The sequence below is a fragment of the Mustela erminea genome, chromosome 3, assembly GCF_009829155.1.
Source record: "Mustela erminea isolate mMusErm1 chromosome 3, mMusErm1.Pri, whole genome shotgun sequence".
NCBI classification, from domain to species: Eukaryota; Metazoa; Chordata; class Mammalia; order Carnivora; family Mustelidae; genus Mustela; species Mustela erminea.
Genome location: NC_045616.1, coordinates 138,338,012 through 138,410,100, shown reverse-complemented (window position 1 = coordinate 138,410,100; position 72,089 = coordinate 138,338,012). Strand labels below are relative to the sequence as shown.

The following is a 72,089-nucleotide window of genomic DNA, read 5'->3' as shown; positions in this document are numbered from 1 at the left end:
ATCAGTTCCATGCTCAGTGTGGAGCCTGCTTGAGATTCTTTGTCTCTTTCTGCGCATTCTCCCAGCTTGCCCTTGCACACACTCTCTCTAAAACAAAAACAAAAACAAAAAACACCTCCTCCAAAAACGCAAAATCAAAACAAAGCCAACATAAATCAAAAAAGGACAGATAATAAACTTCTCATACAACTTATTAAAATAACTGTTCTTTATTCTTAATTGATGTCCTTCCTTATCCTTTTTGGCATTAATATGTCTGTTTAGTTTTAATGAAATGAAAGTGATACTAGAGAGGTGATATGCTTAATGTCCTTAACCTGGCACATTTAATAGTGGGCATCTCTATGGAAGACAAATATTCACAGCTCTAAGATAATTGTAAGCCATAAAACATAGGTCAAATGAAAAAGGTTTATTGTAATAGTTTTTTTTTTTCCTTCTTGGAAACAAGAGGAAAATAATCAATATGGAACATTCACAGCCATTGCAGCCTGATTGCTTGCCAGAGACCCCAGATCCCCTAGAGGTGTGGGGGGATCTGGAAGGCGGGTCTTTAGTCTGATTGAAATCATGCAGAAGGAGGCAAATGCAGAGGGGTGCTTTTGTCAATGGCATAGAGCTTGCCCAGGAGAACTAAGGAGGGCTTGATTTTACTAATGTGGCATTCTTTTATTAAGGACACAGCACTGGATCATAGAAAAGTAAAAAATCCACTCAGGGATATAGATTTTTTTTCATATTTCAGGACAAAGACAACAGCAAGTTTTTCTAAGTGTTCAGCAAGCCAGACATATTTCTGCTTGAGTAGAAAAATAATATCAAATAGCCTCTGCTCTTATAAATCCACATATCTGTATTTTAACATGACGGTATTGCCAAGAACTAGTAATTAGTTGGAAGTATCTGGTCAAAATCAAATAAAATTGAGTCAACTAGCTCCCTTGAATTCATTATTCTTTTTTCAGACTTCATAATATTAAATTGTTTATGCAAAGTTGCTCTTAATAAAACAAAATACAGGATAGCTTGAGGATATCTTGTCAGACTTTAATCACTATAGATTAATTATGTTTTTCAGAAACAAAACACATTGTTTGAGATTTCTCCAAGCTTGGCAATACCTGAGCTGGCACGTCAAAAGGAAGATTGGTTTAGGCAGGTAAATGTTTTCAGATTACTTGTGGTTGAGTTATTGCCAGGTTCTATTCTCAGCAAACAGAAATTCTGATCTGTGGGGCCAACACTGCTCTACCGGGAAGGAGGCACTGACAGATACCATCAACAGGTAAGCTTGTGTAAAGACGAAGAAGGCCGTCAGGGGAATACTTCGAAGTGTTTACCTACAAAATTTTACTTGGCACTGCCAAGCTGCTAGTCACCAGCCATTTCTGGGCAAGATACTATGCATTTTTTTGATGGCATAGCTTGGACACCATGGGATTTCTCTTCCTAGTAACTTGGTGAGGGGGGATGGAGCAACAGAGAGAAGTTTAGAAAGCCGCATCTCAGAAGGATATTTAAGTATCCATAACTGATAAGATGTAAACTGACCACAGATTACTAGAATTTATACAAGAAAGTTCTTTAGAAACTTGATTTGAATGTGGGCTGCTTTTCACTCTTTCTCAGAGAAAATGCTGTGTGGAGAGATTATGGACAAGTTGAAGTAGGTACTGTTATATAAAGCACTTAATTAAGCATGTGCAACTTATTACCTCAAGATTTGGGACAGGAAGAAAATATAAACAAACTAAAGAAAGTTTTAGAATCATATTGTGAATAAAAAATAATGAACATTCAGATTCATTTATGAATTTTTCATAAGGGTACCACGGACATCAGACGAGGGAGAAGAATAAAGGGAACAAAGGTGAGGATGTGTATAGCAGAGGAGAGAGTCACGGCAAGATAGCATTTTTCTAAAAATTCCTTTCAGTATCCAGAGAGGCACAAATCTGAGACTGGGAAGACTACTGACTTCAGAGAACCTCAGTTGCTATTATTTTTAGAGAGGTTGCAAATGCAAGGACTTTCTTAGTCCCTAGATTCGTAACTGCTAGACTGTGCATAAAATGCAGGGGATGGTGTATGGTCTATGAACATGGATGGGAAAAACTTAGAGCTGTTTTTCATATCTAGCTGAAATTTAACTCTTCCTTAAGTTATGAAAGTAGACAACAAATCACAATAATATTAATACTTATGACTTTGAACCAATACAAATAAAAATATTTTCATATCATAATTTCAGTGAGTGCAGGTTACTTGAACTACATTTCCTCACATCTCAAAATTATAGTAGGTAAGAGACCTACCACTAGATCTTATATTTGATATATTAATGACAATACACATATTACTACATCTCAACTTTGGGTTTTTACTATTTTGATTACTATAATCAATAGCATTTATTTCCTTTGTAATCCATTACCTATTATGTTTCTCAGACTACCAAAGGTTTCCATGAACCAGTTTAGAAACTCTGGCCTATGGGAAAAGAAAGGAGGCTTGGGAATCCGAGGCCTGGATTTACTCCATATTAGTTATTAATTCATTTTTTTTTAAAAAAGCCTTATTTTTTTTTAGATTTACCAAAAAATTGCCAAGAGACTTCACAGAGCTCCCAAATACATGGCACCCAGTTCTACCTATAAATAATATGTTATATTGCTATGGTATAGGTATGTTTGTTATACCTTGTTGATATATTGTTACCTGAAGTCCACGCTGGATACAGGGTGGATTCCCTTAATTTTTATGTAGTGTCCATTTTCTGTTCCAACATCCCATCCAGGATGCCTCATTACATTTAATCATTATTTGTCCTTAGACTCCTCTTGGCTGTGAAACAACTCATTTTTCAACCCAAGTCATTTAACGTCTTGGCTCTTATGTGTTTCCTTTCTCAAGCAAGTATATATTCAGTCATTAAGATATTGCTTAATTGACTGCTGGCCTAGTCTTTAAGGAATGTAGTTAAGGACAGAGATCACATCTGGCACTTGTTTTGCTGAGCAGGTATGAGCTTTTATTTATTTATTTATTTTTAAAATTCTTAAAGGTCTCCTATTGTTAGCATTATTATAGCTGTTATTTTGGTTTATATAGAAACAGATAACTAAATAAAAACACGCTGTAAATATTATATACAGTATATGTTGAAGTATTGAATGCATTCATGGATTTCTAAATTCTCAACCGAGAGTTAAGAATTTAGAATTTAGAAATTAGAATTTGGATCTGTTTATCAAAATGCCTTGTACTGAGAGATACTTAAATCCTATATTTAGGGAAATAAGTCCATAATTAATTGTGCAGTGAAGGATGAGCTTTTTTATTTTAAAATTTTCTTTGTTTTAGTTTGATTTTGCTTTCAATATGAATGTGAATTCTTTCAGGCGGGCAAGCATGCTCCAGTTTGACCATGGTTCACCAAACAGCAAGTCTCTACTATATTATATATGGTCTTGGTTTATTCCTGAAACTGGCCCCTGCAGTCTTTTGAGTTTTCACCCTATTGTGTAGGATCTTGGTGGAATTCCTCTAAGTAATTTTCTGTGTTTTGTAGATTATTAAATAAAATCCTAAGTTGTATGTTGCAAATAGATGTTACATATCCAGAGAAATGTCTTCATGGGTATTGGGAAGAGAGGTGCAGCCGGGCTAGCTACTTGATTTATTTTTATTGTGTCTTGTCTTTCCAACTAGAGTATGAATACTTAGGATGTTAACTGCATATTTCATTTTGCATCTGTAACTCCCTTCCTTCCTTTCAGTCTGCTACAATTCTTTCCACATACTAGAGGCAAGAATGCCTCTTATGTTGAGCAACATAAGATTTTTTTTAATTGTCCTTGGCATTTTTTAATAGACTAGTTTTTAGAGCATTTTTGGGTTCACAGCAAAATTGAGCAGAGGTTACAGAGATTTCCATATACATCTTACCCCCACAGATGCAATTTCCCTCACTATCAAAACCCTACATCAATCTGGTAAATTTATTATAGCTGATAGATCTACATTGAGATATTATTATCACCCAATGTCCACAGTATACATTAGAGTTCACTCTTGGTGTTATACTTTATTTTTAAAAATTATTTTTAATTATTTTTATTTATTTATTTGACAGAGATCACCAGTAAGCAGAGAGGCAGACAGGGGGGAGAGGGAGAAGCAGGCTCCCTGCTGAGCAGAGAGCCTGATGTGGGGCTCCATCCCAGGCCCAGGGATCATGACCTGAGCTGAAGGTAGAGGCCTTAACCCACTGAGCCACCCAGGAGCCCTGAGTTATACTTTCTATGGGTGTGGACAAATGTATAACGATATGTATCTACCATTATGGTATCATACAGAGGAGTTTCACTGCTAACCCTTGGCAATCACCTATCCTTTCACTGTCTCCATAGTTTAGTCTTTTCCAGAATGTCGTAGGGTTGGTATCATACAATTATAGTCTTTTCACATTGATTTCTTTTATGTATCAATATCTACTTAATTTCTTCAGTGTCTTTTCATGGCTTAATAGCTCATTTCTTTTCAGCACCAAATCTATTCACCTTCTAAAGGATATCTTGGTTGCTTCCAAGTTTTTGGCAATTATGAATGAAGCTCCTCTAAACATCCATGTACAGATTTTTGTACGAATATAGATTTTCAGCTCATATAGGTAAATAACAAGCAGCATAACTGTTGGATCCCAAGGTAAGAGTATGTTTAGTTTTACAAAAAACTGTCAAATTTTCTTCCAGAGTGGCTGTCCCATTTTGTATTTCTACTACAAAATAATGAGAGTTCCTATTTTTCCACATCTTAGCCATCATTTGATATTGTTAGTGTTTTGAATTTTGGTGTGTAGTGTTAGTTTACTATTTTAATTTTCAATTCTCTAATGAAATACAATGTTGAGCATCTTATCATATGCCTATTTGGCGTCTGCGTATCTTCTTTGGTGAGGTGTCCTGATCTTTGCCCATTTTTAAATTGGGTTGTTTGATTTCTTGTTGAACTTCAAGAGTTCTTTGTATATTTTGCATACCAATCCTTTTTCAGGTATTTGTTTTGCAAATATTTTCTCTCAGTCTGTGGCTCGTTTTTCCATTCTCTTATAGTATCTTTCACAGAGTAGAAGCCTTTAATTTTAATAAAGTCCAGTTTTAATTATTTATTTCATGGATCATACTCTTGATGTTTTTTCTAAAAAGTCATTGCAATACACAAGGTCTCCTAGGTTTTCTCCTATGTTATCTTCTAGGAGTTTTATAATTATTCCTTTTACATTTAGACCCACGATCCATTTTGAATTAATTTTTGTGAAAGGTGTTAAGATCTGTGTCTAGATTCTTTTTTTTTTTTTTTTGGCATATGGTTGTCCAGTTGTTCTAGCGCCATTTGAAGATTTATTTCTGTTCCATTGCATTGCTTTTGCTCCTTTGTCAAAGGGCAGTTGACTATATTATGTGGGTCTCTTTCTTGGCTCTCTGTTATGTTCTATAACATAAGGGAGTTACAGATCCATTTGTCTATTCTTTCACCAATACCACATTGTCTTGATTGCCATAGCTTTATAGCAAGTCTTTAAATTGAGTGGATTCAGTCTTCTGACTTTGTCCTTCTCCTTCAATATTGTTTTTTGCTATTCTGGGTCGTTTGCCTCTTCATATAAACTTTAGAAATCAGTTTGTTGATAGCCACAAAATAATTTGCTGGAATTTTGATTAGGGTTGTGTGGAGTCTATAGATCACTCCGTGATATACAAGTGCTTATTAAGCATTTGCTGGTGTCACATCTGCTGATATCTCATTGACCAAAGTAAGTCACATGGACAAGCCTAGAGTCAATGGAGGCAACTACATCAGGATGTAGATAGCGAAAGTATAATTCATTAGGGGTCAGGAATTAACAATTTACCAAAATACTATAGTATTACCTCCCCCTTTATCAATCACAAAGAGATTTTACTAGCTTTCTTTTTCAGATACAAAAATGAAGGTTCAGAAATATGTAAGTTCTCAGGGCCATTCAGCTAATTAATACTAATAGCAAACATTCACATAGTATTTTCTCTGTGCCATGCTGTATTCTAAGCACTTAGCATATATCACTCACTTAACCTTCTTTATCCAAGATTGGTTAGTGATACCACTAGTACCATCAGTACCATTTTTATCCCATTTTACAAATGAGAAAATCAAGGCACAGAGATGCTAAACAACATGCCCAGGATGACATAATTAATAAGTGGGATGACCACAATTCAAGTTGTATGAGTCTCCACTTGAAGCTTTATTCTTAGGACTAATGCTATTTCGTGTTACCCACAGTATATAATAAGTCTTTTATTGTATAGTGTGAATCTTAGCCTCTTCCTTGGGCCCCTGGAGTTCTGTTTGAGAGCATGAATCCTGAAAGCTGAGAATTTAGGGCTGACTAAATAGGCCCATCACATGTGATTTTAGCCCAAGTATCCAAGAATGAGGGGAGTCCTATATTTTATCCAAATATTATGCATGTTTTCTATTTCTTAAACAGCTTTGTGAATCAGGATTAAATAATACCAGTTCCTAAAATAAACTCCAGATGTTTAATATTTGACCCAACAAAGGTTTATTTCTCACTTATAACCCATTGAGGGTCAGTAGTAGGGCTCTGCTATCCCTATGCTGTGGTCATATTACCTTCAACCTGTGGCTTCTTCAGGTTGCCTTAGTGTCATCCAGACAACAGATGGAAATAAGAAAAAACAAATATGAAAAAGCTACATTCTAAATTTTTTCATTTATATTCATTCCATGAGTAAGAATTAGTTACATAGTCTAGAATGCTAAGGGTCTGGTAAATGTAATTTAGCCAGGTGCCGAGGAAGAATAAACAGATTTGTTGAGTATCTGGTCAGTCTCTGCAAAGCAATTTTTTCTATTTATTTAAACAAGTATAAAAATATACTTCATATATAATATATGAAGAACTGCTTTACCTCAGCACCCTTTCAAAATAGTACTCTGCTCCCTTAGGGAATCTATGTTTTGAGGTAATTTTGGTTTGAAGCTATGTTTGGATGAGTTTAACAAACTTGTAAAAACTCAGGAAAATGCTGAGGAGGGAGAAGTTTTTGTTTCCTAATAAGGCTTATAAGGACTGTATATGACTTTTTTTCCATATACCTTTAGAAAGGGATCATAAAATAAGCGTGAGCTGTCTCTGGCAAAACCGTGAGGGAAGTGAAGCTGCACAATGCCTTCCTTTCCCCTCTTCCTTGTTGGATTTCTCCCTCTTCTTCCTTCCATGTCCAGGTACCAGGACCCTCATACTGACTGTCAAGCACACCTGCCCTTCTCTCTCAGAATTTACCAGCCTTGTGTCCCCTCAGGGCTTTGTATGGTACCTAATCAGAGAAACTACTTTGTAGTTAGGTATTCACAACTGATTAGCTCAATGTGATGTCATTTCCAGAGATGTTTGCAATTCAACAGGCATTCTAGGCAATGTAACACTTAAGAAGAATGAAATCCCAGGGTGCCTGGGTGGCTCAGTGGGTTAAAGCCTCTGCCTTCGGCTCAGGTCATGGTCTCAGGGTCCTGGCATCGAGCCTTGCATCAGGCTCTCTGCTCAGGGGGGAGCCTGCTTCCTCCTCTCTCTCTGCCTGCCTCTTCGTCTACTTGTGATATCTGTCAAATAAATAAATAAAATCTTAAAAACAAAAAAGAAGAATGAAATCTGTCCATTCTGTTGGGACTAAGAGGACAGCAGCAAGCCTACAGGGCTTTTTAGTGTGGTTTCCAATACGTATCTCATAAGTATTACCAAGAGAGGTTATAAAGGGAGTCTACTCATACATTCATGAAGGCCTATGACACTTCCCCATAGCTAGTGCTGGGGCTAGTAGTTCTCCATATCCTGCTTTCTTACTAATTCTATTATAATAGCAACTCATTTTTCAGTCATCTTTCCTCTCTCCATTTTTAAAAAAGATTTTATTTATTTGACAGAGAGATAGAGAGAGAGTACAAGCAGGCAGAGTGTCAGGCAGAGGCAGAAGGAGAAGCAGGCTCTCTGCTGATCAAGGAGACTGATACGGGGCTCAAACCCAGGATCCTGGGATCATGACCTGAGCAGAAGATAGCCGCTTAACCTACTGAGCCACCCAGGTGCCCCCTCTCTAGCTACTGTTAACAAGTACCTGAAAAGAAGGGAAGAGACCATAGAGGAAAACTCTTAGCTTTTCCCCAATGAGAATGATATGAGCTGTGGTTTTTCATATATAGCTTTACTATATTGAAGTATGTCCCTCTAAACCTACTTTGCTGAGGGTTTTTATTATGAATGAATATTGTACTTTGTCAAATGATGTTTCTGCATCTATTGAAATGACCACATGTTATTAATGTTTATTGATTTGCAAATGCTGAATCACTCTTTTATCAAAGGAGTAAATCCCACTTGATTGTGTGTTGTTATTTTTTGGGTGTGGGGGATGTCCATTCAGGTCATCTGCCCATTTTTTAATTGGATTTTTTTTTATGTTGAGCTGAATAAGTTCTTTACGTATTTTGGATATTAACTCCTTATCTGATATATCATTTGCAAATATCTTCTCCCATTCAGTAGGTTGCCTTTTGTTTTATTGCTGGTTTCCTTTGCTGTGCAAAAGACTTATTTTGCTGTGGTCCTAGTAGTTTATTTTTGCTTTTATTTCCCTTACCTGAAGAAATATATCCATTAATATGATGCTAAGGCCAATTTTCATGCCTAACTGGAGATGTTTTCTTGTAGGAGTTTTATGATTTCAGGTTTCACATTTAGGACTTTAATCCATTGTGTGTTTATTTTTGTGTGTAAAGAAAGTGGTCCAGTTTCATTCTTTTGTATGTAGCTGTCCACTTTTCCCAGCATCATTTATTGAAGAGACAGTCTTTCACCCACTGTATATTCATGTCTCTTTTGTCATAAATTAATTGACCATATAAGCATGGGTTTGTTTCTGGGCTCTCTATCTTGTTCTGTTGATCTATGTGTCTATTTTTGTGCCAGTACCATATTGTTTTGATTTACTGTAGTTTGTAATATATCTTGAAATCTGAGATTGTGATACCAATAGCCTTGTTCTTTTCTCTCAAGATTGCTTTGGCAGGGGGCACCTGGGTAGCACAGCAAGTTAAGCATCGAATCTTGGGCTGGACTCAGGTTGTAATCTCAGGGTTATGAGACTGAGCCCTGTGCCAGGCTCCACATTCAGTGCAGAGTCTACTTAGGCTTCTCTCTCCCTCTCCCTCTGTCCTTCCCCGAAGTTTGCACTCTTTCTGTCTCTCTCTTAAATAAACAAATAAATCTGTAAGGAAAAAAAAAAAAAAGATTGCTTTGGCAAGGCACCTGGCTGGCTCAGTTGGAAGAGCATATGACTCTTGGTCTTGATTCTTGAGTTTGAGTCCCACGTGGGGTATAGAGAATTCTTATAATAAATAAATTTAAAAAATTTTTTTAAAAGATTATTTTGGCTATTGGGGGTCTTTTGTGGTTCCATTCAAATTTTAGGATTTTTTTGCTCTAGTTCTGTGAAAAATGCTATTGGTATTTTGAGAGGGATTGCACTGAATCTGTACATTGCTTTGGGTAATTGGAGATTCTAAATATGAGTACAATATATCTTTCCATTTGTTTGTATCATCTTCAATTTCGTTCATCAATGTTGGGTGGTTTCCTGAGTATATGTCTTTCACTTCCTTCATTATATTTATTCCTGGTTATTTTATTCCTTTTGGTACAATTATAAATGGGATTGTTTTCTTAATTTCTCTTTCTGCTAGTTTGTTATTAGTGTATAGAAATGCAGTAATTTTTGTGTATTAATTTTGTGCCCTGCAAATTTACTAAATTCATTTATTAATTCTAATAGTTTTTTGGTGAATTCTTTAGGATTTTCTACGTATGGTATCATATCATGTGCAAATACTCAGTTTTACTTCCTCCTTACCAATTTGGATGCTTTTAATTTCTTTCTCTTATATGATTTCTACAGCTAGGACCTCCAGTACTATGTTGAATAACAGTGGTGACAGTGGACAATCCTTGTCTTCTTCCCAATCTTAGAGATGAAAATTCTTTCAGTTTTTTATTATTGAGTATGTTAGTTGAGGATTTTTCATATGTTACTTTAAACATAGTTTGCTCACAGTTTTTATCATGAATAGATGCTGTATTTTGTCAAATGTTTTTTCTGTATCTTTTGAGATAATCATTTTTTAAAAATTCTTCCTCTTGTTAATGTGATGTATCACATTGATTGAACCACACTTGCATCCCTGTGATGTGACTAAGACCCACTTAGTTGTGGTAAATGATCCCTTAAATGTATTGTTAAATTCAGTTTGCTAATATTTTGTTGAGTTTTCCATCTATGCTCATCAGGGATATTATCTTACAGTTTTCTGGGGTTTTTTGTTTGTTTGTTTGTTTTTTGTAGGGTCTTTGGTTTGGTTTCAGAGTAATGCTGGCCTCATAAAATGAATTTGGAAGTTTTCCTTCCTCTTCTATGTTTTGGAATAGTTTGAGAATAGGTATTACCTCTTCTTTAAATGTTAGTAATTCACTCATTAAGCCACATGGACTTTTTTTGTTGGGGAATTTTTTGATTACCAATTCAATTTTGTTACTAGTAATCATTCTGTTCAAGTTTCATATTTTTTCTTGATTCAGCAATAGAAGATGGTATGTTTCTAGGAATTTATCCATTTCTTCTAGGTTGTTGAGTTTGTTGATACCTAGTTTTTCATAGTATTCTCTTACAATTCTTTGTATTTCTGTGGTTGTTATTTCTCTTACTTAATTTCTGCTTTTACTTGAGTCCTCTCTCTTTTCTTGATGAGTCTGACTAAAGGTTTATCAATTTTGTTTTTGTTTTCTTTTAAAGAAACAACACTTGTTTTCCTTCATCTTATATTGTTTTTTAGTCTCTATTTTATTTATTTCTGCTCTAGTATTTAGTATTTCTTTCCTTCTACTAAATTTGGACTTTTTTTTCTTTTTCTAGGTCCTTTAGGAGGAAGGTTATATTGTTTAGTTGAGTTGTCTTGTGTCTTGAGATAGGGCAGTTATCACTATAAACTTCCCTCTTAGAACTGCTTTTGCTCTGTCTCAAAGGCTTTGCACCATCATGTTTTCATTTTCATTTGTCTCCATGTATTTTTTAATTTCATTTTTGATTTCTTTGTTGATCCATTGGTTCCTTAGCAGAATGTTTTTTAGCCTCATGCATTGTATTTTTTCCAGCTTTTTTCTTATAATTGATTTCTAGTTTTATACCATTGCAGTCAGAAAAGGTGCCTGATATGATTTCAATCTTAAATTTACAGAGACTTGTCCTATGGGTTAACATGTGATCCATCCTGTATAGTGTTCTATGTACACTTGAAAAGAATGTGTATTCTATTGTATTTGGATGAAATGTTCTGTATACATCTGTTTGGTTCTTCTGGTCTAATGTGTTATTCAAAGCCATTGTTATCCTTGTTAATTTTTTGTGTGGGATGATCTATGCATTGATGTAACTGGGTGTTAAACTCCTATACTACTATTGTATTACTCTCAGTTTCTTCCTTTATGTCTGTTACTATTTGCTTTATATATTTAGCTACTCCTACATTGGTAGGATAGATATTTGCTGTTGTTATATCTTCTTTTTGGATTGATACCTTTTGATATCATTTTGCAACATCCTTCTTTGTCTCTTGAATCAGTCTTTATTTTAAAGCCTATTTTACCTGACATAAGTATTGCTACCCCAGCGTTTTTTCACTTCCATTGCATGGAACACCGTTTTTAATCACTTTACTTTCAGCCTGTTTGTGTCCTTAGGTCTGAAGTGAGTCTCCTGTAGGCAGCATATAGATGGGTCTTTTTTTTTTTTAATCCATTTAGTCACCCAATGACTTGTGATTGGAGTATTCAGTCCATTTACATTTAATTATTGATGAATATATACTAATTGCTATTTTGTTAACTGGTTTCTAGTTGATTTTGTAGCTTTTCTTTGTTCCTTTCTCTCTTCCTTTGTGGTTTGATGCTTTCTTTAGTGTTATTCTTTGATTTCTTTATCTTTTGTTTCTGAATTTACTGAGACCTTGTTTTATGGCCTGGAATATGGTCTATCTGGTAAATATTATGGGTGGACTTAAAAACAGTGTGTATTCTGTCATTGTTGAGTGGAGTCTTTGAAAACATCACTTGAATCAAGCTGGTTGTAAATATTAAAATCTTCCATATCTTTGTTGACTAGCTACTTATTCTATCAATTATTGAGTGAAGGATATTGAACTCCCTATTTGTGAAGTTGTCTCTTTCTATATGTATTTTGCAGCTCTTTATTAGGCAAATACATTATTTAGTATATTTATACCCTCTTAATGATTTGACTGCTTTAACATTATGATGACCTTCTTTATCCCTGGAAATATTCTTTGCTCTGAAATCTACTTTCTCTGGTACAACTATAGCCATTCTAGATTTCTTTTGACTAGTATTAGTTGCAATATTATTTTTCACCCTTTAACTTTTAGCTATTTGTGTCTTTATTTTTAAAGTGAATTTTTTATAAGTAGTATGTAGCTGAGGATTGCTTTTTAAAAAATTCCCTTATGAAATTCTTTGCCTTTGGGGCGCCTGGGTGGCTCAGTGGGTTAAAGCCTCTGCCTTCGGCTCAGGTCATGATCTCAGGGTCCTGGGATTGAGCTCTGCATCGGGCTCTCTGCTCAAGGGAAAGCCTGCTTCCTCCTCTCTCTCTCTGCCTGCCTCTCTGCCTACTTGTGATCTCTGTCTGTCAAATAAATAAATAAAAGAAAAAATAAATTCTTTGCCTTTTAATTAATCGTATTTTATTGAGTATATTTTAGTGATTTCATTTTACTTCTTCTGTTAGCTTTTTAGCTGTAACTTTTTGTTTCATTACATCAGCAGTTGTTTTAGAGTTTATAGCAGCCAACTTTAACCCATCACAGTCTGCTTTTAAGGGATACTATAACACTTCACATATATTATAAGAATTGTTGTATAGTATACTTCCATCTCTTTACTCCCGATTTTAATGCTATTTAATGCTATGTACTTTATTTATACATATACATCTCACAAAAACAAAAACAAAACAAAAAACTTTATCAATGTATTTAATAAAATATTTAAATAATAAGAAAAATCTTACATATTTACCATTTAGCTACTCTATATTTACCATGTAGTTTATCGTGTAATTACTATGATGATTTTCATTTCTTTATATATATCTAGATTTCTATCCATCATCATTCTTCTATTACCTGAAGATTGGCTGGTGACGAATATTTATTTTAAAAAATAATTTTGGGGAGATAGATTTGTAGTTTGACAGTTGTTTTTTCTTTAAATATTTTCAAGATGTAACTCAACTGTCTTTCACATTGTTTCTAATGAGAAATCTATTGTCATTCTTATCTGGGCTTCTCTGTACATAATATGCTGTTTATTATGTAAATATACTAAAACTATAAAGGATTTTCTCTTTTTTACTTTTTTTCCTCACTGGTTTTAAGCAATTGGATTATAATATAACTCGGTGAAGTTTTCTTTGTGTTTCTTTGTGTTTGTGTGTAGGGTTTATGGAACTTCTATAAAACTTTTATGGAACTTCTATGGGTTTAGAGTTTTTCATTGTATTTGAAATATTTGAGACAATATTTCTCCAACTATTTTTTGTACCTCATTCCCTTTCCTTTGTAAACTCCAGTTATACATATATTAGGCTGCTTGAATGTATCCCATATCGCACTGATGCTTTTTAAAAATTAAGAAATTTCTTTGTTTTTATTTAGATAGTTTCCATTACTTTTTTTTTCAAGTTTACTGATCATTTTACTAAAATGCCTGGTCTGCTACCAATCCTAAACAATGTAGTTTTCATTGCAGACATTATTATTTTCACCTCTGTGTATCTGATTAGGATTCTTTTTTATAGCTTCTATGTTTGTACATAACTTTTGAACATTTGTAATACAGTTAGAGTAACTGCTTTGTAATGCCCGTTTCCTGTCTGCTAATTTTAACATCTGTGTCAGTCTGAGTTGGTTTCAGCTGATTTATATTCATTCTCATTATGGGATGTATTTTCCTTGCTTCTTTGTATGTTTGGTAATCTTTAATTAAATGCCAATTAAATTGGCTTTGTGACTTTTTGTATTTATTTTTATTTGTGGGGGAAGGAAGGACAGAGGGAGAGGGAGAGGGAGAATCTCAAGCAGACTCCCCACTGAGTGGGGAGCCTGATGCAGGGGTCAATATCAGGACCCTGAGATCATGACCTGAGCTGAAATCAAGAGTCAGACACTTAACTGACTGAGCTACACAGGCACCCTTCCTATGAATAGCCCTAAACGTTGCAGTTCAATTAGTTGGAAACAGCTTTTTTGAGTTTGCTTTTAAGAGCTGTTAGGTGGCATCTGAGGAATATTTAGTCTAGGACTAATTTTAAATTTCTTTCTCTTTACTAATGCACCTCCATTTTGTTATTTCCCATGCCTTGTAAATCATCAGGTTTACCAGTCTGGCTAGTGCAAAAATGGCATTATTCTGACCTTGTGTAAGGGCCAGGCACTGCTCCCTCTAATATTCTCTCATCATTCTTTTCTTTGCCTCAAGTGGTTTCCTCATATATATACACCAGATAGTACTCAGTTAAGTACTTATCTCCAGAATTATTTCTCTGTGCAATTCCTGTCTCTGTCCTGTGAACTCTAGCCTCCTTGGTCTTTCTGGACACTTAGCCTTGTCTGCTTAACTCAGGGAATCTGCTGGGCTCTATTTGGTTCTCCCCACCTTGCACTGTACATTCTCATCTCTCTCAAGGGAGAAAGCTAGGGCAATAGTAGAGCCCACTTCATTTGTTCTCCATCTCCCAGGTATCACAACCCTTTGTTCTCTGATCTATTGTGTTTTGAGAATGGTAGTTTCATATTTGTTTGTTGTCTGTTTTTGCTGTTGTTATTTCAGATGAGAGAGTAAATCTTGTTTCTATTATTCAATCTATTACAGAATGTCATTATGTTTTCATTATGTTGTTTTTATTTTATTATAGATTTATAGATTATCATTTCTTAATGGTTAATGCTTTTAATGGCCTGTATAAGCAACCATTGAATATTCTGAGGTATCAAAATATTCTCTTTGTTCTCACTTTAAAGCTTCATTTGTTTTACCTCTTGCATTTAGATGTGCAATCAGCCTGGAATTTATTTTTGTATATGGTGTAAAGTAGAGGTCAAGAAGATTTTTTTTGTGTGTGTGTATGTATGGATATGCAATTGACCCATTGCTACTTACTGAAAAGATCATATTTTCTGCACTTCACTGGAGTGTCACCTTTGTCATAAATCAGGTGACTTTACATACATTACTTTGTTTATAAATTCAGTTCTGTTCCATTTTCAGGCTTCTTATAATGCCACACTTTTTCTAATTAGTATAGTGTGTGTATACACACACACACACACACACACACATTATAGTATATAGTATAGTATAGTATAATTAGTATAGTACAGTATAGTGACTCTTGATATATGGTAGTAAGGCCTTCAGTTTTTAAATTTACTGTTCTTAAATACTTCCTTGTCTATTCATAAGCCTTTGTATTTCCTTAGGAATTTCAGAATCATCAATTTCTGCAAAATACCTGCTGGGATTTTAAGTCGTTTACACATTGAATTAATAGATTGGTTTGTGTTAAAGTGACATTTTTAATATTTGTTCTTTTTGTCCATGAACATGGTATATCCTCCATTTTTTTTAGCATCTTTCAACTTCTCTCACTAATGTTTTATAGTTTTCAGTGTAAAAGTGTTGTACATTTTTGTTCTGCTCAGTATTTTAAAGGCTGTCTATATTAACAAGGATCATTTACTCATTTTCTCTCCAAAGGTTTTCTAAGATTTCAAAATGGTGAGATAAACCAGATGTGGGTCAGTCTACAAGAAGCATATAGTGTAGTGATAAGAAGAGTTCATCATATTCATGGTTCAAGTAGTAAGTTTATATAATTAAAGCAAATTATAACATATTAAATTAATATTGAATTTTAGGATGTCATGAGTTTATTTTTGCTTTTACTCTTGTTTAGATTTTGGGGGGGTGGCATAGGAGGCACATTTGCTTTATTGTTTATTTGCATATTTAAACAAATACAATAAACCCTGTTTTAAAAATATAAGGCACATAAAATCCTCCAGAACTTCCTTATTATTTCAAAATTCCTATTGTCTAATAAAAGTATTTGAACTAGAGCTATCTGGAAATTCACATGATAAATTTTTTGAATGCAGGATACCTGAAACATTATTATATCTTAACTCATGGGACAATTGAACAGTGTCAAATCAAATGTTTATATGTGAATAATTATTATAACTACAGTTACACTTGCAGAAGCCTTAATTGGCTTATCCACATATTTACAGTCAGATCCTCAGATGTTAATTATATAAAATCTAAAGGAAGAATGGTATGTAGGGAGATGGCATTTTTAGTCTTCCTTCCATAAGTCACTTGTTATTTGCAAAGGCTAGTGTCTTAAGATGCTAAAGACCATGGACAAATACTGTTCATCTGACACCTGAATCCAGCCATCTTGATTGGTATGATAATGCCTGAATGTATCTGTCAATGCTGATAAGGAAATCATGGAATGTTGCACTTAGGAGGCCACAGAAACTTCACTTTCACTGATCATGCATTCTGCAAGAAGACGCAGCCTTGGATGAAGTCATCAAATAATTTGTCCCTGTCCACATCTGTCAGACTTGTGAAGGAGGATGTCCTGAAACTGGTCAGAGAGCTGGTACCCTGAGAGTGCTTGCCTGAGCTTATTCTTCTCAATAATCCTAGAGTTGTCCCTGTGATAAGAGTAGAAGATGTTCTGCTAGTCTGTGATATACTTACAGATGCCAGTGAACTTGCTTTTTTCTTTCAAACACAGACAAAATGGACCCGACAGTCAACTGATTAAATGGAGTCCATATCCCATTGCTGAAACTTGTTGTCCAATATCACCCCACTCCTATCTTTATCAACCCTTTGGAAAACATGCCACAAGGAGCTCTGGTCTGATAGTGCTGCACCTCTGGCAGGGGGGCCCAAGGCCTAGGCAGTAGGGTAGGTGCCATGGGCTCAGTTGCACAGCTGGGCTGAGGCACTGGGGGAACATGAGAGACGTTTAGGTTTTACTCTGTAAAATTGACAGATCTGATTAACATCATGGTAAAAATAATTTAATGGATCCACAAGAGCTTTTCTCTTGTGCAAAGTATCTATTTATCACTGAAATTTGAAAAACTGTTTAAGAAAATGATTTTTGCCTAATTCATGTTCATTGTCAAATTGAATGTCAAATACATAGGTATAATAGTGGATGAAGTAACTCAAGGAACTTTCTAGAAATAGCCTCTAACTCTTTAAGAGTTTAGTTATTGATGGAATTTCTTCCTGAAGGTAGCAGAAGAAAATCCACTAAAAAATTTTTTTATTAAATGAAGTGTCAAAGGAAACATTCTGACACATCAAAGGTAGAGGATAAGCTCCAAGTCTCATAGTCCATGAGAACTTAACTTGTGGTTTTTGTCATTTGTATTTGGGTCATTGGTCATGCCTGATTAAAACACTGAAACAAAAAGTGTAAAAATACAAGAGTTATTTGTTTGGGACTGAACTCAAAACCAGAGGATTTTAAGAATTTTTTTGTTGAGGGATTGTTTTTGTTTTTAATATTTGGTCTGACATGATCTCTGAAACATTATTCTATGAGCACTTTGGGTGAGGGAATCAAGTGTAAAGTAAGGCAAGATGCAAGGTATATCTATATAATAACATTTGGGTGAAAAGGCCTTAATTGATCATATTTTTCCAAACAGATATATCCGACATCATGTAATTTAAATACCAAGATCTACCACCAGTTTGTCCTCTTTTCCTACAGGTATTTAGCATCAGTAACTGTGATGATAATCTCAAATACCAGGCACTTGTGTTTCATGAATATGTGTTGAATTGAAATAAATTTTGCTTATAAATGCAGAGAAAATCTTGTTTCTTGTCAAAACAACAAAAGTAGTAGTTAACTCAAGAAAAAGCCATGTTAATAATAATTTCTATAAAGGTAATAGTCATTTTATTATATCATCTATAGGCTTATTATGAAAGACCTAAAAATGTGATACCTTTGCAATCAGGGGAAGGAGAGGCCCTGCTTTTTTTATGATGTTATTCTCCAATTAGTGTGTGACTAATAGAGAAAGTATGTGACTCTTGGGGCATCCCTGCAGGTACAGTGAATGAGCAAATTCTTAGCAGCATTATGACATCACCAGGGAGCGTGACTTGGGTCAAGAGCTTGGCAGGATGCTTTGGGAACAGTAGAATCAACAGCAATCAGGATTGGCAAGCCAACATACTGGCCACCATAAAACTGAAAAGAGAGCTTATTGTACCTCATGCACAGCAGCAGGTTTAACAGAAAAGTAGACATGTTTATAGTCCCAGATTTACAGCATGCCTTATAAACACCTTATTACTTAGAATCCAGTCTGCTGTCCTAGAAACTAAGAATGTGACTTTGTTAAGCGGTAGGATTTGTTGACATAAATGTCTTGACTAAGTTTGCCATTGTGGTTAACCCAAACGCATTTACTCCTGGGAAAGTAAACACAAGCAAACAAAATGCCTCTTATACTACAATACAGTAAGTTTCAAATTGACCAAACTTAATGCTATGACATAAATATGCTTAATGTTTATGGAATTTTTTAGAAACATTTTGCCATGTTGGGCTTACCATCCTGTATAAGTCTTACTAAATGGGAATGTGTTTTCAGAATTACATGTGCTTAAAGACTTCATCAGATATATTCAGAAAACCTGCCATGAATACTGGGGCTGACCACGCAGCAAATAAAATGGGTCATGGTCTCCTCAGACATTAACGTGGATAAATCAGTTCTGCACCATGTAATAGCTACACACTGAAATGGTTACCAACAATTAAAAATAGAGAACTAATGGAAAATAATGTTGAATAAATATTATAAAACCACATGAAAATACGTTCAAGGAAGGCAAAGTATCTGGCTGGAACCCACAAAGTTGAAAAAATTCCTAGGGAAAAATGAAAATTCAGACTGATCTTCTGCTGCTTAAAAATTCATCTAAAACCCTTGGTTCAGGGGTAGATTGTTGAAACTACAGACTCAGGACCATTGGAGAATAACATAATCAACTTAGCAGGTTTCATAGCCTTTCAGGCTTACGGTCAACAGTCTTCAAGCCTCAAAAATTCTATAGCAAAAAACTTCTTTCAGTCATATACAAATGGGTAGCCATGAGTACACAGTTTGGATCTAAAATAATGACCAACTTGTTTTGAAACAGAATTTATGTCAATAAAGATCTACAGAAAATTAAGAAGATGCTGTCTCTGCAATTGCAGAATAAAATGTGAACAATATACAGTTGCTGATTTACCAGATCCTACAAAGTGGGTCCTATAAATGATAAGAACTTGGGAATTTTTCTAACAGCACAGTGTAGTTGGCTTCATAAGCTACAGCAAAGAAAAATGACCACATGAAGCCATGAAAACATGTTTACAAGTTTAAGATACGAGAAGTACTGTTCTGCAGTAGCATATTCAAGAATGATATCAGGGATTTAGTTGACTAAGCTCCATGAGTCTTCTCCAAATCAAATGTAAGCCCTATTAACAGAAGTAAAATATTTAAAATGAGAGAGTTGACGGTTGCAATTACTGTGCATATTTCTGGGCACACGAATTAAAACTGACATTGACAAACTAAAGGAAACCCAGAGGAAAGTAATTTGAACAGAAATTAGGACCACATAGTCTCACATTATGAGAAAGTTGAAAAAGGATGTTTAGTTTGTAAAAAAATGTTTCAGAGAAATATGATCATTGACTCAGATACATGGAATATAACACAATCTAGCTTTGTTCCAGTTTCAACAAATATAAATTATAAGGAAACCAACAAAACATGAGAATGAACATTCTATTTCTAAATAAACAAAACTGTCTAAAAATAGGATGGCCTTCCTTGGGAGGATGGACATCACTGGAAATGTTGAAAGGTTGAACAACCTGCTGGTGGTTATTGTAGAAGAGACTAAAGAGATTGGACTATATAGACTATATATAGACTATATAGACTGGTTTTCAAATCATTTAATGGAACCTTAGAATCTTCAGTGAAACAAAGAAACTGAGTAATATGTTAGAGCTCTGCCTTTTTGTTGTCCCCCCTTTATTCAAGGCAGTTTGGGTCAAATTTATTTTATATATGGCACTCTACCCAAGATTTAATTTTATAAAAGTTTTGTGCTACTAAAAAAAATCTCATAAACCATTACAGAAGATGATTTCTGAAGTTAATTCTGATGTTATTACATGATTCAGACGTGAAAAATTCCATCTTTGTGGTGTGACACACTCTCATGTTTCTAAGACCAGAGGAGATCTGTTTAATGAAATGCTGGTACTCGGAGGGCTTAGAGGATTATATGTGAAGGAATAGCAACTGGTTACTATCAAGACTGTGGCTTAGGCAGAAGAGAATAATTCATAGCAGGGATGTGGTCAAGGTAAATTTCTAGGATAATCAGAAGAAAAAACCTACAGTCTAGAGATGTGACATATTGGAGTAATTTCTAAAACCACGTGATTATTGTTCACAATATTGTGAAAGAGAAAACATCCATGGCCTCCAAGGGATGTCTCAGTGCTGATATTCCTTAAATCAGATTTCATTTACAGTGAAGCACTCATTTTGAGTTACTTGTAGAAAGCTTAAGTCTCTGAGGTCAGGGAAGAAGGCTGATTTAATTTTTTATGTATCCTAGCATGTTAAGGCCACTGGAATAATTCCAGAGAAAGGGTGCATCTTTCTTTGACCATCCTCTTTTAAGGAAAGCAGTTGATAATTAGAAATTTTATCCTAGACCTGATCTCATTTTGTCTCCCAATGATGAGCCAAGGAATATAGGGCATGCAGAGATGAGAGAATTGGATTTCAGAAACAATCAGTGACCTGTCCAGATCACACAGCTAATTCATGGGGGACCAGGATGAAATCTCTCTTGATCCCAAGTTTAAAACTCTTGTAATATTTTTAACACATGGATTCTTTAACTAAGGAGCTCTGATAAAGCTCAGAGATCCCTTAAACTGTGTCTTTCTTCTTCTAATTTCTTTGTGTCTGACATATAGTAACTGCTATTTGACACAGCCTTAGTTTTGGATGTATAGTGAACAAAAATCCTCACTTGGATTCAAATAGTAACATCTCTATTAAAAATCAACAGTTCTCTAGAAATAAACAGGTCTATTAAAAAAACTTAATTCAGTGACTCAGCAAATCATGTTGTGATAGCTTTCAGTAATTACTTTTTATTTTTGTTTTTGTTTTTCTAAGTGTCTATGGTAAGAGAAGCATGCAGGAAAACATCAGGTTTTGCATGCCCTTTTATTTTCATTACCTCTTCTACTACTTGAGAATGTCTGGCCTTTACCAGCCTGCTGAATTTCTGGCAGGTGGACCAGTCTTGGCAAAACATCCTGGATCATATTAGCTGAAAATAAATGTAAAGGGACCATAAGAAGCTAGATTTCCCCCAAATGGTGCCCTGGAAGAGGGTTCATTTTTCTTGACTGTTCAGTTTCTAGTTTGAGTCTTCAAAGTCCAGACTGCCAAGGTCTTGGATGTAAGAATTATTGGTAAAAAAAAAAAAAAAAATTCTAATATAGCCTCTATGGGAAGCAGAGAAAAAGCCACTGGGATTTTCTTATCTCTTTTTATACTTGGACTTCACTGCCTCTTTCAAAAAGAGAGTGTATGGTATCTATTAAGAGACAATTTACTCTTGAAGCCACTCAGAGCAATTTCCACAGGATCAGTCTTACTTTCCTGGGTTAGTATAGCTGAAGATGGAGTTTCTCAAAGGATAGTCCTTGAATAGAGAGATTAAGACCATGTATGCACAGAACATGGCATTAAAGAGTCCATTTCAACTATATACTATATCCTTTCTGTGAAAAATCATAGTGCATATGGAAAAATCCTATAGTTCAGAAATCGGTTGTTTATTGCTTAGCCCAATTATTTCTCAAATTTAGTTGACTATTGTGTTGAATCTTGCTTGCCCTTTTCCTGCTCATTCTGTATTGGGGAGAGGTAGAAGAGCGTGGGTATAATGGCAAGTGGTTTTTGTTTTGTTTGGGTTTTTTTTTTTTTCCACCATTTGTTGTTGTTGTTGTTATCAGGCTTGCATTGGCAACTAGCTTCCTGAGTTGGATCTGTTCGTGCTGCCTGGAGAGAAACTTCTGCAATCACCAGTGACATCTTCTCAGCATTTGTCGGGTTTCTAACAAATGCTTATCTGCTCAAAGCCAACTCAGGCAAAAAATGTGTTGCGTACACCATGTCCTAAGTTCTGCCCCACAAGAATCCCATATTGAGACTGACAGTGTCCTTTTTAGGGCCACTGACTTCTCCAGACAAGTCTGAGATAGTATATCAAGTCACTGATTCCTGAGAAGCACTGACTTCTATAGTTCGGCACTCTTTTGCAAGAAGCAGTATTAGGTATGGTAGGCTAATAATGTCCTCCCAAAGATGCCTACACCTCCCAAAGAAGCCCAGAACCAGTTATGCTATCTTACATGGCAAAGGGGATTTTGCAGATGTGATTACACTTAGGGTTTTAAGGTGGGAGATTATGTTGTACTATAGGTGGACCCAATATAACCATAAGGGTCCTTATAAGAGGGAAACTGGAGAGTCACAGTCAGAGGAAAAGATGTAATGATGGAAGCAGAACTGGAATAATACTGAAGCAATGAGACAAAGAATGTGGGCAGCCTCTAGGCAAAGAAAAGGCCAAGAAAGAAAGAAAGAAAGAAAGAAAGAAAGAAAGAAAGAAAGAAAGAAAATGAACGAACAGACAGACAAACTGGAAAAGTCAAGGAAACAGATTCTTCCCCAGAACCTCCAGAAGGAACACAGTCCTGCTGACCCATTTTAGACTTCTTCTAGGCCTGCATATAATAAATTTATGTCACTTTCAAGACCCTAAGTGTGCTATAATTTGTTGGGTGCAAGGGTGCTACAATACACCAGGGATGATGAAAGTAAAATAAAACTTGAGTAATTGAAGATTCTAAGGTTTTTTTCAGCACCCTCACACAGTCTAAATTTCTTCAAGAGGATTACTTTGGATCAGTCTCCCATCTATTTGTTCTAGCTGGGCCAGATTTCTCATTCTCAACTCTATCATACCTTCTTTGAGTACTGATTTTTGAAATAACAGTTTCTATGATCACAATACCTGCCAGGTGATTTATAAGCTCTATGTGTGCATGTATATATATACATATATATGTTATTATATATGTATATGTATATGTATATGTATATTTTATATATATATATATATTTTTAAACAGGAACTTTTGAAATTTAAACAGGGAAATTTGAAATTGATTTATTCGCAAACATTCAAATTCAGCACAGCTAAGAAAATAGCCATCTAATTTTCTAAGACTTTAATAAATGAATTTACTAAACATGAAGTAATTTATAAGTACATTGTAGAATCAAAATAGATAATTATTAATTTAGTCACCAATTTTATAAAAGCTGTAACTAAAATTTTAAAAATATAAGTTTCTATGACACATTCTGGGATTGTGGGTCTTAAAATATTTAAAGATCAGTAATGATCATTGTAAAATCATTTACATCATAAAGAGAAAGAAAAGTAGAGATAGTAAGAGAGAGAGTTTCTTTCTTTTTTTTTTTTTTGAGAGTTTATTTCTTAAAAATTTTTTTGATCAAAAGTCATCTTTATTACTAGTTAAGTTAGATTTAAGAACATGGCCTGACCTGTGGCTTAGTAAGAGAGAGAATTTAAATTCTATTAAAAAAATCTTAGGTTGGGTTGAAAAAATATTGAGAAGTTAGTGTCTCTGGGATCTTAATAACATAAAAATTGGAAGAAGCTTGTCAGGTTAATAGGAGGAATTTCCCAGTAGAAATTATTGTGCATCTGGTTTAAGAAACAGATCTCACGATTATATATGATCGTTGTGTTGTTACTGGAAAAGTTTAAGATACTTAAAAATGTGGGTTACCTTATAATTTAAGTAATTTTCCTTTAACACTATTTATATTATTTTTTTCCTAAGAAGATTCCTTCTTATGAGACATTCTAGAGGGTCACTTTTGTCAAGCCTTTATTCAAATGATGTAGATTCAATCAATAGGTCTTAGTCTGAATTCACAAACTTCTCATACCTTGGTATCTTTATGTATGAAGAGAAAAAGAAGCCTGTGTCAAGGGCTAGAAGATCAACAACAAAGTTAATGAGCACTACAAAGATCTAATCTTGCTTTATACAGCTAGGTTTACGAAGTTTCCTTTTTGACATTATTGTGACTTTACTGAGCATCATAGAAACACTATTCCAGTTTGTGGAAATTTTCACTGGCTTTAAATTGCTTGTATTTTAAGGGAATTGTTCCCTTCAGTTTTGATCCAGGAAATAGCAGTGTATACATGATAGCTATGACGTACTTATGACATCTAAGCTGGTCAGAGTCCATGCTTGTGGCAGCGGCAAATGGCAAACACTTATATAAGAGTTACTATGGGCCAGGCCCTGTTCCAAACAAATTAGGCTTCCCACAAGCAGCCAGCATAACCCCAACCACTTAAAAGATCCCTAAAATCAGTTACTGCACTACTGGCTGCCAGCTTCTTACAAAATTGTATTTTTATACTTGCAATGCAGTATAGTGAAATATTATGAGCTCTAGAGTCAGTTTGGTTCCACTCTTTATTATTTAAATTCATAAAAACCTCTATGAGGCTCGGTTTCCTCATCTTAAAAATGGAAGGAATACCTTCCTTCCTCCCTTTCCCACACAGAGGGGCCAAGACAGGTCTGAATGGGACCACCAATGGTGTTAGAACTGGGGTTTAGGTCCTCCAGAGAGAAATCTAGCAGGAAGTATCAGGCTTTAGTTGGCCGGAAGCACACTCAAAGGAATGTTAGTCAGTGTTCTTATGGAAAATAGTTACCGATGCAAGATTTATCACCTGATGATATTCCTGGGCTTATCAGAACCCTGGGTAGTTAAAACTACCAATTCAGCACTTGTTTACTGCGCAATCATTTCACTGGGGTAAGAAAAGTATTGGAATTCCGAGGTTTGATAACACATACACACAGAGAAAGAAAGAGAAAGACAGAGAGAGATTGAATTTCTTCATTAACTCAACAGATTTTAGGTGAGGGGGAGACAGTTAGGTAGACTCGCTAGCACTCACATTCCATTCTCTAAGGACAATTTACACAACAGGGAATTTATAAGTTGGGAAAATATTCTAGAAGACCTTTGCAAAGGGATAGGATAGTTTGGGTTTAGAGTTTACATTTACTGGACAACAACAAAATGACTGGTTTTCTTTTAGTTATTCTTTTGGAACTACTGAAAAGAAATTCAAATACAAAAATTGCTCTCTACCATGGAAAACCATGTCCTTACAATAATTTTTATAGCGTACTAATTCTGTTCATGGTCATTTTGTCTTTACTATTATTCATATCTTAAAAAAAAACCTTAATAATCTTAACAATTCATGTCTTACAAACACAAATATATAAATAAAGTGAAAATTTCAAACTAATAGTGGTGAAAACATTCTGATAAAAAATAATGAAGGGTTAGAGATCCTGAAAAAAAATTCCCATTAAAAACATGTAGAATGCTGAATGAAATACTTTACATGTCTCTTTATATTTATAGCTTTTTGAAGCTCACAGAGAAAGTAGTGTGGGAAACTGACAACCAAATCTTTAGGGGCTCTAGCCATTTGGCAATCTCTATGCCCATAGGCTTGGGTATTAAACGTGGGGAGGAGATCTAGCAAGTAAGAACCGAGACTTTAGATTAATGCTGGGGTTCCTGAAGCCCTAGAGCCCCAGTAAAATTTGCTTTATTCTTCTTCATACATTTTTGTATGTCTAGAATATTTTGTTATTTTCTTTAAGTTCTAAAAGGCCTTAAAAACATGGGAAACTTTGAGGGATTATATGCACTAATTCTCATTTACTTAGCTATCTAATGAATGAATTTTTATTTTAACAATTTACAATTTATTTTAACAATTTTTGATTTAACAATTTGACACATAGTGGTGTAACCAACACTAAATAATCAGTTCTAAAGGATGGCGAGTATGATATGGACAAGCCCAACTACTGGCTATCTGAAAGTAATTTCTTCCTAGGTTTTGACAGTTTCACAGTCTGCTCATTCAACCAGCATAAACAGGGTACAAGCTATTCTAACTAACTGAATATGTATAATGCATGGGTTGAAATCGATCTAACATTCCCGTTTTTTACTGTCTTTCTAGTGATCTTCAAGAAGGCTCCTTTGGCTATTTGCCATCAGTGAAATAAACCCCATACCAGTGCAGATGGCCCACTCTGGGAAGGCAGAGACTTGTGCGCTACTAGATTCTGACAATATATACGCTCCCTCAGTCTGGCTTGGTAGTAGAGCCACCTAGCAAAACTGGATTTTTTTTTTTTGTCTTTTTAGAGAGAAAATTGGGGAGGGGCAGAGGGAGCGAGAGAGAGAATCCCAAGCAGGATCCACGCCTTGTGCATGAGCCTAACTTGGGGCTTGATCTCACAACCTCAAGATCAGGATCTGAGCTGAAATCAAGAGTTGGGATGCTTCACTAACTGAGCCACCCAGGTGTCCACAAAATAGATGTATCTTTACAGATCCAGTGTTTCCTTGGAGAATTATCTAAAATAACTAAGAGTGAACACCAAAATGTTAGCAGTCCTGAAAAGACTAGGTGTGCATTTGTTTTTTAATAAAGAACAGCAACCTTCATTATATGACAGGAAAAAGTCCAAACACTTTCAGTTTATATTGTTTAATCCTTGAAACATTCCAGAAGAAAGATATAATCATTTCTATTTTATAGATGAGGAAATTGAGGCTCAGAGATGTTAAGTATTTTACCAACATCATAAGATGTTGACAGAATTAATTGTGGAGCCAGGATTTGGGCCAGGGCAGTTCATTTCCTCAAACATAGGGTTCTAGGCCTTTTATCTTCTCAACCACTAAGGAAGATAGATTTGCCAGGCAGATATGTGGGTACATTGGTTTTCTTCATCTTGGCTAACCTCAGGGTAAGTGCTAGGGAAATACCTAGCTTATATGAAAAGAATCTTTTTGTCCTGGTTTTGATCTAGTTCGCTGGCAGGCTTGTTAAGATTTGTCTTAACACATACATTTCCCATGCCAAAGCACACGTGGTATGTTTGGACATATGGTCTCATTTTTATGATCTTTTAACCTTTACATATTTTAAATACTTCATGGTGGGGTTAATTATTTGTGGTGACAGAGATTGGCAGATGGGTCTGATGGGGCCATGTCTGGAATCCCTAAGGAATGAAAGGATTGATACCTATGGAACATACTTTCAAAGATAAATATATAAATGTAAAGAAGAAATTTTTGACACACATAAATGAGCATGATAAGTCAAAAATTTATTCTGAGATTATCACTGTATTTTGAGATTAACCTTATTGTGCTTCTAACCATTTTTAAAATGAATAAATACTGGGTAATGTGAATTGCTTAGAAAATGATCATTTAACTATTTTTGTCCTTGTATGTTCTGAACACACAATTGGATTGGAGGGTTGAAACACTGAAAATGGTAAGACTGGCTAAAGGACTTCCCACTTTGTTGAGACTTAATATACTTTAGGTAATTTGATAGTGAGATCTCTAATGTCATAGAATTACAAATAACTTTAATGTAGTTTTAACTGCAAAATTTGATAGTAAACCCGAGTTCTCAACCTTCTAGAAACGCTTTGACAAGAAATTTAGAATGAAATAAACAGAGATAACAAAGCACCTAATGGAGCCAAAATCAGTAGATATATGCTCACCAAAGACTTGATACAAATTAAACTCTATATGGTATATGTATATTATATGCTTATCACGGCCGAGCTTCAATAAGCCATGTCAGTGGACATGAGTCTGTTTTTGGAAGCAGTAAAGAGGACAGGTTTGTAGGTACAGTTTTCTGAGGTTTGGATCTAGTGAACAAGGTTGTGGTCCTAAATCCTGGATATGTGGAAAGCTTCTTTACCTACTCTATAAACAGGGGGTAAATTTTCCCCTAGAGAACATTTGGCAATGTCTGGAAAACTTTTTGTTTGTCACAACTGGGAAAATGGGTGCCACAGGTGTCTAGTGGGTAGAGGCCAGAGATGTTAAACATTCAACAATGCACCAGAGAGTTCCCCACAACAAGGAATTACCAGTCTCAAATGTAGTAGTTCTGAGGTTGAGAAGCCCTGCCGTAAACCAAGATCACCTAAGCTGGTTTTTAAATATCCCAGGCTGCTTTGTGATTAGATCTTAGAAAAGTCTCACACTGTGCAACCAATGTCAAAAGTCAATCTGAATACAGGGTTTAAGGCAGAATATAGTCTCCAGCTTGATTAATGACTGTCCTGAAATATGTTTCAAATCTTGCTAAATTTATTAACTATTAGCCAGGTGCTCTTTGAATAAATCTAATACATATTTTATTTCATATTTAAAAGTGGACATACTTAATAGTTTACCTTTTTGTGCCTAGAAATTATAGCTGTATTAATTTACTTTCTGAAATTTGTAACAAAACTTGCTTGACAAACAGCAATTCTGAGTTTTGCAGAACAAGGTTTACATGAACAATAGGTAGAATATTAAGTAAAGCTATCTCATGAAATATCACCATCTAAAATTTCACTACGTCAAGGAAAATGCAACCACATTCTACATCATGTGTGGCTTTTAACTGCATGGTCAGAAATTGGTAATTGGCCCAAGATGGATGTATATTCCTTAACACTGATGCTTAGACTGTAATGGTCCCATAGCAGTCAATATTCATAGAAACGATCTCCAGGTTCAGCTCTGTGCTAGGTTAAAAAAGAGATGCTCTTCCTCATCACCACTCTTCACCCCTACTCCTACTCCTGTTTTTTACCTTGTTTCTCAATTATCTGATATTTATCTTAAAGAGCCAGATACATTTCTCCTTTTTCAGTTTTTTAACCTGTTTGAGTTATTATAACAAAAAACCACCTAATCGTAAACAATAGACATTTATTTTCCACAGTTCTGGGGACTGGAAAGTCCAAGGTCAAGGTACTGGAATGGTTGGGTGAAGGTCGTCTTCCTGGTTCATAGTTGGCATCTTTGTGCTATGTCCTAACATGGTGGAGGGGCAAGAGATGGCTCTAGAACTTCTTTTCTAATGCACTAATCTTATTCATGAGGGCTCCACACTCATGATCTAAGCATCTTCCGAATCCTAACCTCCTAATATCATCATCTTTAGGAGTTAGGATTCCAACATGTGAGTTTGGGGGGCACACAGGCATTCAGACCATAGCATTCAGGGAATAGGGAAAAAAAATACATCTTTCAGGTTATTTTATTTTTTGATTTTATTATCTGACACAGTGGGTGGTCTAAATAAAGAGCTGGTCCTATTAATCAAATACATCAGATAGAATTCCCTACATTAACTATACTATCACCCAATTTTTGGGGGGCTGATGTTCTATAATCTTATTTGTCCACTTTTAATCAATAAATAATTTACATTGTCAGGTATACTAGGAAATAATATTACTGAAGCAAGTCGTGTGGGGGATCTATCGAATGTTCTTTTCTTTGATGTTGCTGTTGTTATTGCTGCTTAGGGATTACTCATGCTTTAATATTTTTTTCAAGCTAAAAATCGTTATGGTCATGATGAATGGAACGAAGAGTGGGTAGAGAGGTAATAGTTCGCTGAGCAGTGATGGGCGAACCGAGACCTGAATGGCAGCAGGAATCCAGCCATGGGAAGATATGTGGGAAAGGTGTGTTAAATAAGAGAGGGAATGAGAGAACACAGCCCTGGAGTAGGACGAAGTTGGTGAGTTCAAGGGGCCTAAGAATTTCAGTGGCTGGAGCACAGAGAGCAACAGAGAGAATGGTTGGAGACCATGGCATTGGGCGGGGTCCTGATTGTCCAAGGCTACATAGCACAGATTTTATTCTAGATGCCACCGTGAAGCAGAAACAAAACCCTTTCTGAGGAGCCTCCTCCCTTCACTTCTGTGAAGACCATGTCCTTGATTCGTTCTTCTGCTTGTGAGAAAAGGTACAACTCAAGTATTATTGTTTGAACTAACTGAACTGGCAATAAGTGAAAGTTACTGGAAGAAGAAAGACAGACTAAACAAAATTCTTAGGATTAGCAAAGGAACACACCAGCAAGTTAGATGCACAATTGTGAAAGGACTCATCATTCCCCAAGTTTTGACTCTAAATTAACTCAGGACCTGTAGAATTCAGTTATGTTGTGTGAGATCTTTCAAAGAAGTTGTTAAAATTTGGTCTGCAGAATAAAATCTTAACTCTTAACTCTTCGTGTTTGGGCTGGAAGCTTTATCCCAGGTGTTCCACAGGCTGTTAGCTTTGCGGTATGCTGTTCAGGTTCAAATCTCAGCTTTCCATTTAACTAGCTAAAGCTGGTTAATATGCTATTCCACATTTTTATGCCAAAGATTCCTCATCTATAAAATGGAGATAATAGTACTTAACTCACAGTATTGTTGGGGGAATAAATGAATAAATACATGCCATTTAGGAGATGTTCCTAGAAGAGTGCCAGTTGGAGTAATAAATATCAGTTAGCTGTTGTTGTCCTTATTATTGATGAGGACCACCATCTCTCTCTCTCTCTCTCTCTCTCTCTGTCTCTCTCAGAGTATCTTAGACCTTTGTGTTCATTTTCACATAGCATTTATTTTAGGGACAGAAAATCACACTTGACTCTTCCCTTAGCCCTCTAAGACTGATGGATCTTCTTGAATTTGAGGATAGTTGAGGACAGAGTTGGACCCTCAGTTTTATTCTTAGAATAGCAAATATTTAAGAAGATCTAGGGAGCATTTTTTTTTTCTCTCTCCAGTAAGACTTACTGGTTGGATGATCAGAAACTTATGTTGTAGAGAAATGACTGGTATTTCTGGGGTCCTGCATCCCCTCTCATACTTCATAGAGCATGGCAATAATGAAAGGAAGAGTGAATATAGTCAAGATGCCAAGATGCTAATCAAAAGTCTGTTCCCAACAAGTTGTGTGACCCTGAACAACTGAGAACAATCATACAACTGGAAGCACTGAGTTAAATAATATGTGAAGCACCTTCTAACATTAATATTCTACAGTTTAGGGTTTATTTTATCCTTTCCATGCTTCATACTGGGCCCTAAACTATGGAGGGGGAAAAAGCATATTAGGGGGAAAAAAAAAAAGAAAGAGAAATAAAAGGGGAAATAAACACAGAGGAAGAATAGGTTATTAAGAAATGAGTACGGTAAGAAATAGAGGTAATATAGATAGGTTCAGACAACCAGTTGATACTTTTAAATTAAATATCCACAGTATGCTAGCCTGGGGATATGACGATGGACAAGCCCTCATAGAATGTACAGATGATTGCAGAGTATGTAAACAGACAGCCACAAAGAGAACACCAGAAGCTAACATCATCTGGAGAGTGAAGGGGATATTCTCTGAAAAAGAGTGCTGGAGACTGGGGGTAGAGCATTCTAGATAGAGAAAATAGCATTTACAAAAGCTGTGAGATAGGAGAGACCCTGAATTTCCAGGTAGTGAGGGATTTCATGTATGGTTGTGACCAGGGAGAAAATGAAGCAAGAAGAGATGACCTTATCTTCTAAAAACCAACTAGTGGGTGCAGATGAAAATCATTCCATTTCATCCCCTCCCGTATCTGCTGTAATGTGGGATGGCCACATGTGGTTTTATCTTCCCCAACTGACTATCCATCACCCTAAAATAAGCAGTAACACAAATCCTAGCCTGGTCATCCCCAGAGAATCCCTTCTAGGTCATCTGAGGGCAAAAGAGAACACTGTGTTTTGACAGGGGGAAATTCCTTAGTAGAGAAAAGAAATAAAGAGAGAATGTTAAATATGTCTCCATATGTTTCCTCCTCACCCTCATTCCTGCATCTTATGCAAAGTGTTCTCTCTTTTCCCCCTTTTTTCTTTTTCTTTTCTTTCCCCCACTTTGTAGTACTGAAAATGTAAAACCTGCAGTTTTGGTTATGTTACCAAAGGAAACAGTTTTACTTAAAATCTTGTTTTTGCCAAAATATTTTCAAAGTAGCTGGAGAGTTGTCAAACCACAGTGGCTCTCAGCTGTGCTTCCTTCTAGCATTTCCCCAGGTTCTCCCAGCACAGCACTCAGTAATTGGATATTATTTGAGGAGGAGGGGGAAAATGCTGCACGAGACAGTTTTTAGATTTAAGAACTACACTCTGGTGCTGAAGGCTAGAGATGCAGAGGTGCTCGGCAGCCAAACTCCAGGGCTGCGTGACTGTGTGTCATTCCTGGATGCAGCTTTCAGCAAGGAGACCTAGAGGAAGCATGCTGGTAACCATCAATATTTAGACTATCATTCCGAAGTCTTTAGATTGTTTTCTTTCTTAGTCACATGGCTTTACCAAAAGAATCTATTCTGATAAACAAAATGTTACTGAACACATCTTGAAATGACATGCATTTTGTCCTTGCAGGTACTGAGAGCTTTCCCCCATCCCTATCCATCTCTTCTAATTCTAGCTAGCATTTCTGAGTTTTACGTACCGGTAGAATTATTTAGCAAGAAGCAACCAACCTTTGTTCTCCTCTAACTGCTTTATTCCATGACCCTGAAGGAGGTACACACTCATTTAAGGACTTCTGGAAGCAGAGGCAGTAGTTACCATGTCTACTTAACTCATCTAGAAACTGAAGTTTAGAATAAAGTAACATGACTTTTCTAAGGACAAGTCAAAGCTGTTTTTTTTTACTTTGTAATATGCTTCTAATCCATTTGATTGCAAGATGGAATAAAATAGAGAAAATAAAATTATGATAAAAATAATTTTAAGGACTATGTAGAAATTATAATTATCAATAATCACTAATTGGCAATAGATTAGACCACAGGGTTTAAGTGCTATTACTCCAATCTATTTTTACTAGAGCTACCATTATATCTTTAGGGTCCTGGCAGAAAACAGATGGCATACTCTGAAACAGTAATAGAAGGAAGTTAAACGGAGTGGATAGGATCAAGGGAACCAATGAGAGATGGTAAAGCACTCAGGACTGGTAATAGTGAGAAGCAGTTGTCAGACCATCATTCCTAGGCCTAGAGGATCAGGGAAGGAGCAGTGACCAGAGCCTGGTGAAACCTTTTAGGATAGCAGAGGGGATGCCTGACATGGACATGAGCTGGGGGACCTCCCAAAACCCATGACTTTGCTTTTTTCATCTCTGATCTCCTGCAAGTGACTCCCATTGGCAAAACCAACAAGAAGCATGGGTGATGCTATCTGGAGTGCTTGGATCTCCTTTCTTTATATGCTATTTATATGCTGATGATTGCCAGGTTTTTATTTGGATTTTTAAAATTTTAAGCTTAATGAACTGAATTTCAAGTTTTTACTAGATATTTCCTGAGTACCTGAGCCCCCCCCATTTCTGTTCCTCCATCTCAGCTGCTATTTGTTTCCTACCAGCTGCAGTTAAACAATCTTGGAGATATCCCTAACTCCCTTCTTTTCATGACCAGCATTCTGACCTTCAGCAAATCTTAAGACCCTCCCTCAGCATCTATCTGGAATCCTACCACTTCTCATTGTTTTAATTTTACCACCACAGTCTGAGTCCTAACCATCATTTGCCTGGAATATGACCCTGGGTTTGCTGTTTCCATCTTTACTCTCTTTACTTTCTACACAGAAACAAAAGTGAACATTGGAAAAACATAAATTAGACCATATTGGGTTTCTACTCAGAATGTCTAATAGCTTCCTATTTCACTCAAACTAGAGAAAGTAAAATTCATAAAATGGCTTACAAGATCTGCTCATCCACTCTCTTAATTCTCTGGTATCATTTCCTACCACCTCCTCCTCTTTTATTCATTCTGCTAACACCAACTCTGTACCATGCCTAAAACAAACTGGGTGCACTTTCACTTCTAAACAGTGTTTGTATTTGGTATTTACTTATCCTGATATACTCTTCCTCCAAATATCTCCACAGCTCAGTCCATATTTTCAAATTTTTTTCAAAAGTCACCTTATTATAAGGCCTTCCCTGACCCTATATTAAAATGCAATTTCCCCCACCCCAGAGTTCTCAACACACTTCTCTATTTCACTTTTCTGCATAGCACTTATGACCATCTGACATATTTTATATTTAGCTGAGTCTTCTTCTGCTTATACCACCATCCTCACTATAATAAAAGATCTATCATGCTATCACTTGATAGTACTTGGCGCAGAGATATCTAAAAATCCCTAATTTGAATCAGAGAGTTTTAAATATATTCAGAGTAGCCTAGTTACAAGTAGTTTAAATTTGAAATCAAGGCAACATTTGAGCCCTTTCTGTAGAAATGAGTTACAGGCATTGTAGAGATCTCCCTGGAAGCTGGGAGAACCAAAGAGAGGCCTCTTTCATAAAAATATTAGCAGTTAGATTATCTGAAATCACTCAGGGCCAGAGCTTATCCCAAGAACAAACTATGTACTACGATTTGCTGAAATCTGAGCTTTTGTCACAGATTAGGGTTTAAGAACTGTGAGTAAAGGAAAGAGGCTTCATAGCAGAAGCCACGGAGGATTCAGTATGTTCTATCTAGTCTTGACAAATGTTCAGTCCCAGGCTATATTTCTCAGCCTCACTTTAAATATTTTAATGTATAAGATGTTAAAAAATAGTAGAGTATATAAGGCCTCACATAACCCGGAGACCAAAACCAATAAAATGATGAAGTTGTTGAAAAATACTTCTGACTTCTCCACTACTGTGTTAAAGAGATATCAATAAGCTGATATTTGTTGAATAAATACAAAAAGTTTTGTTCAATTTCAGCAGAATGGTAAATCTGGAAAGAAATTAATTACGATTGGGGGTTTTCTTTAGGCAAAGAATAGAATTAGGCATTAGCCAAATAATATAATTTCATGGGCTCAAGAGGCCTCAACACAAACAGAAATCCATTCTATAAGCTTGCTGATTCCTGAAGTCCTATTTTCCACAATCTGTCTTTTACTTAAGGATTTAATCCCATTTAAAGGTAACTATTCCCTGGGTGAGGTCCCTCACCAGTTATTTATTCCTCAGAGTAAAAAAAGAATTTGAGACAGGTTTTGTCAAAGGAATAGTGGTACGATATAAGGATCTTGAGAAGCCTGTGATCCAGGAAACAAAGGATTATGAGACTCAGACAACAAACATCACCTATCTCATAGTTTTTCCTGGATTCAGCATCACTACATCTGTTTTAAAGATTCCTCATCTCCAAGATGAAATGTCTTTTTGGGTAAGTTGTCATTTCAAAGACCCAGGTAAGCTTTTGTATATCTGGACATGGGAATAGGAGAGTGGTGCCTATCAGATGCATAAATTACACAGTCCTCCCTTTATTCCATATAGGATCCTCATTTGTGTCTTTATAATTAATTCAGCACAATCAATGAGACCACTAGAAATTTAGTCATGGAAAAAATTGATAATAATGACTAAAATCCATTTAGTACCCTCAGTACAGGAGCAGATTTCAATTACTCAGCCTTTTTTTTTTTTCTGTAATTATTCAATTACCGCACTGGAACACAATTTACATAAAGGTATGTGTTCATTATGCTCATCTTCGTAGCAGTTCTTCTCGAAGAAACTCAGGTTGCTTGATCAATATGTGGCGATGAATTATATTAAAGGACTTATTAGAAAGACAACAGAGTAAATGTAAGATTACAGAAGCTTCCACCTAAACCATTAATGAGTATAAGTAACATGAACAAAAAAAACAGAAAAAGTACTTTAACAAGAAAAACAGCCCTCCAACAAGAATAGTACTCTAACATGAATTCTAAATTTTATGGAGTATCTTTGCATAATGTGGATTTTGAAAAGAATGCAAGATTTCCCTATCTACTACCTCTCCCTCCAAATATGACACAGAGAAAGAGAGAGAACAAGCAGAGCTGTATCATGGGGAAGAAAGTGAATGGACAAATTCCTAAAAAGCCTTTTGAAGGCTCAGAGGAGAGGACTGAAAGGTAGGTGAATGAGAAGCATTTTGAAATAACAAAAAAAGTCAGAGTTTTGTTTTTTCTGGCTTGGAGCAACATGAGAGAAATACTTCAGGAAGAATTATCCAGAACTAATTCTCTATGATAAACACAAGTTTGGCAAAATAGAAGATGAGAATAAAAGGAGAATACCACTCCTCAAACCACTGGATACTTTTTCATTGTAGATAAAAAGCATCACACTGATTGTTGGAAAAATTTCTGGATTTTGAGTTTTTCCCTAACATAACCACAACTGTGGTCAGGGAGCAAAAGATGGCTAGAGAATGGTGAGTTAAATAGTGGTGTTTTCAGACAGCCAAAGACTTAATAAAGCTAACTGAAGGATTCACTCTAAAAATGGGGTAATAGTCCAATACCATCATGGATCTGGAGGTGCCCCCCAAAAGAAACAAGGGTAAAATCTGGCAAAAGATGTTAACAAACTTCCAAAGAAAGAGATTAAAGAGAAAGTACGTGAATGGAAGCAGGGCATACCTCCTACTCTCCTCTCTCACCTCCATTCTACCACTCTCCTCCTCTAAGTAAATGAGGAGGCAAATATAGAATTGAGTCAAAGGTGAGGGAAATTGCAAAAAAAAAACCCAGATAACGTAGAAAGTTGTCAAGGAGAAACAATCCATGTATTTGGGAAAAGAGATGGAAAAAATAAAAGAGCCATTATACCAAAACAAAACAGGAGAACAAAACAAAATCTAAAAATAAATAAATAAATAAAATGTAAGCACATATATTCAACCCAGATAAATACTTCATTCTTGATGGACACCAGTAATCAAGAAAATCTTTATGAATTAATAAAATTAAAGAAAAGATGAAAAAAAATTTTTTAAAAAATTTTTTCAGAAAAGATGAAAATTTTGAAAGAAGAAACCTATAGTGAAATAATGACAAAAAATAAGGTAAAAATGAGACTGGAGAATGAACTGGAGGCAAAATTATGTTAAAACCAATTAAATATTTATGAACAGCAATTAATGAGAACAGCAAAAGACCAAAGCTGATAAAGAGCTCTAGAAAATGTTATAGAATGCAGTTTAAATAGACAAAATGATAAAAGGAAGCAAAGAGGAATAATGGTGATAGACAATAGAGAACAATCATATATAGATAAATTTGTGTCCTTGAAATATACAGAAATAATGGAATAGGGAAGAAAATCAAAGATAAAATGAAAGAACTGAATTTGCCATTTGCAAGTGCAATATACTATTCTAGGATAATTTCACAGAAAATGATCACTACTGAGGCATATTCTACTGAAAAGATTGGACTTAAAGTATTAAACAGAAAGAATTCAACTTCTAGTTTTAGCTCCACAAGTAGAGAGCTTAAAGTCCTTACAAGAAAAGGTTAAGCAAACTGCAGATCAGTGACTCTCCTTGGGCCTATTAGAGAAGGAAGTCACAGAGCAAACTATTAACCATGCCCTCTTTGGTTATAGGCAAATACAGAGGACCACAGCTGAGATCGGTTTACCTGGAACAGAGACTGTTAATGTTAAAACTGGTAGTAGTGAGAAAACAGAAGGCTAGCTAAGGACAAAGTACAAGCTGGGTGGGAGATGCATGATATTCCTCTAGGAAACTTCTAATTATCTTAAGGTTAATGCCTTGTTAGAGGGAGAAACCACCCTAACTCGACAATGGCAAGGCCTCCAGTATCCTGTGAGTCCTGAACATATGAAAATCCTTTTGAAACTTCCTTTTTCCTCAACTCCCCCAACTCCCAAGTATATAATCAGCCACCTCTCACAACCTGTGGGCAGCAGCTCTTGCTGCCTATGGGTCCTGTCCCCGTGCTTTAACAAAACCACCATTTTGGGGCTGCCTGGGAGGCTCAGTGGGTTAAGGCTCTGCCTTCAGCTCAGGTCATGATCTCAGGGTCCTGGGATTGAGTCCCGCTTTGGGCTCTCTGTTAAGCAGGGAGCCTGCTCCTTCCTCTCTCTCTCTACTTGTGATCTCTCTCTGTCAAATAAATAAAATCTTTAAAAAAAAAAAAAACAAAAACACCACCATTTCGCACTAAAGATGTCTCAAGAATTCTTTCTTTCTTTCTTTCTTTCTTTTTTTTAAAGATTTTATTTATTTATTTGACAGAGAGAGATGACAAGCAGGCAGAGAGGCAGGCACAGAGAGAGGAGGAAGCAGGCTCCCTGCTGAGCAGAGAGCCCGATGCGGGACTCGATCCCAGGACGCTGAGATCATGACCCGAGCCAAAGGCAGCGGCATAACCCACTGAGCCACCCAGGCGCCCTCAAGAATTCTTTCTTGGTTGTGAGCTCTGGACCTCACCCCACCAAACCTCAACTATACTTAAAACCACTTCAGTAGGAACACTTAAGTGGTAAGTATGATGAACTACTGGCTCTAGTTAAGTGTTCCTACTGATGTGGTTTTAAAGAAGATGTGGTCCATATACACAATGGAATATTACTCAGCCATCAGAAGGGATGAAAACCCAACTTTTGCATCAGCATGAATGGGACTGGAGGAGATTATGCTAAGTGAAATAAGTCAAACAGAGAAAGCCAATTTTCACATGGTTTTGTTTACTTGTGGAACATAAGAATAGCATGGAGGACACTAGGAGAAGAAAGAAATGAAGGGAGAGAAATTGGAGTGGGAGATAAACCATGAGAGACTGTGGACTCTGGGAAACAAATGTAAGGTTGTGGGGGGATGGGTGAGCCTGGTGATGGGTATTAAGGCGGGCACGGATTGCAAGGAGCACTGGATGTTATATGCAAACAATGAATAATGGAACACTACTTCAAAAACTAATGATGTACTACTCTATGGTGACTAACATAACACAATTAAAAAAAAAAAGAAAAATTCCTTGGAGGTCACAGTCTAAGGAAGAACCTGTCTTTCATGGCTTTCACCTCCAGGAACCCCACCAACTCGCAGGTGAAAAACAATAAAAAGTCCCTTTGTGTTTCTGGCAATGGGAGGTAAAAAGTAACCATTCTGAAACATACTCAGAGCATTCTCCATAACAAAGGCCTATTGTTCAAAAAAAAATTATCATAGACTTATTCCATTTGGGGGAAGAGCAATTGCTCAACTTCAGCCCCCTCTGCACTTCTAGACTCACCTAAGAGAGGAAGAAAATCAAGCAACACTTGTGAAGGTCACAACCCAGGGATATAAACCTACAAAAAGCCAGATTTAATCACAATATTATAGAACTTTACCCCCAGATTATTGCTACAGTGACAGGTCTCCAGTATGCTAACAGTGGATTATAGATGAAAGAGCTACAAGTAGCAAACTCTATCTATAAAAGGGATTCTTAGGGAAATGCAAAGATAACAGGAAAAACAAAAGCAAGGACACTAGAGGAAATCCAAGGCTCTAGCATCTACACCTAGAACAAAAATTAGACACAACCCAATTCCCAACCAGATTAGTATAAAACCTCACACTAATGACATATTTACCTCAGTTTATATTACATGATATACATCATGTCTAGCTTTCAACAACAAAAATCACAAGTTATGCTAACAGACAAGAAAAAACAAAACAAAACATCAGTGTCAAGAGACAAAGTAAGCAAGGGGTAAATTCTCCAAGAAGACAGACAACTTATAATTACCATTAATTTATTCAGATAATGGCTCCAATTGCAGCAAGGAAAACTGTCATTAGCTAACCCAGAATCACCCAAATTCAGATATCATATGGTTGGCAACTGGTTCTAATTTTCACTCTTACATGGGGGTAGTTCTCATCCTATGGTGGGGATGTGGGGCATAAAGTGGAGGCATGGGTAGGTATATGGCAGGAAACCCTGTGTGTCTAAAGACACAGAGAAGCACAATGTGAGTTCCTATGTTTTCATAATTCTTGTGGGCCAATATTCCCAGATCTGACTAACAAAAGAGGTACTAAATAACTAAGAAATTTGGAATCACTGCTGGCTATGCTATGAATTCCAGCCAGCTAAGAGATTCAGAATTTTCTTCATTGATATTTAAGTGAGAAACTGCCATCAGGACTTGGAATGAATTTGGATTTCATTAAGTGGACATTAGAACTCCCAACTGGCTACCTATACAGACCTGCCCCATTAACTTTGCAATAGTATCTCACAAATCATATACAGTTGAAATTCTTGAACCCATTTGTTGTGCTGTGGCAAAAGTTAGCTAATAACTGTAATTGAGGAAAAGTTTTTATTTGTAAAATTGATCTAAAAGTCAATAGTTCTTCTATATTTAAACATTACAAAAATATAATGGAAATATGCCTTTCAAAATTGCAACTATAGAGGGAAAATACTCAGTAATAAATTTCTTCTGTAAGAAGAAAATTAAAATGCTTCATAGGGTGTCTAGGTGGCTCAGTTGGTTAAGCATCCCATTCTTCACTTTGGTTCAGGTCATGAGACTGAGCTCCATGTTGGGCTCCGTACTTATATGGAGTCTCCTTGACGTTCTCTTCCTCTCCCTCTGTCCCTTCTCTCACTCTCATGCAGGCTTTTGCTTTCTCTAAAATAAATAAATCTTTAAAAAAGAAAATTAAAATGCTTTAGTTTTCTTCTTCAATTAGTAAAAATATGAGTCTTGTTTAAGAAAGGTCTAGATATTGAGAAGGTGTCAAGTCACATAAATTTTAAATTTAATAGCTGCTGAGTAAAATACTACTAAATGACTCAGGATTTTATTGTATTTTGTACATGGGGTGGGGGGATTTGACAAAATGATTCAAAACCCAGATATCAGTTGGAGTTTTCTCAACCTGTGAGATATTTTTAGGATTGCCTCAACCCGTTAATTGCATAATCTAAAGTCATAAACCCTTCCTAAGATTTCTGTAAATGTCTGGGATCTATATCCCATGAAGTTTTTGTTTTGGGTCCCTATATCTTTGAGCAGGTTTTTTTGTTTTTTGTTTTTGTTTTCGTTTTTTTTCTACAGCATACTGATCTCACTTTGATACTCAGCTCCTCTTTAGTTTTCACAACTGAAATCTGTCTCTTGAAGAATTAGTATATTCAGCAGACTTAAACTAAAATCAGAAGAACAGCATGCAAAAGAAGGATTTATATCCCATCAATGTAAATCCTTTCTATTCAGTCCCTCTCAGATTGAATTTTCCCTTCCAAAGTCCACAGTCTTCTTGTTATGCAGTGGTAACCTTCTTTTCTGATGTTTAGCAGTGACTTGGGTAACTCTTAGGAAATTTATTAAGGTATTTTCCTTCAAAGCACTGAATATCTTTTAAATAAAAATTCTGTATATAAAAATTTCACATTACTATGGATTGTTCAATACAAATCCAAAAAATTAGTTGGGGGGGAGAGGGGGCCTACTCTTAACTGATACAAAGGCAGTAAGTATGTGTTAATTAGAACAGAATAGCACTGACACAGGGAAAACTCATAGTGAGGGCAGTAAAATGCAAGAATCTAGATATGAAGGATCTATTGGGATTGATGGAACCATAATGGGGAGTTTGGCAGAGACTACCAGTTTGCCCCTAATAGTCTTTTGTTGACTTTTCCCATAGTTCTGTCATTTTTAGGTGGGCAAATCCATGCTCAAAATGAAGAATACTTTTTCCAGCATCTTTTGCAATATGTGTAGCTAAGAATAATTTTTGGCCAACAACATTTAAGCTGAAGTGTTATGTAACAGCTTTCGGAAAATGGACTTAAAAATAATTTATTTCTACAGCTTTTTCTTGTTTTCTTCTTCATCATATCCTTCATCCTGTTGCTCAGCATACAAATGAAACCGATGTGAACCAAACAGCACCACATTTAGACTCACATTTGATTTGGACCCTAAAGCCCCATATTTTAGAGGTACTGGTCAATGAGATAGCATGTGCCTCTGAGGATTTAATGGAGTAGAGCTACTATATAAACACCAAGCTATCGGCCTCCACTGTAAAGTAGAAGTACACTTTTTCTTGTGTATGTCACTTTTATTTTTAGTATCTAACTCACAGGTGAACCTAATCCTGATTCAGGTGATAAGTGTGATCTGTGGGTAGAAAGATGGATTATCCAGTAAGCAGTATTAGAAATCCAGTAAGCACTATGTATATAGGAAAAAGTCTTGCTACTTCACTTTTCAAATCTAAATTCCAGATAAATCAAAATTTTAAGCTTCAAAATTTAAAAAAAAAAAACCCAAATCTGAGAAAGTAAACGAGACTGTTTTATTTCTTATAAATGAAATAGGCCTTTCTAGGTAGAATGCAAAACAAAAAATTCATAAAGGAAAATAATCAATTTGAATACAATATGTTAAAAAATTTGTAACTTCTGTATGGATATATACATACATATTCTACAAGTAAAATAAATAAGGAATGAATATAAATATTTTCAATGTAAATGAATGGACTAATTTCTTAAATGTACAAGGAAAGACAAGCAATTTAATTAAATAATAAAGGATACAAACAGAGACTCTCTAATAAAAAATCCTTAACCATTTAAAAAAGTGTTTATTTTTATTCATGATGAAATAAACAAAAATTAAAAATACCTAACAGAGAAAAAGACTAAAAATATAAATATAAAAATATATATAAATATAAGATAAATAGAGCCTCAGTGTCTTGAGGAATAACGTAAAGGGGTCTATCATAATTGAAGTATGTGTTATGAAAGGAGGGGGAAAGTGAGCTAAAAAAATATTTTAAAAAATAAGGGCCCCAAACTTGCCATGATATGGCCTAACTACTCCAAGTAAAGGGCAGTGGTTGTAATTATGGATAAAATAGCAAGATTCTGCCACATCTGTCTATAAGTAAACCACTTCTAACATAAGGTCACAGAGAAATTTAAAGTAAGATGATGGCTATATAGATGCCATGAGCAACTAGTAGAAAGAAAGCTGGAATGGCTATTTTAACATTAGACAATAATAAATTTCTAATAATGTATGTTATCAGAGATAAGAGATATCTTTCACAATGATAAATAGGTCAATTAAAAATGGGCCAGGAAAGGTAGTAATTCTAAATGTGTATATCCCGCATAACAGAGCTTCAAAATTCATGAAGTAAAAAAATGACAAACCTGAAAGTAGAAATTAGACAAATCTACAGTGTTAGTTGCAGGTTTCAACTCTCTTTTCTCAGCAATTACTCGAACATACATACATGAAATGAGTGAGATTATAAAGATGTGAACAACACTATCAACCATATTGACCTATTTCATACTTAGACATTCTATAGAAGAAGAAGAATTTTATGTTCTTATGGCCCATATTCTGGGCCATAAAACAAGTCTCAACAAATTTTAAAAGACTGAGATCAAACCAAGCATAGTCTCCAACAATAAGAAAATTAAATTAGAAATCAATAATGAAAAGATACTTGGAAAAAGCTTTTTCGGAGGAATCAGCATAGTCAGTAAGGCTCTTAGAGAAAATATTTCCACTAAAGTGTGAGGCAGATGAAAGGACAATAAAATCAATTCAAGAGGATCTAAAATTGTTTTGAGCAATTCCTAATGTTCCTAATCTGAAAGCAAGTAATATTTCCCTACACACTTATATTTATATTTTCCCATTGAGTAAATGAAAATGCTTGGTCAGTTTAAGGAAAAGATGTGTCTGTCATATAAATGGGTGTTATATGCAACTAATTAATCACTGAACATTCCATCAAAAACTAATGATGTACTATGTGTTGACTAGTTGACTTAAAAAAAAAACAACTGTATTATTTTGAAAGACTCGGGAATTTGTAGAATTCCGTTCATTTCAGCAGAAAAACAACTACTTAGGAGAATGGGAACAGGTAAGGCAATGAGAATGATTTTTCCTCATTTGTACCTCAGTAAAAGATGAATATTATAGGGGCACCTGGGTGGATCAGTCAGTTAATCATTTGACTCTTGATTTCAGCTCAGGTCAAGATCTCAGGGTTGTGAGACCGAGCCCTATGTCAGGCTCTGAGCTGGGTGTGGAGTTTGCTTGGGATTCTCTCTTTCCCCTCTCCCTCTGCGCCTCTCCACCTCTTAAAAAAAAAAAAAAAAAAAAAGATAACTATCATTAAAGGAGAATATTTTAGAAATACTAAGAATTCCATCTTGGAGCATGTAACCATTTATATGAGTTTTTTTTTGTCTGTTTGTTTTTGTTTGTTTGTTTGTTGGTTTGTTTTACATAAAAAGGTATTTATATGAACTTTGATGCTAAAAGTTCAGATGCTAAAATCTCTTATGGGCTTCCCTACAGAAACAACTACACCAGAAACTCAGAATATGAAAATGTGAAGTTGAAACAATACACCTAAAATAGGTCAAGTCAGTCTCTGGAGGATTTATTTTCCCAGTTTGGATTAATACTACGGTGAGCAGTCCATAACATCAGAGCTCAACAATGAGTCCTTGAGAAAAATTTAGAAGGTAGCCTACTTCATCTTTGGAACCTTCTCATCTCCACTTTTTAATGTCTTTCCCTTCCTCGCAATGTCTTTCTCTTTCTTGCTCTTAGAAAATTTAAAACATCTGTAGAGAATATTCCTATTGTAGTGGGAACCATGTGAGGGTAGGTTTATATACTGGCAAAGCTTAAAGAGGCCGTGAGATCAACAGAAATCAAATCTTCCCTATCCAACTTTTCATGTTTCATATCTAATTGATTTTCAGCTTACCTCTTTCTTTGATTACCTGAGAAATTTTATACTCTGAAAATACTGATATAGACAAATACAGTCTTTAATTATTACTGAACAGGATACCAGAAATGTAGAGTACATTAGTCTGTGGCAGTCTGGTTAGTGATTGACCCCTGAGTTCCTAATTATATAAGGTCAGAGAGTTCTATTGACTAGGAATACAGAGCCTTCAGACACCGAATTCAGCAGGGAATATATACTCAAGCTCCATGAAAGTTTTTTTTTAAAAATTTTATTTGTTTATTTGAAAGAGAAAGAATGAGAGAGAGAGCATGAGAGGGGGGAAGGGTCAGAGGGAGAAGCAGACTCCCTGCTGAGCAGGGAGCCCAGTATGGCATAGGATCCGAGGATTCCAAGATCATGACCTGAGCTGAAGGCAGTCACTCAACTGACTGAGCCACCCAAAAGACTTAATTTTTTTAGAACAGTTTTAGGTTTGCAACAATTCAAAGGGAGGTACTGAGATTTCTCATATACTTGCTGCCCACACACATGCATAGGCTTCCCCATTATCACTCATCAGAACGGCACTTTTCTTTCCCCAAGAATGACTCTACATAGACATCTCATAATCACCTAAAGTCCATAATTAGTATTCACTCTTGATGTTGTACATTCTATGGATTTAAACAAATGTATAATGAAATATATGCATCATTATAATATTGTACAGTGTATTTTCACTGCTCCAAAAATCCTCTGTGCTCTGGCAACCAGTGATCTTTTTACTATCTTCATAGGTTAGCCTTTTCCAGAATGTAATTTAGTATATAGCCTTTTCAGATTGGTTTCTTTCACTTAGTAATGTGCATTTAAGGTTTCCTTTTGTCTTTCCATGGATTGATAGATCATTTATTTTTAGTGCTAAATAATATTTCGTTGTCTGGATGTACTACAGTTTACCCATTCCTCCACTAAAAAGCATCTTATTTGTTTCCAAGCTTTCGCAGTTATGAACAAAACTGCTATAAACATCTGTGTGTAGGTTTTCGTGTGGATATAAGTTTTCAGTTCCTTTAGGTAAATACTAAGAAGTACATTTGCTGCATCGTATAGTAAGGATTTTTAAATTTTGTAAAAAACAAAACAAAAAAACAACAAAAAAACCCCCCACCAAACTGTTTTTGAAAATGGCTATACCATTTTGCATTCCCACCAGCAAAGTATGAGAGTTCCTGTTGCTCTACATCCTCGCTAGTATTTAGTTTTGTCAGTGTTTCAGATTTTGGCCATTCTAATAGGCATATAGTGGTATCTCATCATCATTTTAGTGTGTATTTCCCTGATGACATACTATTTAGAGCTGTTCTATTTTTTTTCAAACATATTTGATCAAGTATTAATGATCATCATTATAATAACAATAAAAGGACTCCCATTTGCACATGGATTTAATGTGTAGATATGGTCAAAAGAGCAAGGAATATCTGTGTATTTGTCATTTTGATTATCTTAAGTTCGATGAATTATACCTTCCAGCAAATACAGGGTGTCTGTAAGTCTTAGTTTATACCTTTAGTTCCAGCATCACTTCTGGTTTAGCATTTTAGATTTCTAATTTCTTAATGAAGCATTATTATTAATACTGGCATTTAAGTAAGCTTCTTACACGGACAAATGTCAATTTATGAGTTTAACAATTTCAAATTCAATGTAGTTTTGAAGACATGACCAAACAATTTTATAAAAGAGCTTTTTTTTTTCTTAAAAAATTAAGGCCATATTAAAACACACTCTTCAAAAAAAGTCAGAGACACAATAATAGAGAAACAGATTAAAGTATATTGACTGAATTGAGAATAATTATTCTGTTGATGTAATTTTTGATGTTTGACAAACAATAGACAGTTTCTAAAAATTTTTTGCTTTAACATGCATGGATATATTATTTTCACCTTTTGAAACTAGAACTTTGATTTTGGAAATAGTTTGGGACTAGAACCACTTTGTAGTTCTACCAATTGTATAAAATTTATTTTTCAGTCAACAAAAATCTCAAAAATTAAAGAATCTTAATAATATTAGCAACCTCTTTTACTTTCAAGAATGTCCTGGCTTAGGAGATAAATTTATATAGTCACTCTAGTAATGATCAATATAATTTAACTACATGGGAGTGAGGTGGTAAGGTAAGAAAGAAGTTTGGAAACCAGCAGTAAATTTAAAAATATTATGCTAAAAAAAAAAAGAGAAAAATGTTTATAACTCTCACCTAATGTAACCATTCTTCTGAAAAAAAAAATGAGATTCTTCTGATAACAAAAATGTCTCCATTTTCTTAAAATAACATATCTCAGTATTTTATTGTATAAGGTGCCCGAAGTACTTCATGTAGGAATTTTAAACTTATCCATGTCTGCATTTTGAGGTGAGAGTATTCCTTTACTAAGCTTGACATAAGAGCTGTTAAAATTCAATAGCTCCAGTTGTGTGACATACTCAGATCACTCTGTCTCATGGAGAACAAGGGAGATGGATGATGTATTCTGAGGTCCCTCCCAAATCTGACTGGAGCCTTAGGTTTTGGGTTCTAGATAGAGTTAGAACTTTACCCTGCATTCATTTTCTGTTTGCATGTTATTTCCACTTCTGAAGCTTCAAGTCAGTTAGGAGCTTCGAAGTCTGTAAGTTATTTTGGGATTTTTCCCCCTAACAATATATTTCTCTCCAATTTTGTTCTGTAGTTTCATGTTTATTTCAACCTGGCAAAGTTCAGGTGGGTTAAAAGTAGTTGGTAACTTTAAAAGAAATGAGAGTTTCCTCCTGTATTGGAAAAAAGCAACACAGGCAATTCTAATGATATTCGAAACTTGATATATTGGTTATTTTCCATTTGCCAGCAAATGTCTCCCTACCCTAATTTCTCAGCTCTTCTGCCTTATTTTGTACTTGGGATGTTGACCTTTATGGAGTAGTTAACCACAATCCTTTATTCTCTGGCTTTCTTTCAGGTTTTGCCAATGAGCAGCACCAGTGTAAGACTGGAGAAAAGTTGGGATAGTCATTCCTCTTGTTCTCTCCGTAATGTACTATAGTTCTGGTAGTTGTTGAGCCCCTAAGGCCACAGTTTCTCTCAGGTAGTCTTTTCCCACAGTTTCAGTTCTCATCAGCCTCTGTTGGTAGAACTGCTGTCTGTTGTTGACCCTTTAGGCCTCATAGTTACATGGTTTCTTGTTGTTAATAGTCCCCATGTATTTCAATCACACCTTTCTGGTTGCCCTGGCCCTGCTTACACCTCTGCAAATAATCTTTCCCAAAATTTATTCAATTCAACCCCTTTGACCGTGTCATTTGTTTCCTTTGGAACTCTGACTGGTAGACTGATATCACCAAAATGAAATGTCTCTGAATTTAACTTCTAATTCCACACTGCTTCTACATTGCTGTTAGAAATATGAAGTATTGGTAGTTCAGGGGTTTGTTTTGGAGTCACTGGCAAGTAAAACCTAGATTTCATTAAAAATGTGCAAAGCAACATGATCTAACCTGCCTTCTAGATATTTCTGAAAGCACCCAAAGATAGGGAATATTCTCAATCTATTCTATAAAAACTGCCACTTAATAATGAAGATTCTAGAAAATTTAGTTTGGGAAAACTTCTCAGTCATCACAAGTGCTAGTTTAAGTAGAAATTGTGAGTTGCCATAGGTTTTCATTAAATTAAAAATTTGAAGGCAACAATCCTGAGAGACATCCATATTGAACCACCTTCATAAAGTAGATTAAAAAGTCTACCATTATGCCAGGCTACTCTGCGGTTCCCAGTGATGACAAGGCATTTTGCTCTTATCCTTTCACTGGGAAAAAAACAAATGTAACCCAGATGCCACTTGGGACTGCCCTGACCCTTACAGAGTGTGCCAAACCCCCAGTTTCAGAACCTGGAATGTCCAGCGGCCTCCAAGTGACCTCTGCAAGTATCTGACAAACATCTAGTGGATCTTGGGTTTTCCTTCCAACATCAATTAGATTCAGCATCTTGCACAGACTTAACACAAAATTTTTCTCCATTCCTGCTTCTGCAGGAAACCCAAACACATAAACCACATTATGATTTGTAGATTTCATGAAAAATTCTGAGATCACCATGAAGAAATCACTGAAAAATATACTGCCGCCTTTTCTTTGCTACCACTTTTCCTTCTTGTCTCTCCTCACTCTCTCCTCCATTTTCTCTCCTTGCTCTTTCACTCTCCCTTTTCCTTCTGCTCTCTCACCCTTCTTTGTGCTGTTTCTTCCACAAATATTTATTCACTACATATGACTGCATCTCTGCCTTTAGTGATGGTATCTACAATGTAATGTTATATCGACTGCCTTTCAAAGGAAATTCTATTGAACACGTTTTTTTCTCTGCTTTAATGCACAAATATTGTATGCAAAAGCAATTACTGGGAAAATGTCCAATTAATTGCTCAGAGAAATCTAAAGCTCTACTACAAAGGGAATATGTCTTTAAGAAATTAGGTAGAGAAGAAAGTTTAATAAAAGTACATGATAAACCTCTCAGCAATCGAAAGAGGCTCAGATTTTAAAATACAAAGCATTTCCAAATGTTTTCTGATGGTCAGAATCTGTGAATTAATAAATCCTGGCAAAACTCTTTAGAATAAATGACTATGTACTACATGCTGGGGGCAGATAGGAACAGCAAAAATGGTAACCATTAGAATTTGCCTTTCAAAGTCAGGATCATTTTGCAGATATGTTAGTCATCCCTGTCATACGTTGAGTTCCCAGGGAAAGGACCATGAGTTGAAAATTTGTTTACAAAAATGTATTAAGGGGGAAAAAAAAAAAAAAGAAACCAAACAAGGGTGTGTTTTTAAGCAAAGCTCTGTGGAGGGTAGCTTCTTTTGAATCTGCAGGATCAGAATGCGAGTTATGTTCCACCCTGTGAAATAGAGTTTCCTCATGTCAACTTTCAGTTCCTTCTGGCTTGCGAACAAAGTGACTCGAACCTGAGGGCAGTCTTCCAGGGGAGAGTCACAGGGCAGGCTCTTGCAAGCAAAAGCACTCCAAAGCCAGGTGGAAGAGCACTGTGGTAATTTAAAAAATTTAAATCTTCACAAAGTCTCCAACACTCTTCCCACAAAAGAGAGTCAAATTCTTCTTCTTTTAAATATGGGCTTGCCCTAATGACTCACTTCCAATGAATAAAATGCATCAGAACTAACACTGTATGGATTCCAAGGCTAGCTCTAAAAAGGTGTTATACCCGACTGATTTTGACTCCTCTTGGGCTAGTCTTGCCCTCAGAACTGACGTACCATGTAATAAGGAAGCCCAGGCCACATGGAGAGGTCTGGCTGACAGCTCCATCTAAGATCTAAACCTGTAGCCAGCACCAACCACAGACAAGGTGGATTTCCAATGATTCCATCCCTCAGCCCTCTGGCTGATGCTCCAGACATCATCGGCAGAGGCCATTCTGTCCTTGCCATGCCTGGTTCAAACTCTTGAATTGCAGAATCCATGAGCATAATAAGTGGTTGGTCTCCTGCCACTGAACTGTGGGGTAATTTGTTACACAGCCATAGGATCTGGAATAGACAGAGAGAATATAAACATCTCCGTGAGATGTTTCTGAAGGAATGTGGGTGGAGTACTGAAATCTGTGACAGTGCTCATGATACTTTTTTGATCAAGAGATCGTGAATACCGTTTCTGCCTCAGGTAACTGGATAGACTCATGGGATAGTGTGATTTAGGGGAAGAATACTGGCTATGGAGTCATAAGACCTAGGTTCATATTCCAGTTTGGCCACAAGTCTCTGAATCACTTGTAAGTTTTTTTTGTTTTTTTTTTTTTTTGTTTGTTTGTTTGTTTGTTTTTAATCAGTAATATACACATAATTATCTCTATCTGACAAGATTGTTTTTGAGGACTGAATAAGACAGGATATGCAAGAGTATCTGAGACACAGGACTGTGTGTAGAATCTCAGAGAGTCTACTTTCTCCATCAAAGTGGATGCCCACTTCATAAAGACCAATGCTATTTTACCCAATTCTTGCATAGATGCACGGTTCTGTTTGCTAATAGAGGAGAGGCTCAGACTTTCTCTTTGACTTAGGACTTTTTCTAATTTAGAAGACCTTTTTCTACTTCATTAATGATCTCAAAGGACACTCTAATCAACTTATTTTTTTTCAATACCAAATAGATGGTCTATGCAGGTAATCTCTTAAAGAACATTTACAGTCCTCCTTTTAGGGTGCCATTATTATTAAATAATGTGGCATTTTCCATTTTAGAAACCATCTTGACTGTTGGAAGCATTGTCAAAACCGTATTTGGTAAACCAGGAATGAAATGCATCCTTATTAAGTTTTTCAACAATTTTAAAGTTTGCATTTGGAACCATTCACAGAGTTCTTTTTAAGCTATTAATTTCACATGAGGCAAGAAGACATGTCTAGACAAATGTTCCTCAAAGGAAGTATTTTAAAATAAAGCCTTTTCTGACATGGCTATATACTCTTGTGCCCGAACATTTTACTTTGAACTCACTTTGATATTTGCTTTCTTGAAAGCAAGCTAATGTTCTGTGAATTAACTAGACTTCAGAGAGTTCTGAATTTTACGACAAATTTTCAGGAGTGTAAAAAAACTTCGTTTTGTTAACAGAAAGCCTTTTGACAGAATATTTTTATGAAGACTTTTTTTGTTGTTTAATGGGATTTATGGGCCCATGGACATAAAAAATAATGGGGAGACCATATGCTGGTCTTAGAAGGGTCCAATATGAATATAGTGAAAATTCAAAATAAGAACCTTTGTGATTTGTAGTGGAATATCATTTGGTTTTTGGTAAAAATGACCTGCCAAGACCATGAAATTTCAATCTTACTTGGTTTCCATACATCACTGATTTTCTCAATAAACTGTGTTTGGCCATATTAATACAATTCAAATTGTTGATTATACAAAGTAATTAATTCAGCTGAACTCAAGACTGTTATAAAACTGATGTTTGACTAATTTATCTCACCAGTAAGGGGCTTTCCAGGAAAAAGCACTGGAGTCAGTTTCAGGGCTATCTCCTGCCTAATTATTTCAGTCTTCTATCTCTAGAGAAGTGCCTTCATAAATCACTTCCACACAAATCTTCATACCATACTTTGAAATGTGACCCACAAAGTTGCCCCACTGCCATCATCCCTATGGCATCAGCTATGAAGAGTTTTGACTTTCTTATAAGTCTGCTAACTCATTCATTCATGCAATAAATATTGACAGGCCCATTGTGTGCCAGGCACCGTTCTAAGCACTGAGAATATAGCAGTGAACAAAACACACAAAATACCAGCCTTTATGATGTAAATATTACAGGATGTGGAGATAGTTGATAAGCAAACAAAAAAATGTATATGTCTGGAGTGTTGAATAGCACAGAGAAACATAAGATAGGAAAGTGAGTGTGGAGAGTAGGAATTATTATTTTCATGGGATGATATAGGATAGCCTCACTTATAAGGCAACATTTCAGCAGAGAGCTGAAGGAGATTTCAGATACTTGGGGGAAGAACAGTCCCAGTAAAGAGAGCATCAAATACAAAACCTCTGGGGTGAGAGCTGGGTTGACAAATACAAGATATGCCAAAAAGTCCAGTGTGGTTGGAGTAGAGGGACAAGAGGGAGATCACAGAGGTGTGGACTAGACCTCACAATTAAATTCATATGGTGAATACAAGAATAAAAGGAGTCACTGAAGACAAAGTAATTAAGATATCAATATTAGAAGCCATAGAAATGCCTCCATTTAGAGGGTGGAAAAAGTCAAGGACGTAGTAAAGGATATTAAAAGAAGATGGCAATGGGACCTGAGGAGAAAGCAGTGTCACAAAGCCTTGGAAAGAAAAACTAGTAAAAGAGGCTGTTCAACAGTATCAACAGTGTCAACTGTTTCATATTCTCCTTGAAAACAAGGACTAAGTAAAAGTAAGAAAGTAAAGACTATGTAAAAGCCTTTTGATTCGGTAACTGGAGGTTACAAGAGATTTTTGAGTTTTCCCTGTAAGTGTGGATGTCAAGTTGGGAAGTAAGAAGAATGAATGGTGAAGAAAAGTAGGTATCATATGCATACTGACTTCTCTGCCTCTTTCCCCACTTCCACTACCCGACCCTTCTTTTTCTTTTGGGGGAGGGGATCAATTTAGTCATAAAGGACTTCTGTACTTTAAAAGCTCATAAATTATTTGTAAGAATAGCTATTGGCTTTCCCTTTTTGTGAATATGTGGCCAGTGAAATCACCACAGAATTCAAAATCAGCACAATGCTCACAGTCTGTTTCAGCTAGGGAATATATAGTAGTGATGAAGTTCTAGAACGTAGGTGAGGTTCGGCGGGCTGAGGTCCGGAGCCGATAACCAAGAAGGAATTCTTGAGACATCTTTGGTGCAAAATGGTGGTTTATTAAAGCACGGGGACAGGACCCGTGGACAGGAAGAGCTGCTGCCCTGGGTTGTGAGGGATGGCAGGTTATGTACCCTGTGGTTGGGGGAAGGTGAGGGGAAGGAAGGTTTCAACGGAGTTTTCATATGCTAAAGAGGGCCTACAAGTGCCGGCAAACTGGAGGCCTTGCGGCTTGATCAATGTTCTTTTGGGGAGCATTCGCATTTCTGCTATCAAGCGTCTTTGTTAGTGAGATTTGGGTTTAGAAGAAATTTAACTTTATTTAGGGCTTGTGGAACTGAGTTATTTGCCTCTGGAAATTGTGCTATTGATTAGGTAACGTCTTTGTCTGCAGATCTCTAGGACATTTGTAAACCAAGGGAGACTCTGTCTTACAGGATTGTGATCTCTGCAAGTTAACTATTTGTTTCTCGCTTATGGCAGTCAGGGGTGCCTGAGGAATGTCACACACATTACCAAGGGGAGGGGAGCAGGTGGAGAGGGGGTGCCAGGTGCCAGCTTTTGCTTTGTCCTCAGCCAGCTTCCTGCTCCCTCATCAGCAGCATACAGTGACTTATGCCAAAAGGTTTATTAGGATGAGACAAAATTTCTCCTTTAAGATTAAAATTAGTTTTTTTTTTTTTTAAGATTTTATTTATTTATTTGTCAGAGAGAGAGAAGCAGGGTCCCCACTGAGCAGGGAGCTTGATGTGGGACTTGATCCCAGGACCCTGGGATAATGACCTAGATGAAGACAGACACTTAACTTACTGAGCCACCGAGATGCCCCTAAAATTAGTTTTTGTTAGGGTTTTTTATCCACCCCCACCACTCACTACCTTGTTAATTTGACAGGAAGATTTATTCCAGTTCACTCTGACACATGTATTAAGACAATGGAAGTAGTATTTCTCAGCAGTTACTATTAAAATAGATCAATGATAAAGATTTTGGTGAAAGGATTAGCCAAATCTTTTTGGTTATAAAGACACTTTCTAGGTCTTAAGAAATTTTGTAATTGCTTAACAAATTTGGCAGATGTATGCTAAGCTAACTGGCAGGCACTTTGATTTTGTGCTTTGTATAATTCTTAGTGTAATGTTGAAATTCAAGAAATGTTATATATTAATATTAGTACTTTCCATGTTGCCTTCATTATGTTTTTATACTTTAATTAAATGATTACACTGGAAGAAAACCAGATGATTAGACAATTATAAAATCTCACCCCCAAAAGTCAAAGATCAACATATTAAAATCCAGTGCCACTCTTCATAATTGACCAAAGAAAGCACATTTATGGCATTACATACAAGGTGTGATTTGCTTTTCTCTCCTTAAACTAAGGAACAAATGAACATCAGATGATGTTTTTGGCTAGTTGGTCTTCCCATGATGTGCTATTAGAATACCTTTGGGTCAGCTATATTTTGTCTTCATAAAAACAGTAAGAAGTTGAACTTGAAAACTTCCCTAGAAGAGAAAATTTTTATTGTAGAAACCGGTGCTATGGCTCTCTCAGGCACTGCCCCATCATAAGCTAGATCACAAAGCAGAGTAAAGGGAAGATTAATACTAAAAAGATCAATCATGCTAGTAAAGTTCTTGGTGGAGAATACTGAGAATTACATAGTATCTATTACCAATTAGGAAGGGAGGTCAGTAGAACTTCCCTAAGAGAAAGATCTGTTTAAAGAAAGGGAAACCATTCCATTCTAAATAGTCTAAATCAGTGCCAAATGTGAGGAAAGTTGAGGGTGAACAGATGAAATAGTTTACAAAATATATATTATAAAGTCTAGAGGAAGACCCAAGGCTGATCTTAAAACAGCTTAAAACACCATTTAAAATATTCTTCTAATTGAATTTTCCAACTCTTTTAGAAAAAAATGTGGCTTGCATTAGCTTGCATTTTGCTTTGTGACTCCTCAGTTACAGCATTAATTGGGTTTTGTTTTTCAAACTGTGGTTTTCAAAAAATATTTGCATTACAATACCAAGTGGGGGTGTTCTTAGTCTTAGTTAGAATGACCCTCTAAATAGCAGGTGTTTTCCTATCACACAGGGATAAACAGGATCTTTTGGATTTAACAAAATTTTACTACAAAATGTATCACACTTTAATTGTAAATGGATTAATGACGCAATATTTGATTGACAGCAGCAAATCAGGAGTAGCTGATTAATAGTGGGGAAAACCAGGAGAAATTTGTTATGTGAATGCAAAAGTCTTTGTACATAAGAGATGTCTGATTACCACTGTGAAGAACGGATAGGTCTTCACAGAGGTATTTGGGTGGGGATGGGAGAAAGTACCATTAAGTTGTTCTTCTTTCAACAGGCTCTTGTCTTTATATGAGATACATATACCAGAAAATATTGATTGAAGGATTATTTTGGAATTCAAAATTCAATTCAAATTCTAAATATTGATTGATATTTGTGGTATGGAAACTTCAGATTCCCTTCTTCCTTTTTCAGTATCTCCTATTCCATGTAACACCTCCAAACTAACAATATTTGAGGACAATCAGTATTACTTTTCAGATGTAAAGGATTTTTATTCTCTAAATTAACTTTAAGAAACAGAATTAAATCCACCTTTTTCCTTTCAAAATTAACTTAGTTTTTGTAAAGTTTTTCCAGCAAGATAAACACAACACCAGGCAAAGTGGGTGCAAGGCAAGATTTATTAAAAACACTCTCCAGCGAAGTTTCAGGGCTTAGGAGAGGGGGAGCAGGGAAAATTGTGCCGGGAGGAGGTGGGCACCCTCGGGCGAGGTTCCGCGACTCTGGAAAGCAGAGTGGCGGAAGTCGTGCCCAAGGCGGGGAGGAGGGGGCTTTTAAGGCGTCTTGGGGAAAGCTCAGGGGTCTTTTGGCAAGTTTCCCTTATTTGGATATCCCGCCTGCTCGTTGGGATCCCATTGGTCCACAGGAGCCCCGGGCGGGGGTCTCAGATTCCTGCTTGGGCCTTTGTTCTCCTGTCCGAGCTCAGGTCTTGTGGAGGGAACTTTCGCCATCTTTAGTAGACCTTTCTGCCAGCCCAATAGTTTTATTAGAAAATGCTCATATATACTTAGGGTAGATACTGATTAGGACCGAGATCACCTCTGGCAATGATGAAATATTTCAGTGCAATTTTATACACAGTCATATTACTCTGTTAAGTAGAACTTTAATAAAATAATTAATACATATTAGTAGAAATTTAGTCAGTCCCTCTTTAGGAAACCAATATGTTTCCTTAGGGGCACTGAGAGAAGGAGGAAGTTGCCATCTACCTATCACTATTTTTCTGCTTCTGCCTCCTAAATAGATTTACATGGCTTTTGCCTTTATGGGTGTTATGGGGTTTGTGGTATTAATTAGGATGTAAAATTTGTTGAGAGTGATTTCCCTTTAATAGCAGAATAAAATAATTTAGCCATTTATAGTTTCTAGTATTTTTATATCATGTTCTGCATGACTATAAATTTATTAGAGAAAAGCAAAACCTATGGATGTTCTTGTATTTTATAACTCTTTAAAAAAATATTTTCTCTGTTTTAAAAGACGATTTTCAGAAACAATCCCTACCCTTGTTTTAGGTTTTCTCCAAGTTACTTTAGAACATGTCATAGATTCAGTTCTGTGGAGGCATTAGCTACAAGTGCAGTCTGAGGCAGTGTGGTTAGATGTACAGCCAATTGATAGTTAAAACGACTATATCTTTTTAATTAACTGATTTCCATCTCAAATTCTTATTAAAAATAGTTGGTAAGGCAGAAAGCACTCAGGGCAGAAATTTTAGTGGACAACAATGGTTGCATTGAGGTCAGAAAGCCTTTCATCTTCAAAGTTGTCATTTGCAAGTACTGTGGATAACAAATGTTCTTCTGATCAATCACCTCCCAAAGGAAAGTCTACATATTTAGGCTTCCAATTCCAGACATTCTTTCTTCAACATCTTCTGAAGTTGATTCTGGTACCAAACCAAAAAAGATTGTGGGTTCAAACTATTAGGAAGTAATTAGGCGTTGATGGACTGTACCGTCTGCTGGCATTATGGGGGATGAGGGCCTTGGATCTGAGATCTTAGTTCCCAAATTCAGTATGGCAGACCACCCACAAGATCAGTCTTCTGACAACCCTCAGGAAAATGCCTACTGCAAGAGACCATGAGCCAAGGAACAATCTAAGCTAAACACAGTTTCCTTTAATAGCAAATCTTTCTTTCCAAATACACACACACACCCAAATGGATGTGCAATTTATAATTCATCCAATATCCTATCTTTAATCACCTCCTAAATATGGCCAAACTAATATAACACAACCTATTTATAACCTTGGTTTCAGAAAAGAGGTCACCTGCTAACATTATGGAGAGTGATACACCATGCTAAGAGGATGCCAGCATGAGTAAGAAAACATTTTTGTTTTCAAGAAGCTTACAGTTTAGTATGTACCAAAGAAGAAATTTTCCCCTGCATTGCTAAAGATAATTTGTATATAATCCAAAGTAAAATTAAAGTAGTCAGTTTAAGGGAAGTACAAGGTGTTAAAAGTACTCAAAGGTGGGAGAGGTATGTCTATTTGACTTTATCATCCTTATGAATGCAGCATACATAATTTAACTGTGAAGCATAGCAAGGCACTTAAAACACAATCTTATTAAACGAACACATCTGTTTTCTACATGTGTATAAGGCCGCTCATAAAATATTTTTATTAATAGATATTTTCATTCCTATAATAATTCCACCCATATATTGAATGTGCCAGTGTATATTAGGCATTTTGGTTTTTTACTAGATATTCAAAAAATTTTTTTAAAGATTTTATTTATTATTTGACAGACAGAGATCACAAGTAGGCAGAGAGGCACGCAGAAAGAGGGGGAAGCAGGCTCCCTGCTGAGCAGAGAACCCGATGTGGGGCTCGATTCCAGGACCCCGAGATCATGACCTGAGTTGAAGGCAGAGGCTTAACCCACTGAGCCACCCAGGTGCCCCTAGATATTTAAATATTTTCGAATGAATTAATTTAGTGCTGGAAATGGAATGCCAACCAAGGAACTGGCTGATTTCAAAGCCCTTACTCTTTTCATCACAGTGTTCTACCTTTCTAATCAGTAGCCTCAACCTTAAAATCATCTAAGGATGATTTCTACACATTGAAATCATCTAGGGAAAGTACAGGTACCATGTCCTAAAATTCTTTTTTTTTTTTTTTTTAAAGATTTCATTTATTTATTTGACAGACAGAGATCACAGGTAGGCAGAGAGGTAGGCAGAGAGAGAGGAGGAAGCAGGCTCCCTGCAGAGCAGAGAGCCCGATGTGGGGCTCGATCCCAGGACCCTGGGATCACGACCCGAGCCGAAGGCAGAGGCTTTAACCCACTGAGCCACCCAGGCGCCCCATGTCCTAAAATTCTGATTTAAGTCGTCTGGGCTACAGCCTGGGCATCAAAATATTTTAAAGCTCCTCAGGTGCTTCTAATGTGAAGCCAAGGTTGAGAGTCATTGCTCTAAACACACTCTTTTTTTTTTTTTTTTTAAGAGGTTTTATTTATTTATTTGACAGAGATCACAAGTAGGCAGAGAGGCAGGCAGAGAGAGAGAGGAGGAAACAGGCTCCCTACTGAGCAGAGAGACTGATGCGGGGCTCCATCCCAGGACCCTGGGATTATGACCTGAGCTGAAGGCAGAGGCTTTAACCCACTGAGCCACCCAAGTGCCCCTAAATACACTCTTTTGAGATAAAACTACAAAAGCTCTTGTTTGTTAGACAAGAAATTTAACATTTTAAATAAGAAACACCATTTCAGCACAGTTTTAGGATGAATTTAGATCATCTGTATGAAATTAAATACTTTGAAACACTAAGGCTTTAGGCTTTATAAGTACAAGGAGTAGGTCATGCAGTTAGAAGATTCTTTAATGTTAAAAAGGCAGTATCACAACCAAGATGTAGAGATATAGTCAGGTGAAGAGAACCAGCATTAATGAAACATAATTGCTTTATAAGACTTCTGTATGAAAATGTATGTGCTAATTAGGCACAAGGATGGCTTTCTCTTATTAGTTTTAAGAATTTTACTAATGTCTTTAGCAAAGCATTTGTCTGATTTGAAAAATATCATCTAAATTTGAAGTTCCCTCCATCATACTTGAGTCTGATCTTGAAGTTCCCTGCAGACCTATCCACAGTTACTCCCTTTTATCCAGTGCAGCATGTTTAGATCATATATGAAGTAACTTCATACCAGTAAATTTATTGTCCAACCTACCAAAAGCCACATGAAAGGAGGGAAAATCTGAGATCTGTAATGTGGTCACTGCTAACTCAGCCAAAACTAACTTTTTGATATCTTTATGTTCTTAACATCTGCATTTTGCCTAGTCTCCAGAGTAGTAGTAGAGGTAATATAGGAGACAGATGAGAAAAAATGGAGGAAAAACAGCCCTCCAAAAACAGTATAATAAATTATTATAATGTATCTTCATTAATCATGCTCAGTTATGGTTTCAATTATTTATTTTTCAGTGGAGGGTTCAGGGTAAGTGAGTGAGGCTTTCTTTCAAGCTGCTTTATGATTCTTTAAAAATCTGGGATGGAAAAAATTCTCAGGCCTTAGCACTCAGATCCTAATGAAAGTCTCATTCCTCCCGAAGCCAACAAGAAGCAGCAGCACAGATGTATCACATACCTTGGAACCTACAAATCTCTTTCAACTGATAAAAGGGACCAGGTCATTGTCTTCCCTCAACTAACTAACTTGGACTTATTTTTTCTCACTTTTTATTTTATTTTATTATTATTATTATTATTAGATTATTTATTTATTTATTTGACAGAGAGAGAGAGAGATCACAAGTAGGCAGAGGCAGGCAGAGAGAGTGGGGGAAGCAGGCTCCCCGCTGAGCAGAGAGCCCGATGCGGGCTTGATCCCAGGACCCTGAGATCATGAACTGAACTGAAGGCAGAGGCTTAAACCACTGAGCCACCCAGGTGCCCCTTTTCTCACATTTGAGAAATGACATTTATTCTAAGGAATACAAATAACTTCTCATAAAATTCTCTCTCTCATAAATTTATGGTTCGGTGGTACTAGAAGTATCTTCCTACATCCCAGAGTCACTGTACAGTAGAGTGAAGCTGCTTATTCCAAGATCTGTGCAAATTATCTTTTAAGTTTTCATAGTTTTGTACCAGACTTCAACTTCTAGTCACAACATGACTTGAATAGTTTGAAAATAAGCCCTTTTTCCCATGCCAGCAGAGGGTGGCCTTTTCTGGAAGCCCACAAAAGATGGAATGTCTGAGATCCTAAAGCTTTCTCTCTGGGATTTTAAGACAATCCGCACTTCCTCAAAGATGATGCCAAATTCACCAAACTGTTCATAAGTCTGACCCAAATTGTAGACTATGCACAGGGCCAATCACCAAGCCAAACTCATATGGTTCAAGTATATAATTTCATTTGTAAAACTGGCTACATTTGGCAAAGGGAATAGTGGAACTGGGCACATGGTCTACAGCATGTGAGACCAAAGCTGGGGATACACACAGGCCCAGCAGGAAAGGAGCTTGAACTGGGTCTGGAGCTCCAGAATGACTAAAGAGGAAAGTCAAGCAGTAGCTGGTAAAGATAATACATATTTTTATAAAATTGCTTATTTTCTTCAAGTTTGAGAAAGCTGAATAGACAAATAATAACAGACACTATTATTACCCCCAAATACTTCACAACTTTTGTAAATTGGAGTTCTATTTCAAATGACTAGACTGAAAAAAAAAAAAAGAAGATACAGCTATGAGTCTAAAAACATGGTCTTGGAAGTGGTGTGGGTGTATTCTGGGAGTGGGTAATACGCAAAAGGGACCTGATGGTTTGGGACAAAAGACAGGTTCAAAAGTTGAAAACAGTAAGAACCTGGAGTCCTCCTTGTTACATCTGATGACCATATGTTCCTTTCATACTTTGGGATACAGAAGCAACAACTTCCCTCTATCTTTACTTAACGAATATATTCAGTGTTTCCAAAATTCACATTCTTCATGACAACATCCACAAAAGAAAAGAAGAAACTCTGTACCTTGAAATATGCTATTGCTCAGGTTAAATCTTCTTCCTCCTTCACTTCCCTTCACATCATCATCTTAGCCATTGGCTTGATGCAGAGGAAGATGATTGAGTCAGGAAGCTAAAAGGTAAGCAACAAGGTTTTTAAAATAAAGGATCACCGCTGGTATTTACCCAAAGAGAATGAAAATACTCATTTGAAAATATGTATGCATCCCTATGTTTACCACAGCATTGTTTACAATAGTAAAAATATGGAAGCAACCGAAGTGTCCATCCATAGATGAATGAATAAAGAAGATATATACACCACATCTTCTTTATTCTAAACACACACACACACACACACACACACACACACACACACACACACACAATGGAATACTACTCACCCATAAAAAAGAAATTAGATATTTTCATTTGTGACAACACTGATAAACTTAAGAGGGCATTATGGTAAGTAAAATAAATCAAAGAAAAACAAGTATTATATGATTTCACTTATATGTGAATTCTAAAAGACAAAGCAGGGACACCTAGGTGGCTCAGTTAGTTAAGTGTCTGCCTTTAACTCAGGTCATGATCTTGGGGTCCTGGGATGGAGCCCCGTATTGGGGTCCCTGCTCAATGGGGAGTCTGCTTCTCCTTCTGTTCTCCCTGCCTTGCTTATACCTGTGCAGACTCTCTCTCTCTAATGAATAAATAAATAAAAGATTAAAAAAAGACAAAGCAAATTAAAAAATAAGAAACAGATCCATTAATACAGAGAACAAACTGATGGTTGCCAAATGAGAGTAGCTGGAGGGATAGGCAAAATGGGCAGAGGAGAGTAGGAGGTACACAGGCTTCCAGTTATGGAATGAATAAGTCTTGGGGATGAAAGGTACAGCATAGGGAATATAGTCAATGATATTATAATGTTGTAGCATTGTACAGTGACAGATGGTAGCTATACTTGTGAGCACAGCATAATGTATAGAGCCGTGAAACCTCTTTGATGTACACCTGAACCTAAGTAACATTGTGTGTCAAGTACACTTCAATTAAAAAAGTAAAGAATTTAGATTTCATGCCATAATAAGAGAAAACAGAAAAAAGTGAAAAGAAAAGCTTGATGAGAACTTAATCCTAGGGGAATGTAGACCTAAAGACCTAATGTCAGAAAGAAATCAGAATAGTTTACTTTTTAAAAGGAAAGGAAAACAAGAAGAAAAATTATAGTGAAAATAACAGAAATTTTATTGGAAGGGGTTGGGGTTCAGGACAAATCAAGGGTCAAATGTGGAAGAAAATTTAAGTATGATGATGCCCAAGACTGTTCAAAAGTCTTAGAAATTTGACATTCTCTGGAGATCATAGCAGGAGTAGCAGGAGTAGTGTTGTGGTAGAGGCAGGACCTATTCTTTAGTGAATGGGCAAGCAGGCTGGAAATCACATAGTGGAACCAATATCAATTCTTTGGCCTGTTCTCTTAAGGATGCTATTTGGGAAGAAATGGGATATGACCACTGGAGGAGAATAAAGGGGAGAGAGTGGATTTTCATTTTTAAGAATTTATTTATACCAGAGAGTTAAAAAATTGTAGAGAGGTAGTGGGAATAAAGAATATATTGTAAGATTAGCACTGGATAATGAAAGGGAAACTCTTGTTTTGAGATCATCTGAGAATTTCAAGTAGAAATTTTGAGGGTTAAAAGAGGAAGTAAGAGGGTTCTTAGCTAGTGAGCTGTGTTTCTCTAAGAAGTGGGAGACCAAGCCATTTCCTGTGGTGGTACAAGTAAGACGAACACATGAAAAAGTGTTCATCATCACCAGTCATCAGGGAAATTTAAATCAAAGCACATTGAGATGCCACCTTACACCAGTTAGAATGGCCAAAATCAACAGGACAGGAAACAATAAGTGTTGGAGAGGATGTGGAGAAAGGGGAACCCTCTTACACTGTTGGTGGGAATCTAAGTTGGTTCAGCCACTTTGGAAAAACAGTGTGGACATTCCTTAAAAAATTAAAAATAGAGCTTCCCTATGACCCTGCAATTTTACTGTGTATTTACCCCAAAGATACAGATGTAGTGAAAAGAAGGGCCATATGTACCCAAATGTTCATAGCAGCAATGGCCACGGTCACCAAACTGTGGAAAAGAGCCAAGATGTCCTTCAAGAGATGAATGGATAAAGAAGATATGGTCCATATATAAAATGTAGTATTATGTCTCCATCAGAAAGGATGAATACCGAATTTTTGTATCAACATGGACTGGACTGAAGGAGATTATGCTGAGTGAAATAAGTCAAGCAGAGAGAGTCAATTATCATATGGTTTCACTTACTTGTGGAGCATAAGGAATAACATGTAGGACATTAGGAGAAGGAAAGGAAGAGTGAATTGGAGTAAATTGGTGGGGGAGACAAAAGATGAAAGACTGTGGATTCTGAGAAACAAACTGAGGGTTTTGGAGGCGAGGGAGATGGGGGGATGGGTGAGCCTCATGGTGGGTATTAAGGAGGGCACATATTGCATGGAGCACTGGGTGTGGTGCATAAACAATGACTCTTGGAACATAAAAAAAATAAAATTAAGAGGCTAAAAAAGAGAAGATTATAAATATAGTCAGCTAGTGGAATGGCCAATATTAGAAGTAGGCAGACAATTAGATGGGTGTAAATAAAATGATTTTTGAGTATAATGGAGTCTCTAAATGATCTTAGAAAACCTAAGTTCGTAATAGCCAAATTACATGCATCTCACCCAAACAGTTAGCAGTCTAGGTGTAGTAGTGAAGAAGGCAGATGTTTCAGTTGATCCAGATTTGATGGTTAATGGAACAGACCGAATAAAAAGACAAAAGAATTCAGGGTACTAGAAATAAAGTAGAATGAGATGCAGTATAGTGTCAGCAAAGGAATCCCTAGAAAAGAGACAGAACTATGAAAGAGAGACATAGGCTAAGCTAAGGAACAAAATATCTGATCATTTCTGAGATTTTGCTCAAAAATGCCTTCACTCCCATTCCCAGTGAAATAATGGGATCCTAAGCAGCAATTAAATGGAATGAGGCAGATCTACATGAGCTGATATGCAACAACTCCAAGATACAGTAAATGAAAAAGCAGGGTGCCAAACAGTGTGTATTATTTGCCACCACTTATGTCAAATTAAAGCAATGGTCATGTACATACAATCACATAGGTGCATAATAGCTCTGGTAGGATAGAGAAAATTTGGATAAGGTATTGCCTCTGGAGACGATGCTATATGGCTGGGAGTAATGGGAAGAAGACTATGTCTCACTTACCCTATATATTTTATATTTTTTCATTGTTTTATTACATATACATAAAATTACCTGGATAAAAAAAGGTTTAAAAAATTTATATGCCATCATTGTATACTGTCTCCACTAGCGCTGAAGGCTAGTGGGGCGACATGCTTAAAAACATTTGTGCTCGCTTTCACCTGATCCCTCCAGACTAGTCGATTTTCAGTTACAATAGATAAAATGACATGGTTTAGTACATGAAATATTTTTTATGTCCTGAACCAGCAAGACCTGGGGTACAAAAAAGATAGGGCTATTTCTGATAATAATGCCATGTGGAAAAAACATTTAAGTTGAATTGTCCTACAACAAATATTAAGCTGAAAGAGCATTCAATAGAAATACCCATCCATCTTCTTCAGAGCTTAAGAAATAGAATGAGTTTATAAAGGTTCAGGTACAATTCTACTGAAACTTAAATATAATGTTTTATGTAATAAACCTTCTTTTGCTTATTAAGATTTCTTATGGCTTAAGGATAAACTTTGTACTCAAACATCTCTGAGGGTATACTTACCTATGAGAAAAATGCCACATAAGTAGGGAAAATTGTCAGTACTTTTAATCATTTATAGCAAGTTAGAGACAGTGTTCAGCTGTTTTGTGTGTAAACAGCACCTACATTTCACCCTTATTTATGAAGAGACATATGCAAGACTCTATAACCCATACCTTGCCAAGTAAGTCTGTACAGGATCCAGAGTATTCTTATTGGTGGGATATTCCAAAAGTTCTATGCAGAGCAGTATGATATAGGCTGTAAGACAGAGAAAACACAAATATACCCGAGGATATCCTTAAAAAAGTGTAATGTACAGCACAACAGCTTTTGTAATGCCCAAGACTTGGTATGTATTCATTCAAAACTAATAGCAATTACTGCCAAATCCCACATTGCTGTCTGTGTTGATTTATATTGTGATTGGGGCAGGGTACAGGGAAGAGAAAAAGAGAGAGAGAAAACTAAAGAAGTAAGAGAGAGACTGAATTTTTATAACAAATACTGGTCTAAAGTGTTTCCTTCTCTGGCTTACTGGAAATCAGTTTATTTTGAAACATTTCAGCAGAGCCTGTAGCCAACCTCCCATATAGCACACCTGAGGCTGGGCTGTCAGCTCAGAAGGTGAGCCATGGTTTCAAAGAAAAACATGGCATCACTGCTTTTCCTATTTATAATTAATACTATGTGCCTCTGAAACCTGAAATGTCACCCACCTTTTTGTATCTGGAGAGCTGCACATTCTTCCAAGTTTGGTTCAAATGTCATTTCTACAGTGCTCTCTCTGGTCCTCCAGGCACCATGCTTTGTGTTACTAAACTTCAGTGTTTACACATCTATTACAGTACATTTCAAAGCACTTTGTAATAATTAATTGATGTCTCTACCTGTAATCATAAATATCTGCTTCACCATTGGACTATGAAGTCCATGAAGGCAGAGGCCTTACATTTTCATTTCTGCATCCCCAGCAGCTGACTGACTTGGCAGACCTCAGTCTTTCTCAGCTTCAGTCTCCTCATCTATAATGTAAAAAGAATAATTTCGGTCTTGAAGGATTGTTGTAAGGATTAAAAATAATACATGCATAGTGTTGAGAAAGGAAAACCAAGAGGAACTCAAGGCTAAGAAAATGCTTAGTAATCATATTCTACTCTAGGTGGTCATATTTTTTTCAGGCAGCTTTAGGAGCAGAAAGAGCGTCTGCGGAGAGAAGATGAACCAGACCTGCAGTGAAAAGCAGGGATGGGAAATGGAGTGAGGTCATCCCTGGCTCTCCCTACAGGTTTCTAATTCTAAGCCTTCCTGAGATCCACTTGCATTCTTTAGCATTAAAGGAATGGGCTTAAAGAATAAAATGTTCAAGAAATGAGGTTTGATTATTTGTTAAGTAATGAATAGCTTCCAAAGAGAAGAGCAGAAAGAGAAGTAGTAAACTGGGACAATGATGTTTATATAAACATTTATGTTTATATCACAACTTTTGGATATTTTATGATGATTTATTATGAGATGCCCAAGGGTTCCCTGAAACATATCTACAAACATAAAACATGCTGGTCCTGTCCACACTCCAGATTGTACATTATGACTTCTAGTAGTTGGTATATAATGCACTCTGACTTGTCAGCCAGACTGCAGGATTCTACAAAGAGGAAATTTTATCTTCTTTCTTTCTATTCCTTATAGAACATAACCCACTATTGAACACAAACTTGATACTCAGTAATTTTATCAATATTTATTCAATGAATGAGTTCAAGTTTAATTAAGCCCTGATACATGCAGAGATTTTTATATAAGATATACAAGATCAATCTAAAGACCAATAGATCAAAGATGGACATTTAAGCCCCTTCTTCAGTCTGCATACTCCTCCTGGTGCTTCAATATGTACCCAAAGTTTCAACCACTATATAGGTACTAATGTGTTCACAATTTCATCTCCAATCCAAGCTCATACCTTGTGCTGCAAAGTCTCATTTCCATTCCGTGCAGTAGCTGAACTTAATGGCTTACAGGCATCACTATCTCAACATCAGCAAACACTAATTTTCAAATATCTCCACATATCATGTTCTCCAAGCTTGTCCACATAACTTCATACCTGGTCTCAGAATATGGATTCTATCACCTCTACCCAGTTTACCTAGTTGGAAAACTGTGGTTAATTCTTGACTCCTTAATTTTCTTCCCTCCCTATTTTTAGGAGAGCAATGTGGTGCACATATTTTTTAAAAGCATTTGTAAAAAGGTAGAGAACATTATAAGAAGGGAAAAATATGTTATACTTTTCAGAGTGGAAGAAGACTACAAAATATCTTGATAGACAATCTAAATCAGACAGAAATCCTGTAGACAATCAAAAACATGGTTAATATGGAATGTTTGGTCTGGCTAGCTGGGGGGACGGGATGGTGGGAAAAGCAGAGCCAAGAATTGCATTTTTGTGACTCACTGCTCCTACAAAAACGGTGGCTTCTGAGAAATACAATTTAGAAGAAAATATCTATAATAAAATGTGTAGTGCCATACCAAAAATAACACTCATTTAGAAGGGGAAGCCCTCAATTAATTTTACCTAGAGAACAGAACTTTGAAATCACTGATAAGCTACCTAACTATTTCAGGGGGTTTATGTAAGCTCATTTGTTCATTTATTGGTTCATTCACTTACTCATTCCACAAATACATATTAAGTGCCAACTATAAGCCAAGGCTGTGATAAGTACAGTAGCAAGCAAAGCAGACACAATTCTAATATTCAGGGAGGTTTCACTTTAACAGGAGACAGACAATTAAACAAGCAAAAACAATAATGTGTAATAACAGGTAGAGAATATATTGTCTATTGAGCATTATATTAGAGGGCTTTGGAAACAAATGGGAAGAGCACTTAGCCAGTCTGAGGTTGGAAGGAAACACTTTCCTCAAGGTGAAGAAGTGGAAAGATTATCAAGTAATGGGGACAGTTTATGCAGAAACTTGAAGGCAAGAAGTACTCAAAATGGAGAAAACTTAAAGTTCAAGATGAAACAGATATTAAGCTCCACTGGGATGTGGAATTCAGGATATAAAAGATCCATTTTTTTTTAATGAAATGAATGAATTGAATTTATATTCAATAAAATGCATACATTTAAGGTCAAAAGAATTCCAACAAATGTATACATGTGCAACCTATACTCCAATCAAGATATAGAACATTTTTTATACTCCTGGGAAAGTTTCTAGTGCCCCTTTGTAGTTATCTCTTCTCTTGATCCCCCACCTTCTGACTCTAGTAAAAATTGCTCTGCTTTTAATCACTTTTATGGTTTAATTTTACTTACTCTATAATTTCATATAAATAAAATTTTTCATATGATTCTGTTTCTTTTAATCAGCATTTAACTGTGAAATTTCTCCATGTTGTATGTACAATACTCTCCTTTTTTTTTTTTTGCTGAATAGTATTTGATTTTATGATGTATTATAATTTCTTTATCCACTCATTTACTAGAATTCATTATTTTTGGGGTTGTTTGGCCACTGTAAATAAAGTGGCTATGAACATTTTTGTACCAGTCTTTTTTGATACAAGTTTTCATTTATTTTGCAGAAATACCTAAGAAAAGTTTTGCTAGGTCATATTATAAGTATGTTCAACTTCAGAGAAACTGACAAATTGTTCTTAAAAGTGGTCATACCATTTTATATGTCACCATAAATGTGCAAAAATTCTTGCTTTTCCATGCTTGCCAATATTTTGTATTACCAGTTCTTTTAATTTTAGTCATTTTATAGTGAAGATGTGGTATTTCACTATGATTTTAATTTGTATCTCCAGCAATGACCAGTAATGTTGAATATATTCTTATACAATTATTGGCCATTTGTGTTTTGTCTTTTATAAAATTTGTTTACTTCACTTGCCATTTAAAAAAGAATTGGGTTGATTGGGGTGTGTGGGTGGCTCAATCGGTTAAGTCTCTCACTCTTGATTTCCACTCAGGTCATGATCTCAGGGTTGTGGGATCAAGCCCCGGGTGGGTTCCTCCTCACTCAGTGGGGAGTCTACTTGAGATTCTTTTCCTCTCCCTCTGCACCTCCTCCTGCTTGTGCTTACATGCGTGCATGTGCAGGCTCTCTCTCTCTAAAATAATAAATAAGTCTTTTAAAAAATTGTTCATAAACAACGAATGCTGGAACACTGAAAAATAAAATAAAATGGAAAAAATTGTGTTTGGGAGCCTGGGTAGCTCAGTGGGTTAAGCTGCTGCCTTCAGCTCAGGTCATGATCTCAGGGTCCTGGAATCGAGTCCTGCATCGGGCTCTCTGCTCAGCAGGGAGACTGCTTCCCACCCCCCACCCCTGCCTACCTCTCTGCCTACTTGTGATCTCTGTCTGTCAAATAAATAAATAAAATCTTAAAAAAAAATAGCCCACCAGTCTTAAAAAAAAATGTGTTTATTGTTTTGTCATTAAGTTTTAAGAGTTCTTTATAGTCAAGTGCTTTATCAGTCATATGTGTTATGAGTACTTTCTTTTAGTAGGTACCTTGCCATTTCACTTTCTTGAGTTTCTCCTTTGAAAAGCAATTGATTTGAATTTTCGAGGAAATCCAATTTATCAATATCTACTTTTATGGTTACTGGTCTTTCTGTTTTCCTATGTTTGCTTCTACAAGATACACTAATCTTTGCATTTAGGTATACAATCCATTTTGAGTTAATTTTGTGTATGGTGTGAGGTAAGAGTTGAATTTCCCATTGAATTACTTTGTAGAAAATCAATTTTTCTGTTTCTATTAACTTTTTTTTTGACTGTATGTTACATTTCTGTTTCTTTTTTGATTGAATACTAGATATTTTGGATAATTCATTTTAGAGAATTAGGATTCTACTATCTTCCTCACTTTGTATTTTGCAACATGTTCAATTACTGGCTAATCCCTCAGAATTTGTATGGGCTTGATTTTATGGCTTCTTAGTGAGGGACTGTGAAAAGCCCAGGTATTTTGCCAAACCCTCTAACTTAGTGGGACTCGATCTCCAAACTCATTTGCTTTATGGATCTTGTTAGAGCTTGGTATTAGAATTTCTTAGGGCGAGGCGCCTGGGTGGCTCAGTGGGTTAAAGCCTCTGCCTTCAGCTCAGGTCATGATCCCAGGGTCCTGGGATCGAGCCCCACATTGGGCTCTCTGCTCAGCGGGGAGCCTGCTTCCTCCTCTCTCTCTCTCTCTGCCTGCCTCTCTGCCTACTTGTGATCTCTGTCTGTCAAATAAATAAATAAAATCTTTAAAAAAAAAGATTAAAAAAAAAAAAGAATTTCTTAGGGCAATTCTATAGTATGCCCTAGGAGATATATTATTTATTCTATTTCTTCTAGGGTATGGTGCTTACTCCTAAATACCTTTCTGGTGTCTCAGTTGGATGCCAGCGGTGTTAAAGAGGTTTCAGAGAAAAGTCTCCTTAATCTAGCGAGGCTGGAACTTCAATGTCTACAGGTATTGCTTCATCTCCATGATCTCTACTCAGCTCTCAAACTTACAGCAGCTGGTAGCTATTAAGTCTTGGTGATTTGTTCTGAACTTATACATACAGCTCATCCTCAGTCACGGACATCAGGACCATTACACAGATTTCTGGGACAGCTCCCTTCTCTGTGATGACCCACCCACCACATGCTTACTGCTTCAGTAATTCAGAATTGGTCAATTGTGAGGCTCACTTTGTGAGTTTCCTTCCTCAAGGATCACAGACTTAAATTGGCTGTTTTGCATTGCCTAAAAAGCAGTTGCCTGACATGTTTTTTTCTAGTTCTAGAGATGTTTACGGCAAAAAGTATTAACTCCGAGACAGCTGAAAGCTGACAGACTCTATTTAGATATTTAAACACAGAAGTAGAGTATCTTATTTGTATTTTAGATGGGTCACTTTGATCGTAGTCACAAGTGAATTGGTGGGGAACATGATTAGGGGCAGAAACACAACATATGGTAATAGTACAAATCTTGGGGAAAAATTACTTATTTAATAAACGTATATTCAGTGCTTATTACATTCTAGGCATCATTCTCATTTTAGTATTAACTCACTTGATCATTAAAATTCTTGTCATGTAAGTATCATTGTTATCTCCATTTTGTAGATTGGAAAACAAAAGGACACAGAGGATAAGTAATTTAACCAAGGTACATAGTAGAGCTGGAGTTGAACTTAGATTGCCTGACTCCAGGGTCCATGATATTTAATACATACAATGCCATGGTAAAGAAGCCTAGGCTAAAGCAGTAGAAATGAGCAGTCTTCACTTCATGTGCCTGGAAAGGATGTGCTTCCCTTTCCAGACACTAATATCAGCAAACATTCTGGCTTTCTTGTGGAATAGAATAATAACCCAGGCATCTTGGGGGATAAGGAAAGGGAGTCAAAGCAGAAAAGATTCTCAGCCTACAATCTAGATAAAGAATCTCAAAAAGACATAAAATCAGTGGTGATGCAACGTGGGGGCTTAAGGGGGTAGGAGAAGAATCAATGAAACAAGATGGGATCGGGAGGGAGACAAACCATAAGTGACTCTTAATCTCACAAAACAAACTGAGGGTTGCTGGGGGGAGGGGCGTTGGGAGAAGGGGGGTGGGGTTATGGACATTGGGGAGGGTATGTGCTTTGGTGAGTGCTGTGAAGTGTGTAAACCTGGTGATTCACAGACCTGTACCCCTGGGGATAAAAATATATTATATGTTTATAAAAAATTAAAAATAAAAAAAAAGACATAAAATCATGAAACAAGTAATT

The 72,089-nt window shown here is 36.2% G+C and overlaps 1 pseudogene; it reads right to left on the bottom strand.

The window, feature by feature from the left end:
- Positions 1-16,583: 16,583 nt before the first annotated feature.
- LOC116587258 lies at positions 16,584-66,075 on the bottom strand (annotated as a pseudogene).
- Between the last annotated feature and the right edge of the window lie 6,014 nt (positions 66,076-72,089).